At 35.2% G+C, this 68829-nt stretch overlaps 9 protein-coding genes, 1 long non-coding RNA gene and 1 other non-coding gene across 15 annotated transcripts; 3 read left to right on the top strand and 8 right to left on the bottom strand.

The window, feature by feature from the left end:
• Positions 1–1099: 1099 nt before the first annotated feature.
• On the bottom strand, positions 1100–6300 carry LOC113781775 (DNA repair protein RAD51 homolog 4). Of its 3 annotated transcripts, none has more exons than XM_027327755.1 (11): positions 6192–6300; positions 5563–5642; positions 5351–5466; positions 5190–5271; positions 4895–5029; positions 4192–4302; positions 3981–4062; positions 3298–3368; positions 2164–2313; positions 1793–1870; positions 1100–1687 (listed from the first exon to the last, which is right to left on the bottom strand). In XM_027327755.1, the coding sequence occupies exons 1-10, from the start codon at positions 6277–6279 to the stop codon at positions 1835–1837; spliced, it is 951 nt and encodes a 316-aa protein (XP_027183556.1). In that variant the 5' UTR covers positions 6280–6300; the 3' UTR covers positions 1100–1687; positions 1793–1834. The 3 variants fall into 3 exon arrangements, with proteins under 3 accessions (XP_027183556.1, XP_027183557.1, XP_027183554.1); XM_027327756.1 differs by having other exon boundaries at positions 1100–1683; XM_027327753.1 differs by lacking the exons at positions 1100–1687; positions 1793–1870 and having other exon boundaries at positions 2057–2313.
• A 750-nt stretch (positions 6301–7050) lies between these two features.
• On the bottom strand, positions 7051–8753 carry LOC113749498 (glutelin type-D 1). The gene is made up of 3 exons (XM_027293258.1): positions 8530–8753; positions 7416–8136; positions 7051–7305 (listed from the first exon to the last, which is right to left on the bottom strand). Exons 1-3 carry the CDS (start codon positions 8723–8725, stop codon positions 7155–7157), a joined length of 1068 nt encoding a protein of 355 aa, XP_027149059.1. The 5' UTR covers positions 8726–8753; the 3' UTR covers positions 7051–7154.
• Positions 8754–11588: 2835 nt separating this feature from the next.
• On the bottom strand, positions 11589–11660 carry TRNAH-GUG. The gene has a single exon. It is a non-coding gene; the product is annotated as a tRNA-His (tRNA).
• A 5448-nt stretch (positions 11661–17108) lies between these two features.
• On the bottom strand, positions 17109–24752 carry LOC113751964 (UDP-galactose/UDP-glucose transporter 5B). Its single transcript, XM_027296111.1, has 12 exons — positions 24460–24752; positions 24222–24364; positions 23354–23467; positions 22953–23045; positions 22715–22780; positions 21946–22044; positions 21036–21115; positions 19842–19954; positions 18786–18874; positions 18027–18113; positions 17807–17875; positions 17109–17721 (listed from the first exon to the last, which is right to left on the bottom strand). Exons 2-12 carry the CDS (start codon positions 24336–24338, stop codon positions 17608–17610), a joined length of 1041 nt encoding a protein of 346 aa, XP_027151912.1. The 5' UTR covers positions 24339–24364; positions 24460–24752; the 3' UTR covers positions 17109–17607.
• A 3127-nt stretch (positions 24753–27879) lies between these two features.
• On the top strand, positions 27880–30666 carry LOC113779334 (monofunctional riboflavin biosynthesis protein RIBA 3, chloroplastic). Its single transcript, XM_027324897.1, has 6 exons — positions 27880–28356; positions 28455–28673; positions 28924–29249; positions 29553–29682; positions 29772–30068; positions 30208–30666. The coding sequence occupies exons 1-6, from the start codon at positions 27982–27984 to the stop codon at positions 30469–30471; spliced, it is 1611 nt and encodes a 536-aa protein (XP_027180698.1). The 5' UTR covers positions 27880–27981; the 3' UTR covers positions 30472–30666.
• Positions 30667–31470: 804 nt separating this feature from the next.
• LOC113751740 (putative RING-H2 finger protein ATL53) lies at positions 31471–32281 on the bottom strand. Its single transcript, XM_027295859.1, has one exon. It carries the CDS (start codon positions 32115–32117, stop codon positions 31500–31502), a length of 618 nt encoding a protein of 205 aa, XP_027151660.1. The 5' UTR covers positions 32118–32281; the 3' UTR covers positions 31471–31499.
• Positions 32282–33880: 1599 nt separating this feature from the next.
• LOC113775807 lies at positions 33881–36135 on the bottom strand. Its single transcript, XM_027320826.1, has 2 exons — positions 36024–36135; positions 33881–34910 (listed from the first exon to the last, which is right to left on the bottom strand). The coding sequence occupies exons 1-2, from the start codon at positions 36057–36059 to the stop codon at positions 33990–33992; spliced, it is 957 nt and encodes a 318-aa protein (XP_027176627.1). The 5' UTR covers positions 36060–36135; the 3' UTR covers positions 33881–33989.
• A 17300-nt stretch (positions 36136–53435) lies between these two features.
• On the top strand, positions 53436–54776 carry LOC113752168 (aquaporin TIP1-3-like). The gene is made up of 3 exons (XM_027296301.1): positions 53436–53683; positions 53832–54082; positions 54197–54776. The coding sequence occupies exons 1-3, from the start codon at positions 53551–53553 to the stop codon at positions 54566–54568; spliced, it is 756 nt and encodes a 251-aa protein (XP_027152102.1). The 5' UTR covers positions 53436–53550; the 3' UTR covers positions 54569–54776.
• Positions 54777–55313: 537 nt separating this feature from the next.
• On the bottom strand, positions 55314–59295 carry LOC113752174 (very-long-chain (3R)-3-hydroxyacyl-CoA dehydratase 2). 3 transcript variants are annotated; one of them, XM_027296308.1, is made up of 9 exons: positions 59204–59295; positions 59037–59122; positions 58869–58916; positions 58683–58771; positions 58390–58443; positions 56900–56967; positions 56732–56781; positions 56501–56598; positions 55314–55762 (listed from the first exon to the last, which is right to left on the bottom strand). In XM_027296308.1, the coding sequence occupies exons 1-9, from the start codon at positions 59260–59262 to the stop codon at positions 55658–55660; spliced, it is 657 nt and encodes a 218-aa protein (XP_027152109.1). In that variant the 5' UTR covers positions 59263–59295; the 3' UTR covers positions 55314–55657. The 3 variants fall into 3 exon arrangements, with proteins under 3 accessions (XP_027152109.1, XP_027152119.1, XP_027152114.1); XM_027296318.1 differs by lacking the exon at positions 56501–56598; XM_027296313.1 differs by lacking the exon at positions 58390–58443.
• Positions 59296–61336: 2041 nt separating this feature from the next.
• On the top strand, positions 61337–64508 carry LOC113780695. Its single transcript, XR_003469532.1, has 3 exons — positions 61337–61489; positions 64237–64314; positions 64426–64508. It is a non-coding gene; the product is annotated as an uncharacterized LOC113780695 (long non-coding RNA).
• Positions 63880–65224, bottom strand: LOC113780685 (transcription factor MYB59). Its single transcript, XM_027326468.1, has 3 exons — positions 65050–65224; positions 64824–64953; positions 63880–64688 (listed from the first exon to the last, which is right to left on the bottom strand). The coding sequence occupies exons 1-3, from the start codon at positions 65162–65164 to the stop codon at positions 64130–64132; spliced, it is 804 nt and encodes a 267-aa protein (XP_027182269.1). The 5' UTR covers positions 65165–65224; the 3' UTR covers positions 63880–64129.
• Positions 65225–68829: the final 3605 nt, after the last annotated feature.

Raw genomic sequence — 68829 nt, 5'->3', positions numbered from 1 at the left:
AGCTCATAAACCACATGTTTAAGTTTAATTTAAAGCTGTTGCACTCCCTGAACAAAGGTCTCAAGTACTCCGTCACTGGAATCGTTGATTACTTTAAATATCACAGTTACCATATGGGAAGTCGTTTATCTTTTAGCTAATAATCATATTTTAACACAGAGAGGAAGGCTTTTTTCTTTTCTCAATCTAAAAACTTAGGCTCCATTTGAACAGGAGGAAAGTTGCATGGGAAAGTGAAGTGAAGTGAAGGAAAACGAGGTAAAGGAAAATGAAAATGAGCTTTTTATATGCATTTGGGTACCAACAAAAATATTGAGAGAAAATAGGAAGTTAATAGCGGTTAGTATCAGTTATTGAAACTTCTATGAGTAACCAACTATTTTCCTTCAAAATCCTGCAAATTTACAAAACACAAAATGCAAGAAAGTGCGGGAAAATGCAGGAAAATTTTTCAACATTCCTGCAAACCAACCAAACACGCATGAAGGAAAAAATAACTAACTTTTCTTCACTTTTTCATATTTTTCCCTGCAAACAAACACTACTATCTTAGGGAATCCTCAGAAATAACCAGTCATAGGTCGGCACCAAATAGCACATTTTTATCCGGTAGAAATCAAAATGTAGCCATAGGTCGGCACCAAATGGAGCATGACTTTTCAGCGTTTTAAGTCAGGCCAACAAATATTTATTTGCTTATAGGACTCTCAAGTCCTAACCCATTGCTAACATGCTCTTGGATGCTTAGTTGTGCCTCTCTCTCTCTCTTCTTTATTGTTTCTCGTTTTCCAAAAGAAAAAGTTGGTTTTTGCAAATATTTCCCATCATTTTCAGTTTGAGTACGGATGTTATTTTATATCTAAGCCACAAAAAGGAGTTCAATACCAAAAGGATTCATCATGAAAGATTTTTTACTTCTTTTTTTTTTTTGAATTATTCTACTCTTACTGATATCTCACCTTGATTAATAGAATACTTAGGTTGGAAAAGTACAAAGGTTGAAGATGTACAAACTGAATCGAAGTACAAACAAAATTTCAAGACAATTTTATTAGGATTCTAAACTTTTGATCAAGTCTTTTGGAACTTGATGATCAAGTCTAAACTAACCTTATTTAATTCACTTCTGGTAGAGCATTGAATTTTGACTACGCCATATGAACAGTACTTCTATAATATATGCCAGCGTTAAATATAAACTGTGATTTAGGTATCTATTCAGGAAGTCTGCCGTGGACTAGGTCGGAGTCGATGGATGTTAGCGAGGTCGGGGGTTAGGGTAGGGCTGTGGATTAATACATATTGGACCAACATGAACATTGACCTGAGAAATGCATTATTTATTTAGCTGTGTATATTCATTAACCACCAACCAGCACCGCCACGCAAGGAGAAAAGCTTTGGCACCATTCTACAGCGCTGCCAGCCAGCAGCCGCAGCATCAAGATCCAATCAGCCAGTGCTCCACTCCGGGGATTTCTATTTGCATTATTCAATCTCAATCAGTCAAAACTCTTCTGAGGTGATGTGTTCAAAATCTAGTCCAGGATGAATATTGATGTTGAAGCAATGGTTGAGGCCCTCCCCTGCAGTGATATGCGTATCCGATACACCTACATGTCTCACACTGAAGGTGTAGACAAAAGCAAGAGTATGGAATCCATATCATCACTGAAAAAGTTCCTGTCTTTCCAAATGAAAAAGAACAAAAGCAGGAGCCCCCTGAGGATTAGAACTCTTCTTGAGTTACATCATTAAATAGCTTTCTCCATATAAACGACCTAAAGCTTACCTGCCTTGTGCAATTCCCCAGGCACCATGCATGTACCACCCGTCACAAAATTGCAAATTCCACTCTCTCTCCTATAGCCTGAAGGGTCAAGAAAAAATGGTGCATAATAAGCAAAAGGCATGGCATGCATCTTTTTTTCATTTTAATTTTTCCTTTTCTTTTCCCCCCATATGTGTTACAAAGAAACAGACTAAGTCCTTCAAACTATGTTACTTGGACTCGGCTATGGGGTCTGACCATTATAGATATCATAGAGAAAATATAAACGTCAAATGAGAAATTGACTACCGCAATACTGAGACACCAACAGAATCAGTTGATGAGTGTTACATATAATTTTTAAACAACTGATGTAAATGAAGGGGGCAAACCATAGAGGGGTGTCTTAATATGAACATGCTACAGATGTTGTTTAAGACGTCTCGGGATAGCAGAAGCCTAATGTGTGGAATGCTCTTCCAACTCTCACCCAGCGCTGGCTTAATCACACCACCATCACCAGCCACCATGTGATTGGTCATCTACACCAACAACAATTAACCATTCAAGAATAGTAAAATATACATTAATTTCTATGATAATATTAATAAACAAGTTTTGGATTAAACATCCATTTATAACTAATATAATAAGTTTGACCTATTTGATACTGTCACATACTGATCTAAGGACAAAAAGAGTTATCACAATATCCCAGGTCGACAAACGTTGTAGCATTTGCTGTATGTAAGCCAACGAGAAAAAGATAATACCATTTGCAGATAGCATAATTAAAAATCTCTATAAACAAATTGGTACAACGGGGTATGAGCTCTCAACCGGTCTGCTAAACCAACAAAATAGAACCAATCTTGTAGGCACTTGTCTTTGAGTCCACATTTTGGTAAGAATGCAAATCACACCAAACAGGTCAATTAATTGACCTGTTGACTACTCATGGCATTTCATACTATTCACAATCCTGACACAACCAACTGATCTTAACCTCAACGAAAACTCTGTGACATTTCATGTGGAATAGTGGTTTTTGTCACAATTTACCACCTATATATATATAGGTAATATGTCCATAGAAGATTACAAAGATATTGTAATTAAGGGTATCTCTATGCCTGGGATTGAACAGGTTCAAGCATATTTTCATAACACTACAACGTAGATAACTTCAGCAAAAGACAAGTGATTGGATGGGTTGGGTGGTTCGGGAGGAGGAAATGTAAGTGAGAGGTCCCAGCTTCGAGCATCCCATTTACACTATCAAAAAAAAAAAAGTGATTGGAATTGCAAGCAGCATCATGCTTTGATCCCTGAAAAACTGTAAAAACAAGAATACAGGACCTAATTTTTTGCAGACTGGTGTTGTATTTTTGGACAAAGCACCAAATTACACAAGAAATGAGTTGTTTAGCAGAAGAATTCATCAGATGAAACAAACCTAATACATTATGAGAACCACAGAGAGAGGTTCATACAAGAGTTTCATTAGCAACAAGTTTACTACGTACCAGAACAGACAAGTTATGCTCGTATGCTAGCTTCTTCAACAAAAATCCAGCAGAAGCCATCAAAGCGTGGCCTGTGTTTCCCACGAGATGTGACCCATTTAGTTTCAACACCAGTATCAAGTCAAATTATTATGGTTTAGTATGTAAAAAGACTTAAACTCGTGAATTGACAAAATGATGACAAGTAATTAAACTTCACATTTGTTGGTTTAACAATTCTTTTTCCTACATTATTCCAAGAAAACAAGAACAGGAATACCAATTGTTTCAAACAGAAGTCCATCTAGTTGGCGGAACACACTGATAACATATGGAGTGGGGTATCACTGTATCCTTTTCTACTTTTGCGAACTAGTCCAGATCATGCAAATTGCTCAGATACTGATCATACAGTAAATTAACACAGAACTACAGAGGACAAGGATTTTTTCCTTCCTTTTACCTTACAAACTATATGAACCAGAGTTAGAGAGCAATAAACAAGCAAGTCATAAAAGGTGGGACAATTCTAGACACTCAAAGTTGAAAGAAAAAAGGTGCAGATTAACGTAGCCTGAATTCTATGAAAACGTATGCCACTTTGATTCTTCCTTGATAACTAGATATCCTACTATTGACAACAGAAAATTCGAAGAACAATCACAATTATATTTGAAAAGCTCACTTGTCTCGAGAAAACATACCATGTGTGCCAGCCCCTCCAAGAACTGGAGTAATAAGAGATGATACCGAGTCAATGATAAGCATCCTTAAGTTCTGACCAACCTGCATTTTTACTTTAAAAGTGAATAAATAAGCACTAATAAGTACAGCCCGAAGCAAACACATCCAAGAACAAGGAAAATGAAGATGAGAATAATGAAAAAAAAAATACAAGAACCAAAAATTAATAACCTGATATCTAAGATTTTGCAATAGCTGATGAAGCACATCCAACAGGGTAAAGATGTCAAACACGGAGCGGCATTCTATATTGTCCAAAACTTGAGGGAGAATTTTGCCGGACTGTAACATTAAGAAAGCCACTGATAATGGATGAAAATGGCAGCAAACAGCCAGGAAAGGTCCTTGGAAAATCTTAATGGGAACAAAATATTATGGCACTACCTGAAACCCAATTTCAAAAGGGTCATCATTCCCTATTCGGTCACAGTCATCACTCCTCTACCTCTTACAACAAGTGTATAAACCTCACTCCTCTCATGCCTCTGATCCCTCCACTCCCCAGATCCCTCCAACTAGTCACAGGCACTAGGAATGGTGGTGGCAGATGAACGCAAATATCCAAAGGACAATTTAAAGTAATCAAAGATTTTTCTAGTTGAGTACTATGCAAGCAGCATAACTACTCACACTGAAATGTAGCCTACCAAGCAAAGATTGATTCATAGACCAGAAAGCGTATCATTTTTTTTTTAAAAGCACCAGAAAGCCTACATAGATCCAGACATCCAGATGGTCAAATAAACATTACCCAGCAAACAGTTGGACTTAGCTGCAAAAATGACCAAACTAACCCAATGGTCCACTAAAACTGTGACAATGCAGCATGCACAGGCAATGCAAAGACCAGATGCCAATGAAGTATATATCTGACCTCAGTGTCAGCAAGCTCCGAACTACTACTGACAAACTGTGCAACACGTGTTGGTGAAAAAGAGTTGCCCGTATCTAAGAACAGGACTCTGCCCAAACCACTTTTTGTTACATTTGATGCAGCTAGTAAGCAAACCTGAGGAGATATGAAATGAAATTCAACGATATCAACAAACGGTAAGCCAATCATGCTTACGCAGCTCACTCATGAAATATATAAATATATAAAACTAAAAATATATAAATATATAAAACTAAAACTAACAAAATAAAAAAGGTTATGGGATTGTGGATACTTGTGTTTTACCAGAGGATGATGGCCCAACTAGCTCTGTCAGAACTCCTTCTTGAAATCCGCCACGTAGAAATGCATCAATCCTAATCAAACAACTGATAGCTTAATTTCTAGGTACCAAGATACGTCAAAGGAATGATGGGTTTCTCAGCCATTGGATACCTTTGACATCCAGTAGACAGAATACTTTTACTCTTCTGAGAATATCCCAACAACTCAAGACCATCTAGCCACGGCTGATGCTGAGCATCAATGATGGAAAGAACCTGCGTGATGGCCTATATAGTTGAACAAAAGCGAACACGCATGAAATACAGACATTAGCATAACCAAAGTTGCAAATGGGAAAGTAATAGAGTTCAAGTAAAGCCAACCTGCTTCAGTCTATCTGAAGTGTCGTGTTCCTCTGCCAGAGCCATTAACACGTAAATATCATGCACCAGAAAATCTTCCACTGCTTAAAGAAAGGGGAACACAATGAGAAAGGCAGAGGCAGTTTTTGCACGAATGCGGGTTGCCCTTGCTTTTAAAGTGAACCCATCAATCTCCACAGCTCAATCAACAGCCGCATAAACACGTTGATTGATGGAGCAGGGCAAAGGGCAGGGTGTTGCCAATTAACTTAGCTCATAGCTGCAGCAGATTTTCCTAAAATTCTACTCCCTATCATAATTACACGTCCACTTTACATCTTAAATTCAGCATTTGCAGGGGATTAAAATTTTTTTTTTTTAAATGTATATACGATAAACGAACAATTAATTCAGCTAAAAAGCCAGCCCAAGTGAGGTTTCGCAATATTATGTTTCCCTTAGTACATATAATGCAGGAGAATATCGTTAATCATCAATTCTAAGGTTTCTATTTCAACCACAAAAAAAAAATAGAAATCCGAGGATTATTATTATTACGATCATTATTTGTTGTGGGCAGTAATAAATCGAACAAAGTAAATAAACCATAAATCGGAGTGAAGAAAATGAGGGAAGAGTGAGAAGAGGACCTGAGAAAATGGCGTGGGAGGCACAGAATTGCCGGAAATCGGAGTCAATAATCGGATACTCCGATTCTAAGGATTTCAGTGGTGCCATCTCTCCCCCTCTCTCTTTCCCGCTTTCCCTCTTTAACTATGGATTTTCTTTCTTTTTTTTTTGTTGTTTTTTCCCTCCTTTTTGGTTCCTCTTCGGCTAACTTTGATGAAGGTGAGGGAAAGCCCATGGGCCAAGTGCATATGGGCCCAAAGGCCCGGTACCGAGGGGCAACCAAAAAATTCAGATCGCGTTCACTCCAAAAAGAGAATCCTGCCCACTTTTAAACCCAAATCGTCGTTGGAAGCTATAAATACGGGATTTTTTTTTTTTTTGGAAGCAGCCACAAATATGGGGTTGAAACTTGAAAGCCACTGATAAGCTCAGTGTACTAAAATTGGATTCTTAGTGCAAATCCTTAATTTTTGGATGATTTGATTCATCAAGTTGGAAAGGGACTGGGCGGGTATTACTGTAGTCGTCAATCATATACTATAACTCTACTGCGTGATTGATTTTAGTCCAAAGCGTGTTTAGCTCGCTCAGCTTCTTGCAGTTTTCCCCTAATTTGCCAGATTCAATTTTCTTCTTCCTTTTTTTTTTCCTTTTATTTCAGACTTGTGAATTGCCAATTTCACACATTTTGTCACACCCCAGAGATGTAATAGCAGAGCCAGAGATGTTGAAATGGAGGATTAATGACGGCATAAGTAAAGTTGAAATGTATAAAACACTTCCAAGAGGGATCCTGATGAAACCAATGCTTACTCGTATTAACGAGAATCCAAATGAAAAAAGAACAAAAAACAAAAAAAAAAAAAAAGGGAAGCTTTTTGTGTCCAGTGTTAAGCACCGGAAAACCACCTAATACGGTACTGAGACATCCGACCTCGTTATACTTGAGACTAGACTTATTTGAAGAACTGGGGAAACCCGCTTTAATTGGGTGGAAAGAAGATTTCTTCTGCAGTCCTCTTTGAGCGGAATTGTTGCTCCACTTCTGGGGACACCTTGAAAGATGCCTGCAGCACTTCCGGGGATAAGGCCTTCCAGACCGATGTTCTTCCAGCCATGTGAGTGAAAATGGGACTGCCATACCACAACAATAAACCCAAAAAATAAAAAAACACGGTCAGAATGAATTTACAAGATAGAGAAAAAAAAAACAAACAAGAGCATTGAATTTGAGGAGTACTAACTCTGGAGTTGTGACGATAGAGAACCAGTCGAGACCATCAGCATCAGCAATTTTCGAGACGACGAAAAACCTGGGAACTATGAACAGATTACCAGCCTTAACAGTTGTTTCTAGGACGCGCTTGCCATCAACGCCAACAATCTGGGCACGGCCGCTGCCCCTGATAATGTAAGTAACCTGCAGAGCTGAATCGCAAGAGAAGCCGGGCGAACACATGGAGTGGCCATAGATTCTAACGAGATCTGCGCCGAAACCAACCTCACCAACCAAGGGCAAGTTTTTGGTGTTCAAAACCACAACCTTTCCACCATCTTTAATGTCAACATCCAGCGGAGCTTCCTCACAGTTCAGGGCAAGGCCATTTCGATGCTCGCTCCTGGGCTCAGGCAGCTTAAATCCTGCATCGAGCTTGACTATTCCCTTGGCGGTTTGGCTTTCAACAAGGGTTTTCACAACACTTTCTTCTAAGTTCCAGGCTCTGCTTGCAAACTCGGTCGTGAACCCGGTGAAGATGCCATTGCTGCCCGTCAAGTAAAAGTCGGTGAATGAACCGGCTTTGTGACCTGTTTTCGTATCGCCTAAAAAGAGGACGACAAGCTCTGTGTCCTCTTTGTTGTACCACCATGTAACAACACCAAACGGAAGCGCAATAGCATCACCCTTTTTAATTGCAACAACCTTTTCTTCTTTCTCAGGCAGGACAACTCCAGCTACTCCAGAACCTAAGTAGAAGAGCCATTAATTCCATAGACTGTTGAAATTACATAGTGAATTCCCAAAAACAAGTCCCAAACTATTAGAACAACAAAATCAATGAATTACAATCATTTCAAACCATAGGCACGAATCGACAAGTTGCATCAGAATCCTTTTGAGTAAAGGGCGAGAACCTCATTCCCATTAACAAATCCATGAATTGATCGTTGATCAAAAGCAGGGCATCAAGTCCAGCAAAATACTTGATTTAATAAATAAATAAATAAAACCCACCCCCAAAAAAAAAAAAAATCAAAACTGAGTTATACTGCTCATACCACCCCATAAAAGGAAAAACAAAAAAAAGAACATAAGAAGATTCAACTTCTACTCAAATTAAAAGGAAAGACCGCGGTTACCTTGAAGAACATAAGCAACCTTAGCAGAATCAGAGTAACGGGGGAGGGCAAATCCATTCTTCTCGAGAGCAAGCTTGGCTGCACCAATATTGCCTTGACGCAGCATGGGGAGTTCTTCTGGGCACCATGCATAGTAGGCCCCACCATCTCCTCCATAAACCTTCTTCGCCAACTTTGGTGATAGATCAGTCTCCATCTCCTTTATAACCCACAACAAAAACAAACAACTTTTCTTTTGTGGCGAAGAAAACAGCTGAAAATAACGAGAACTGGCGAAAAGGATAGTGGAGAGGCTTGGTATTTATAGGGGAAACACTGGAGTTTGGTGAGGATAAGGATTGAGATTGTAACGGAAAAGATACCCATAATAACACGTTAGGATTTTGTGGATTAATTTGTGATAGACTATAATTTTAAGTGTTGTGCTAATCCAATTAATTTGTTTTAATAAATGTAATTAAGTTTTTGCAAGGTTGATTGACCTTTCTTGCGTCCAGGCCCCAGCACATGCCAGTGTTGCATCGGATACTGATTCAGTTCACAAGCGCATGCGGTCCAATCCTTTGAAAGTAGATCGTTCTCATCTCTACTAATTGATTTTTTTCCCCTTTTTTTTGTTTGCTCTTTGGTTTTTTTTTTTTTTTTTTTTGAACAACCCAAGATTGACCTTTAAGGCAAAAAAATAAATAAATAAATAAATTCCATTATATTCTCATAAAATGTATATGCGAAGAGCTTATTTCTCGTCAATAAAACTCATTTATGCTTGTTACCTGATTATGAATCCATCCAAACCCGCTCAAATCACACATTTTGATACCTCTACTTATCCCTAACTACTTCGTATCAATAGCAATGTCTAATGTAATGACAACCCAATCATCCAAGGTTATTCCATGCAAGTTGCAACAAGTGTGAGAAAGATATAAAACAAGAAAAGCAAGCCACTGGCAGCAAACTGAAACTAGAGTAGGCTTTCAACTTTGTCTCTGAAATAAACTGGACCAAAAAGGATTATTATTTGAAAAACATTCTGTTTGTATTATTTGAAATGATTGGTAACACCACAAGAACGTCCTAGGACTTAAAATCGGGGGCAGTCCCTGGGCAAAAGGGAAACAAAATGTTGAAATAAGTTTTTCTTTTTTGAACAAAAATGTTGAATTAAGTTTAAATTTTAAAAGTATACAATTGAAACAATAACTAGATACAACAATAATTTTAGCAACTAGCACTCCTCCATTATGTTTACCAAAGAATATTTGTCAAAAAAAAAAATTGTGATTTGAACCTCCATCCAATTTCCTAAAAACATCTTTATTTTCAAAAGTAGAAGATTTTGAATCCAAATCAAATTTCTAATGACAGTAATCTATATCTATATCTATATCTATATGTATTAGAGGGGCGGGTATTTGATGAGGAGCTTTTTAATTTAGTAATCTATATCTATATGTATATCTAAATCCAAATCCTTTTTTACTACAATTTTGATTTTTTTTTTAAATTTAGTAATTTTTATCCCTTAACTAACGGATAATAACCACCCCTGTAAATAACTCACAAACCAGATTGACATTTTATTTTTACTACAATTTTAGATTTTTTTAATTTAATAATGTTTATCTCTTAACTAACGGATAATAACCACCCCTACAAAATCATATCTCCTACAAATCACGTTTGCAAATTACAAATCATGTTTGACACTATATCACACAGCTAATAGTAACAACTAACTGATAAGGAACTCATCACTATGAAAATCACATATTTAAAATTAAGGAGGCTATTTGAATTATAATTTTCATAATTCCCACAATTCTACATATATGACGGATCTTACCTCCATAATTATTCACAAAAATTGACAATTACTAACCCATTTTATTCTCTTTTGTCATCCACACAAACCAAATACAGTAAAAAAAAGAAACACTACTTATCATATTCTTACCATGGACGAATCCCCATCTACAAACACTTCAAAAACGCCTAAATTCAAAATCATGCCTATGGTAAAATTACTCCACTTTAATTAATTACTGAACAAATTTTTCAATTCATAATCATAACCTATATTTTTTTCATTCTTGCTAGGTTAAATATTTTCAAATACTTGCTCGTATTCAAAGTATTAACATGGAAAACATGTTCTATGAGCTATGCAAAAATTATTAACAACTATGTGAAGGTCAGTTTGCAAAAATAGCGTGTAGGCATTGTAATGATATGGTCGACACTATTGTTAGGTAATTAATTTCATGTACCTTTAACTTCAACATATTTTTCTATATTGTATATAACATTTTCTTCTCAAATAGGTACAATGTTAATATACAAATTAGAGATTTTCAGTGGTAACCTGCATCTTAATCTACAAGACAAACATGCACTATTCGTATTTCATTGTAATGCTTCTTATCTTAGAGAATTACAAAGGAAGATAGAATTTTGTGATACATATTTATTTTTTTATAATACTATTTATAAACTATGTAAAAAAAATACACTAATTTTGAATTTCGCATGCTCTTAATTCTGGGGAAAATGGAGGTAGACAGTTCTTGAATGATACGCACATTTTATTATACTTCAAATTATTGTTAAACAAATCTTATATTTTAATTATGTTGGTACGATTTTTTAATTATTATTTTTTGATTCACCCCCTCTTTTAATTTTTTTCAATAATGTCAGTACCGTGCAGAGCACGGGTATTCAAACTAGTTCTTTTAGTATTTATGAGCTGGTTGTAAATGGTAAAATAATGAGTCATGGTCCGAAGACGACTTATTAATTATCACACCATTGTAGTAACTATAGATAAAACAAAACCAAGAAAAAAATAAAATTCAAATTCAAATTGTGCCTAGCTTAATCAAAAGATCCAGAACCTTGTACAGTTTGATTGAATTATATGATTTGATCAAATTGTTTGGGAACATCTTTAAATAGTTTAAGGCGCAGTATTTTTCGGGTGGTTTTTCGGGGGTTGGGGAACACAACCTCATTGGTTCTCAGTGACAGCTTACTTTTGCTGCCAAAAATGAAATTCCTGTGGCTGCTGGGATTCGAGCCCAGGTCTCTACGGCCACAACGTAGAATTCTAACCACTAAACTACAGCCACAAGTTGTTGGAAAAAGCCAAATAGGCTGCTTTAATGGTAGAATAGATGGAATGAATCAAAATTTACGCTCGATAGTTTAGTGGATAAACAACTTACTATTAAAAGTTGAGTGGTTAAAATTTTAGTATTTGAAAAGTTTAGCAGCTACTTGAATATTTTCTCCCAATAGAACCACAATCGAAAATTCGAATACAAAAAATACTTGAGAACACTAGAAAGCAGTTTTTGGAAATCAGAAGCTAAAATCAGATTTTTAAAATCAATTTAAAACAAAGCCCGTATGAAGGAGGAGAAGGATAGAGGCAATGAGGCACGCTAATCTTCTTCTTTTTCCTGGGACTATTATCTGTTGTGTGTTTTGCTGGGTCACATTAGCACGATCTCCTTAAAGTTCGTGAATGTACTTAGCACCCCATAATCTCTACCTATTATATAAGAAAAAAGCCAAGTTACTATAGCACCCCATCTTTTTGACACATGTATTGCACATATTTTTACTATAGGAACCCATCTTTTTGACACATGTATTGCACATATTTTTGACAAGTGGATTATTGGTCATTTTAGCTAAACTTTTCCTTCCGTTTTTTGATTCAATTGGGCCAAAATAATTAAAATATTTTTTCTCTGAGCCAAGTTACTATAGCACCCCATCTTTTTTACACATGTATTGCACATATTTTTGACAAGCGGATTCTTGGTCATTTTAGCTAAACTTTTCCTTCCCTTTTTTGATTCAATTGGGCCAAAATAATTAAAATATTTGTTCTCCTTCAGAAAATCAACTGTGTCGCTTCTTCTTCTTCTTGCGACAAGTGCTGTTATTTTTTATTTTTTAAAACTAATCTAACTAAAATTGTTGCCATGTTCTTTTTTTTTTCGCCGAGATGATTAGCTACTTAACAAAGAGAAATTTTTTTTATCCCATTTTACATTTTCTTTTCTTCCTTTTTTTTCTTCATGTCTAATCTCTCATATTTGCTCTATTCTTCGATCATAATGTTATAGTCAACTGGCATTTGTTTGTTAAATTTATAGGATGATGCTATTATTTGGTATTTTTCATGGATAAAAGGTGAAATATTAAAATATGTAAAAAGATCTTAGAATTCATTTTATACCAATGATCATTTTCTATGAAGAATAGAACAATAATTCTTTCTTTTCTTTTCTCCTCCCACGATTTGATTTCTTACTTCACATTTTTTTTCTTTTTCTTTGTTTTTTGGTTACATTTTGTAATTATCTACAATTTTGTGTATTTTTAAAGAGAAAAGATATATCATGTGATGCTTCCACCAAGGCATTCTTCTACCTCTGTGTTCTATAAGATTTTGTATATATTTAAACTAACGTTAATTTTTGTTTGTTTTTTAATTATTCAGGTTCTGTAGTATCAATTGGGTTGGCATATAAAAATTGTAGTTGGTGGTAGAAGTCACAATTAAAAATTGTTAGAAAATTCAATTTTGATTAGGAAGATGTTTTTGCAATAAAAAAAATGGTTCAATTCTAATTTGTATATGTAGATCTGGAAACGTAGCAATTCATATTTTTTATCTAACCTTGCTATTTATATTCTGGAGCTGCAGGATAATGTTGTCACCTTTAAACGGGATTTAAATAAATAAAGAAAGAAAAATGTGAAACTTTAGAGTAAGTTATATTGATGTTGAAGATTGTGACATGTCTTAGTGGCTTTCTAAACTTTTTCTCATTATTAAAATACTGGAAGCATTATGACTGCTTTTGATTTAGTTACAACTAAAACTATGCTGCTAATTAATACAGCAATGCACTTGTAGTGTATTGATTTTCTCTCTTTTTTGGGTATTATCATAATAATAGTTCAAAAATCTTTATTCAAATCACAATAAATAGGGATATTAACTTCGTAGATGGAATTTCTCTTCACAACAAATTTTGAGGGAAATTTTATTTATACTCCATATTTTATTAATTGTATTCCTACAATAAATCAAAACTATATGATAAAAATAATAGTGAAAATGTGATTAACAAAAATGAGAGTTCAAATAACATTTGTTAATTTTAATTGTTTTGAGGCCCAATTTTCTCCTATATTTCTATTGATTTATCATGTGCTAAAATAATTTGATGTTATGTGTTTAACTAAATTTCTAGGGGGCCCAAGCTGTGCTTTGCACAGCTCAAGTACCTATTATATAAGAAAAAAGCCAAGTTACTATAGCACCTCATCTTTTTGACACATGTATTGCACATATTTTTGACAAGTGGATTCTTAGTCATTTTAGCTAAACTTCTCCTTCCCTTTTTTGATTCAATTGAGCCAAAATAATTAAAATATTTTTTCTCCTTCAGAAAATCAACTGTGTCGCTTCTTCTTCTTCTTCTTCTTCTTGCGGCAAGTGCTGTTATTTTTTATTTTTTAAAACTAGTCTAACTAAAATTGTTGCCATGTTCTTTTTTTTTCGTCGAGATGATTAGCTACTTAACAAAGAGAAGTTTTTATTATTTTTTTATCCCATTTTACATTTTCTTTTCTTCCTTTTTTTTCTTCATGTCTAATCTCTCATATTTGCTCTATTCTTCGATCATAATGTTATAGTCAACTGGCATTTATTTGTTAAATTTATAGGATGATGCTATTATTTGGTATTTTTCATGGATAAAAGGTGAAATATTAAAATATGTAAAAAGATCTTAGAATTCATTTTATACCAATGATCATTTTCTATGAAGAATAGAACAATAATTCTTTCTTTTCTTTTCTCCTCCCACGATTTGATTTCTTACTTCATATTTTTTTTCTTTTTCTTTGTTTTTTTGTTACATTTTGTAATTATCTACAATTTTGTGTATTTTTTAAAGAGAAAAGATATATCATGTGATGCTTCCACCAAGATAAATCTAGTTAGGCATTCTTCTACCTCTGTGTTCTATAAGATTTTGTATATATTTAAACTAACGTTAATTTTTGTTTGTTTTTTTAATTATTCAGGTTCTGTAGTATCAATTGGGTTGGCATATAAAAATTGTAGTTGGTGGTAGAAGTCACAATTAAAAATTATTAGAAAATTCAATTTTGATTAGGAAGATGTTTTTGCAATAAAAAAAATGGTTCAATTCTAATTTGTATATGTAGATCTGGAAACGTAGCAATTCATATTTTTTATCTAACCTTGCTATTTATATTCTGGAGCTGCAGGATAATGTTGTCACCTTTAAACGGGATTTAAATAAATAAAGAAAGAAAAATGTGAAACTTTAGAGTAAGTTATATTGATGTTGAAGATTGTGACATGTCTTAGTGGCTTTCTAAACTTTTTCTCATTATTAAAATACTGGAAGCATTATGACTGCTTTTGATTTAGTTACAACTAAGACTATGCTGCTAATTAATACAGCAATGCACTTGTAGTGTATTGATTTTCTCTCTTTTTTGGGTATTATCATAATAATAGTTCAAAAATCTTTATTCAAATCACAATAAATAGGGGTATTAACTTCATAGATGGAATTTCTCTTCACAACAAATTTTGAGGGAAATTTTATTTATACTCCATATTTTATTAATTGTATTTCTACAATAAATAAAAACTATATGATAAAAATAATAGTGAAAATGTGATTAACAAAAATGAAAGTTCAAATAACATTTGTTAATTTTAATTGTTTTGAGGCCCAATTTTCTCCTATATTTCTATTGATTTATCATGTGCCAAAATAATTTGATGTTGTGTTTGACTAAATTTCTAGGGGGCGCAAGCTGTGCTTTGCACAGCTCAAGTAACTCTAGTGTTAATACAAGGAAAATGCCTTTGCTTTGCTTCCAATTTCCATTCAGATACATGTCATTCCTTGCGGTTATTTGTTCCTTTAATTGATTAGGGGTCCGTTTGGTTGGACTGAAAATGTTTTCCTGGGGAAAATATTTTCCATTGAAGTCATTTTCTTGGAAAATCACTTCATTCCCCATAATTTTCCAGTGTTTGGTTATTTAGTGAAAATATGTTATAATATGTTTGTTGATAGGTTGCAAATGTTTTTCTACTTTCAAAACATTCATTTCATTACAAGTTATTTTTAGTTTCTATCCATTATAATCATATTATCATTTTTATAAAATATTTATTCATATTACACCATGAATTCTTAAATGGAATTATTAATGAAGCTAATGAATTGGCTTTTCATCTTTCTTTAAAAAAAATCATTAAGGGGTGAAGGGTCTCTTTTATCAAATTGGATGCTGCAACATTTTCTTTGTTGTTTCAAATTAATGATACTAGAAAAAATTTGATAACCTCTGCACTAGAGGCAACATCTTTCGTGAAATGAACTAAACACATTTTTTGGTTCATTTTTCATTATTGCACTAGGGCTGGGAAAGAAGAGTTAAAAGTCAAGAAAACCTAGCCAAACAGTATTCTTTATTGGTATAATATCATGTCATTATGTTGTTCCTTTGAAAAAGCAGGGAAAATAAAAAAAATTGAAACCAAAGATGTCCAAAGAAAAATGAAAGCAAAAATGTTCAGTTTTAGAAAATAAAAAGTGATAAAAGGGAGAAGACCCTAAATACAGAGAATCCTATATAAGAATATAAATCAATATTTAAGCTCCAGAATAAAAAAACTTATCATTGTACAGACCCTTACAAAGTGTACATGTGTCAATTTCGTACAAGTGTTGGGTTTCTTGGATTTGAGTTTGGGAAGAATTATCAGAGATGGAGCAAGAGAAGACGAAGGGACGAGATAAGAAGAGGGAGGAAAGGTGATGTGTTCAATGGTGGACCTTCTAGAGATATCTCATCTACAAGCACTTTATTTATCCTTCACTCTTATTTCTCCTAATCTGAAGAGTACTTAGCTCATTGAAGGACGAGCCTTTAAGTCAGGGAAAACAACTTCAATAATATCTCAATGGAAGTTGTTTTCCGTTGGCGGGAGGAAATCATTTTACTTGTGAAAATATTTTCATTGCTTTAAATCTCACCAAACACTGGAAGTTAGAAAAATCTTTTTCCGGAAAATATTTTACGGCGAAACAAACAGTCGCTAAATGAATTCGTTCGAACCTGATAAATAATAACATTAAAAACTATTTCCTCAAAGAGAAAATAATTATTTTGGAATTTGCAAGTTTTAAATCCTCTAAATTAGGCTTGAGCTGTTCCTTGTCACCAAACCGTTGCCCAGCAAGTCGTTGACTTCACAATCGTGAAATATATACCACTAGCTTTTCAGAAGATGATTGCGCTATACCTTCTTGCCATTTCCACCATGTTAAATACTAGCAATTCCTACGTGTTTCATTGGAAACGAAAAACGAAAATGAACAAGGAGGGTGAGAAGATGATGTCGCTCAATTTAGCAGGTTTATATTTCTAATTTGTAAAGTTTAAGAATTGAAAATAGGACTATTGACAGGAAGAATATACAGGTCATTCAAGGTAGCAACTCGAATAATCAACTTGTGCATTATAAAACAAAAGCTGTGTTTGAGAAAAAACAACATACATTTTCCCCCCTTCTTCGGGAGGTTAGCTCTAGGTGCAGCTAAAACTACAAACCAAGTTACCTGAACTTCGCATTGCCCACTTTCTGCAGGCTTCAAAACCGAATCAGGGGGAAAAAAATTATATATATATATATATATAAAAAAAAATAAGCGGCCGTAGAAAAGACAGAAAATACAAACTTAAACTACAAGACTGCATTCTCATTTCTTTACTAGCTGTAACCTAACCCAGTGAAAAATCGGGCATAGGGGTGTCAAAATCTGAACGGCTGTTAGAATCTAACATCTAATGCAACTGAACAGCAAGTTGTGCCATCTCGAGAGCAAGTCTCCAATCCAAGCCCTTGGCAGTCAATGTTTCTGATTGAAGCTTCACAATTGAAAATAGATGCATGTTTCAGAGGATCTATAAACAAAGTCGCAAAATAATTTGTTCCAGTTATGGATTAGCTTTCAATGGAGAGGAAGCTCCATTTTCTTGAGGATTAGACGGTGAAGTTCTTGGTCTCTCTCTTAGAAAGCTTTTTCCATACAGGGACCCAAAGACAATAACCTGACATTGAATTTGAACAGCCAATCATTTAGCATTCCACAAAACATGTAGACATAGAGCAAAAATTGCGATTCATGATGCTTACAGCTCCAATACACTGTTCCCAGCTGAGTGGGTGGGCAAACCATACACAGGACAGCAGAATGCTCACCAACTACAACAACAGATGGATAGGGAATCATTAGTATTTCTTTATAGGTGCCGCCAAAATATCAGAATCACTGAAATTTCTTTCTATTCAAATGATTTTGTTCCACTGGGCAGTTTATGACAGCTGCTAGAATTTAAAGAAACTATTAACATACCTGTCTTGTGGTCATTATGGTCGCAAACGTCAGAGCACCAAACGTGCGGATTGTATAAGAAATAAAGAATTGGCTAACTGTTGCTACCTGCATGCAAATGAATGTAGCATTTTATATGTGTTTGTGAAAAAAGAGTATCTAATGTGCTTGCAATTAAGAAAAGTATTTCTAGGCACAATACAAGTCGCCACACCACCAGGTCCTTTAATCTTTCACTTGGACTTAAAATTCTAATTTCACAACTGACCCCCTCAACTTGTGCACTTTTGTTCATAGCAAATAGAACTTGATCAAAACTCAGACTCCTTGTGCACGTAAAAAAAAAAAAAAAAAAAAAAAAGGTGACCACAAAAGAAATGTCCTCATAACTTTTGAACGCGTTTTAATTACAACTCCTCACAAATACTTTTCAACATAACATGATCAAATTGCACATGCATTACTTCATGTACATCATTTTTCAACAATCTATTGTAAGATATTCAGGGTATGTACAAGTTTCTGCCTTTATACACATATTCTGACTGTGAGAGCCAAGAGAGATCACACAGTCTTCTTCAAGTGACATCATCTTGTCATGTATAAATGGTCATTTTCTGTGAAGTACCATTCAATGAAAGCAAATTTAGAAGTTGCAGAGGCAACTGGTGCAATCAGAAGCATGAAGGGGAATGATTGTGCTAGTTTGCGAGAGGAGTTTGTGTTCTAGCCCATGTAGCAATGGACATGAATATTATTTCAGAGTACGCGTTTACTTACAGTTGATAGCAATATAATATCAAAAAAGCAATCATGGTGCCGAGATACAAAATCTATTGCCATCAGCAGATTGCCCTGTAAGATTAGACCTACAAGGAAAATGTTAAAATAAATATCAATGATTGGGCATTCAACTGAGAAAACAGAGTTTCAAGGAAATACAAAAAGAAGTGCAACATAAACAGAGTTTCAATAATAGTGCCTTTTGCTTGCATTAAATGTTTTAGTAGTAATATATGTAGGTATATGTAAATAGAAACAAAAAGGAAATCCAACATGTAAATTCTATTGAGCTTCTTATTTTCCGAGAAACTAACTCAGAACTGTCACATAGAATACACCCAAAATTTTGGGGCAAAACTTCGTCCAATTGCAAGCATTGTGTGCAACTAACCGAACGTTCAAAAAAGAAAACCAACAAAAAAGGGATAATTTTTTCAGCTTAACCTCCTTTGCTTTATCTTATCATTGTTTATTTCCTCAGAAACTTTAAGTTATAAAGATCCTCCCAAACTTTAGAAAAAGATTGATTGCCAAATTATTGGAAGAAACTAAGAACACTTTTCACACGATTCCAAACACTGACAACAAAGAAAGAAAATGCTGGCGCAGTGGGAGATGCTGCCGATGTTTGTCAAAAGGCCTTTAGGAATTATTTGTCCCTTTCATCAAGTTAAAGATAGAGCCAAAGAGATGTAGAGCAAACATGAATTTAATAACAAGAATTTTCCATAAAATTGGACGAATTTGGTTCAACTTCCAAGTTTTGAAACTTGTAAGCAATTAACAGAACTGTTGGAAGCAGATTTGGTCTAAACGTGAAGAAATTTAGGTAGCATATTTACAGGTAAAAACATGCCTGGATAACTCTACATACTGACATATCACAAAGCAGGATCAACTTTCTCCAGCCATGGAAAATAACTTGAACTATTATAAGCCATTTATGTCTTGTAACCTAAAAACAGAATTCTGGGAATCAAATGACTCAAGATTCCCTTAAGAAGTGAGATTAGATGCCAATGATTTAGGGGATTTGGATAATATAAGCCATACCAGTAAAACTCAGCATACAAGAGCAAAGGGTTGTGTAGAAGATCTGATTGTGTATGTCCATATCATATCCTTTAAAAAGTTTATCCTGGAAGGTGCTTGTAAACCCATCAAACCTGGAATTACAAGTGATAAGTTACACGCTGGTGGAAAATAAAATTGCAATTGCTAACTTCTTAAATGAATTATTTAGGATGTAAAACCGCATCAGACATTCAACAGGTTGAATAATATAACTCAAAAACAGCAAATCAGTAAATTAAAACAATACAGAAGCAAAAGATTGGTGTGCTATAATTTTCTATACACCATTATCAATAATATCATCTGATGGGACATGTAGTATGCAATGGCAGTCTGCAGTTGCATGTGTGTTCAACATGACTGCTTGGGACAACTAGTTTCAACAGAAACGGAGCATATGCACACAAACAACATCCAGTCTTTGGCGATTGTACTAGATTGCTCCTACTAAATACCCAAACAGTATAGAAGAAACTGGGATAGCCAGGACTATTACTTGTCATGAGAAAAGTGATCAGAACTTTGAGCTCAGCAGACAAATTGAGTTGCAGCCAATGCCCATCTTTCAGAAAGGAGGGAAAAAAGGAAGCGAAGAGGCAGATGGAGGGTGAAATTGGTAGCAATGGACTGAGCTCTGATTTTCATGAGAGAGAGAGAGAGAGAGCAACCCACTTCTAGCGTGCCACATTTCATCTAATTTTCTTGGGCATATCAGCAAATGGTCAATCCGTTGCTATCAAAAAACTTCTTAAAAAGCAAACAGACTTTCTTCTCTGAGTTAACTATGCCTCTCTCCCACTAAAACCAAATTTGAACAAAACAGTGCACTAGATTAATCTCAGTCCAAGTGTTTTAAAAATTCTTCTTTTGAACATGTTGAATGACACCTGCTGCATTCTAAGCTCCACTACAAAGGAGAACTATAGGAAAAAGGAAAGTAATACATGATCATTGACATACAAAAAAAGCCATTAACCTGCCTATTAAGCTGAAGTAGATCACTGACAGACCCACTCCTCACATGCTCACGCACATGGCATCCAGCATAAATTCAAAAATAAAAATCAATCTCCAGAGGCCACTTGACAACTTTATTTCAATTAAAAACTTATGCTTATGAAAAAGCCTAAGGCCCCTTTTTGGAATGGATAATGTAAGTTTAGAATTACATACCCCAAATAACCAATCATCAGGGAGACACCCCAAACTGTGCTTTCCCTTCCTCTACTGTAAGGACTAATATCGCCTGCTGCCTACAACAAAAAGAACAACATTTTTAAATAGCTGCATCACACAATCAATACAACATTAGCACCTAGGATCCTCTGGATAATATATGATACTAAAAACCTGGTATATTATTCATCAAATGAAGGTATCGTGGTTTTTCTACAGCCAATACTTAGCCTTCACAAGTTAGTTATGCATAGAACTTAAAGCCCAAGAGAAAGAATCTGCAAGAAACTTAGATGCTTCAAGCATGACAAACAGCAATATATTAAGAACCACCTATTACAGCCAAATATCCTGTAGGCTTCCACATGAATCTCACATTACTATTAGTAATGAGTAATTTTATAGCTAACATAATGTGATGGAGTGCTGGCAACATATAAGACTGTTTTGCCTATGCATGAACAAGTTTTCAGTAAGTTTAAGTTGATTTTCTCCCTAATGCAATTGTTTCCTTGCGACACTTTCCTTGAAGCCATGAGAACAGAAATGTTAAATTGTGTACAAAATATAACTTAAGTAAAGATTCAAAAGCTAAAATCCTTCAGGTAAATTTAAGACCTGATTGGACAGCCCGGTACTTGACAGGTTCCTAACACAGATTCAATGATGTAATAGCAACTGCTTTCAGTCAAGTAGAAATAAAATCCAAGGATCTAACTGAACATTCGGGTATCGTTAATGCTACTTCATTTAAATTGGCAGGATAAAGGAGAGCTGAAGTGTTAACATTCATTAGCTTCTCTAGTAGGGTGGTTTATGATGTTGAGCTCATATTGCATTTATCCTGCATATGCAAGGATAAAATAATACACCAAAAGATGATTAGGGATTTGGCAATAGTTGTTACCGGAAACAGAATAAATATTGAACACCCAACTGTCACCAAGAATGCCAATGCATAATCTTTGATATAGTACTTCTTTTGCATTATGATAGAGCCCCAAAGCTGCACAGTAACACGAGGAAATGCAAGGAGAAAGGGAAAACGTTAAGCAAAATTTTAGAACAGATAATGTCAAAAGCCAAATATTACTACAAGAACTGCAATACAAAGAAGCAGAGAAATAATGAATTTACATGCAAGGATATTATGAAGTTAGCCCAAACCAGCAACTTAATATTACCAAGGAAACACATTTTGCCTTGATTGGACTATCCATATAAGAGTCTTACATTAGAAGCCAAAGAAATATCGATATACAAGACGTCATAACAATCTATCAAAAGCAGCAGGTACAAAAAGAATACAATATCAGCTGCCAAGCTAAAGCAGAAAACCAAAGCTCTATGATGGACATTAAGCTGGAAAAATGGTTGATGACAACTTTTGAAGTGTATTTGCTTGTGAAGAAAATGAAACTAAACCACAGGATTCATGTGGTCAAGATTGACTGGACAAGAATCAAAGTATAACTTAAATTCTGCCAACGTGGAAGAAGAAAATATTTGCCACTAGCAGAGATAAGGTGCCAGCTCAATTTCACCACCACCAAGAAAACCAAGAAGAATTGACAAAGGATCAACAAAGCCAAAGAATATAGTACCACAGAGAAGTTTTAAATTCTAGAAAATATGATAAAGATGCCAAACTGATACAACACGTAGGATTAACTTACCATGACAGGTATCATTTTAGCACATTTAGCCAGTGTCTGAACAGGAAAACTGACGTATTTAAGGGCCTGGAGTGAGCATATATCAGAAACACTTACAAGCATTAGATACCTCTGACGTATTTAGACTGTATTAATTTAATTTAAATCTATAGGTAGAAGAATGCATTCTTTACTTTTTCTCTTCAGAATAAAAAATTCAGTATGCGAGGATACTTGTGCCAAGAATGAAATGACTTACCTCATACTGACATGTTGTTGTAAGTATGTTAGACACAGAAACAACACAATACTTGTATAACGGAGCCACGGGGTCCAAAAACTTTTTACTTACCTGAGAGGAGATAAAATACAGAGTGATTTTTCAGCAAAGAAAAAACAAAAACAACACCACAAAAAGGAGGTCTCAAGGATGTGCATCACTTCTCAGACAACACGTGTCAGAAATTCTTGCATAACTTGGTAAATAACATGTATCTTAAGCTTCGGAAACTTGCACTGCATACTTTTCCTCACAGCAGGCAAATAAGGTAACAGAAAATGATGGAACAATGTTGCAACTGCAGGGTTCAATTTGAACACTTCTATTTTCCAGTCAGGCATTAAGCAAACAAATCACTTGAGCACTAGATGGGCTCTTACTAATAAAACTCCAGCTGAAACGGCAGAAGTTGAAATTCGATTGCAGAAGACAAGAAACAAGGAATATCTGAAATATTCTTTGTGAGGCCCATAAGGAACTCTCATGATCTTTTCCTGCATGCACAAAAGACCAGAATAACATTATTGAAACACAATGAAACAATGAACGCATAACAGTTACATTTCAAACAAATCTCAAATAAAGAAGGCAAACCATATTTGCAATCATCGTCAGCAAAACATGACCAAATAACATTCTGCAAGGTGACACTTTATTCAGAAATGTTCCTAGCCACAGAGGATTATTCAGAAATGTTCCTAGCCACAGAGGATTACTATCCCCAATAGCTCTCATTGCCACATGTCTTGATTACATTTCTCTAATTTCCAATGAAATATATTAAAGTAGGTAAAGACATCAATAAATTGACAAAGCAACGACCTGTCATGGAAAGGATTTGATTCCAAATCTGCATCTTTCTAAAGCAAGGTGATCAAAAGACTGTAAAGTGCTTCACACTCCCATTTCACAAAATAAAACACAGTGACTGTAAAATTTTTTGAGCTTTCGGCCAACCTTGACAAAGCAAAACAACACAGTCTACGAGTGCTCCATGTGTTGCCTACCAACAACTCATGTCTAATTCTATCCAATCAGGAAAAACAGCTCAAAAGCACCTATTTTTCCCATAAGAATACCATGTAACTAATTCTAACCAACTTCGCCTTCTCATTTCCACCTCAAAGACGCACATATGCACACACACAGAATTAAATCCAAGAACATTTGAACAAAATCAAATTTAAAAAAACATTTGAATCGAATACGAAAGCTGGGAAGATAAACTAATCACTAAAAAGCCGATACCTGTAAAACACCATAAATAACGAGCGTCGAAATGATTCCAGTTACGGCGAATATTCCTTTCAACAGCTTGTTATCTTTCGCCGGTAGCGGTGACGAAAGTGACGGCGGCTCCGCCATATCCCATCCACTCCCTCCTCCACCTCCTATTCACCAAATCACACATAAAAAAGGATTAAAATTATCATTTCAATAAACTGCAAGAGTATAGGAGAGCGTGCAGAACGTCGTCGCAGCTCACCGGAGGCTAATTAATAAGCGGAAGCACAAACGTAGAAAGCGTGGGGCTGTTACTTGTCCCTGAGCTCAGAATTCGAAAATCGTGCCGAGCAAGAATCGGAGATGATTAAATGAGAGATAACACCCCGTTACGGTTACGTTTTGGTCTTCGATGTTGCTTCCGATCCGTCGGTGAGTTTGAGCTGGCTCTCGCCTCCTCTCACTTGCTCGATTTTCTTTTCTTCCGTTCCTGTTCCCGTCCTTTTGAAATTCTTACTTAGTTGGAAGCCAGGAAGCCTTGCCACGTCAGCATAGAAATGGGTAATGGAGCCCGCTGGTCCGATCCAGACCTCACAAAAAGTGGAAGAAATGGGTAACGAGGCTGCTTTATTTTTTCCGGATAAAATAGTTCTACTTCGGATTATGGGTTCAGGTGAGATTATAAAAACATACTATTTTTATTCTTGACGGTTGCGTGATTTAACAGGAACCATCCCCGGCCGTTGGATTCAGCGACAAAAAGTCAACCATCTTTTATTGGAGTATGGAATTTGCGGTTTATCACTACACTAGTAGCACTAATACGGGCCGGGCCACATATAATTTTGTTGTGACATGCTTAGGAAATTAAAACTGTTCAGTTAATTGGGACATGGGGTAAACTATTTATCTCCATTTGTATTTTCCTCTCAATTTTGGTCAATGCTTTACAGTTCTATACTAGTTTGAGGTAGGACCCCCTTTTTTTTTGTTATGATTGGTGAAGAACGAAGATTTATCATATTACTGTTATACTTGTCTATTAACTACGGCTGCGTTTGGATTGAGTGTTTTTGCACCTGATTTTGAAAAACTGTTTTTCACATTCCAAATGCTACAGTAATGTATATTTCAAAAACAACTTCAAAAACACCCATATCCAAACAATATATCAAAAACAACTCCAAATATATTTCAATTATGTATATTTAATTTGTATATTTTAATAAGTATATTTCAATTTGTATATTTTAATTATGTATTTTAATATGTATATTTCAATTATATTTCAATATATTTTAATATGTATATTTCAATTATGTATATTATATATATATTATATTAATATAAATATATTTATTTCAATTATGTATAATATTATATATATTATATCAATTGAAATAAATATTATATATTTATATAAATACATTTATTTATATATAAATTTATAAATATATTTATTCAATTTTGTTTTATAATATATATTAATATGTATATTTCAATTATGTATATTATACATAAATTATATTAATAATAATGTATATTATATATATTATACATTTCTAATATTATATATTTATACATACATATTATAAATATTTTATTTTATTTATAATATATTTTTATATATTTATAATATATTTACATAAATATTATATGTTATATAAATTATATATAATATAATGTATAATATATTATACATTTATACATAATATATAAATATTTATGTTTATTTATAATATACATTTATATTATGTATAATATATAATATAATACATTTATACATTTATATTAATATACATAATATTAATTTTACATTTATACATAATATTAATACATGTATACATTTATATTAATTATATTAATACATTTCTACATAATATTAATATATATTTATAATTTATTAATTTATACATTTATATAATATTCATTTATAATTTATACATTTTTAATAATATACACTTATACATTTAAATATACATTTATATTATGTATTATATATATTAATACATTTATACATTTATATTAATATACATAATATTAATTTTACATTTATACATAATATCAATACATATATACATTTATATTAATTATATAAATACATTTCTACATAATATTAATATATATTTATAATATATTAATTTATACATTTATAATATTCATTTATAATTTATACATTTATAATAATATACACTTATAATTTATAATATATTTATAATATTCATTTATACATTTATAATAATATACAGTTATACATTTATAAATATATTTATATTATGTATTATATATAATATAATACATTTATACATTTTTATATGAATATATAAATATATTTATTTATAAATATCTATAAATGTATTATAAATGCATAAATACATATTTATATAAAAATATAAAATTTATAATTTATACATTTATATAATATTCATTTATAATTTATTCATTTATAATAATATACATCTATACATTTGTAAATATAAATGGATTATAAATGCATAAATGTATATTTATATAAAAATATAAAAATTATAATATTCTAAAAATACTCAAAAATATGTTTCCAAAATACCTCTAAAAATAATCCAAAAAAATCTACAGTAAAAGTTTTTCATATAGTTTTTGAAAAACAACCCCAAAAACAACTAATCCAAACGGACTTGTTTTTCAGATTCAAAATGCTACAGTGGTGTTTTTGAAAAACAAACCCAAAAACAGCTAATCCAAACGGAGCCGTAGTGTTCTTGCTTCCCAGATTTTGCAGGATTAGCTGACAAACACAGAAGTAAAAGCAGCAGCACCAACCGAAAAAGAAAATGGGGCCAATTAAACAACCAATGAAATTGGTTAGTAAAAACAGTTGATGGCATGGCATGTTCTTGCAGCTTGAAGCTCTGATTTTCTGTGCATTGAGTCCATCATGATAGATTAAGAGCACATTGAGAAGACAAAAAATCCAGAGGCTCACCAGAGGGTGCAGTGGTGCAGTTCCTGGTCTGCAGCCTCACTGTCATAGTGTCATCCCCTCATACAAGTCTAATTGAGTTTTCCCTGGCTCATGGCATATGACAGAGTAGATTGTTGACATATTGGACAAATTTTTTATGTCCATTAATGTATCTATTTTTTTTTTACGCAGGAGTGTTATGATCTTGTGGACCAGATTAATCTCCTGCGACTAGCAGAGCCCTGTCCAAGGATGTCAGCACGTTACCAACAAGGGTCAAACTGAGGGCCTACTGCTAAAGAACGGACGACGGAACCAGACGAGTTGCCCGTTGGGGGCTATGTCCATTAATGTATCAACACAAATCAAATGTTGTATGAGTAGATGAAAGGTAGACTCAATAATGAGAGTGAATGGGATAAATAATACTTCAATTTTCAAAATTCCTACTCTTGGTTTTTATTAATCTTGTAAACCAAATATATGTATTTATAACCAAAGAATTTTAAAAAAAAAAATTTTGCTCATCACAGAACGACGTTCACTTCATATATTCCTTAGTCCACTTTCCTTCTTCTTAGTAAGAATTTCAGAAGCTCACAATTAAACTCGCACAATACAAACTTTGATGATTAAGTGTCACTTCATTCCTCTATCAATGGATCAAGACAAATACTTAAATAGCCGGTATTGGATAATGCTAAAGAAAATTAGAGGTCTAGAGGTGGTGGTCTTTCTTTTCTGCTGGCAGAAGCACGCCTCATGCAATAGACGATGGAACCAAAGAAACCAAGAACAAGATAACGAGAGTTGCAGCTATTTTTATTGGCCCAAAACTTTATGGATTGTATAGTTGTGTTTCACCATCAATTGGTTCCTCGTATTTCAGTCGGCCAACGTTATAGCTTCAGAACTGTTGATGCAGGAGTAGGACTAGGGATATACGGGAAGAGACCATTCGTTTCCACTTGCTGGGCTGTTGGGGTGCCTGGAGGCTTGTCTGATGAGAGCTCTAGTTCATCGCAGATTAATCCAAATGGCTCTCTCTTCAGTGCCTCAGATGAGCCTTCTTCAACAACTTTCGGCACCTTGGATGCTGAGATAACACCTGAAACAATTGATTTCTTTGTCAGTGATGCTGAGGGCGATCCTGATTGCCCCACTGCAGGCTATTCTTCGATTGAACAAGCCCTGAATATGTTGCGCAAAGGAAAGGTTGGTAGCATCGTTTGGATGGTCTAACAAACATCAAACTGATGAGGTTGAGATTTTCTTCTGTTTCTTGTACTTTTCTCGCTGTAAAACTGTTTCAGTCTGTGATAGTTGTAGACGATGAAAATGAAGAGATTGAAGGAAATCTTGTGATGGCTGCATCTTATGCGAATCCACAAGCTGTTGCATTTTTGTTAAAACATGGATCTGGAATTGTTTCAGTAGGAATGAAAAGTGACGATCTTGAGAGGTTACAGCTCCCTTTGATGTCACCCGAAAACGAAGATGATTCTTCTGCTCCATCTTTCACGATTACAGTGGTATGGCAACATTTTTATATCTATTTTAGTTCACTTACTGCCATTTTATTAGGTTTCCATTTCACCAGGAGACGATGAACTCAAATTTAGAGAACAGGAATAAAAAAAATACATGAATAAGGTAAGGAATGTGACAACAGTTATAGGGACCGGGCAACCTAAAACACCCTTGTTTAGTCCTTCCAGACACTTCCTATTGTTCTTTTTCTTTATTTCTTTGTTTTTATTTAATCTGTTTGAACACAATTAGGATGCCAGAGTGGGCACTACTACTGGTGTATCAGCTTCAGACCGGGCTAAGACAGTCCTTGCACTCTCATCTCCTAGTTCCAGGCCCGAAGATTTTAGAAGGCCAGGCCATGTCTTTCCCCTCAAGCATCGGAATGGTGGGGTTTTGAGGAGAGCTGGACATACTGAGGCTTCTGTTGATTTGGTTATGCTGGCTGGCCTGCGGCCTACATCTGTACTTTCTGCAGTTGTTGATGGAGAGGATGGCTCCATCGCATCCTTGCCTTGTTTAAGAAAGTTAGCCCTGGAGCAGAACATCCCAATTGTCTCAATTACGGACTTGATCAGGTAAGCTATTGTCAACTTACTGCAGTGGATTCCCTTCATAGAAGCTATTGCCAACTTACTTCATTAGAAAGTTTCAGAAGAGCTCTGATTTTCATTACTGGCTCCATTATCAAGTTAACCTTTATCTAGTAGCTATGCCCGAGCTTGAGTATGTTACAATAAGTGACATGTAAAAGAGAACCCTCAGGCATATAATATTCTGTCTCTTCCTGCTGTAATGCATACTGTGTTTTTTCTTCCTTCAATCAGTTATGACCAATCCACAATGCGTCTCCATAACAACGGGTGTTCAATTTCTTGTAGGTACAGGAGAAAGAGGGAAAATCTGGTTGAAAGGACAGCAATTTCTCGTTTGCCGACTAAATGGGGTTTATTTCAGGCTTACTGTTATCGCTCAAAGCTTGATGGAACAGAACATATAGCAGTTGTAAAGGTAAACGAACTACGATTTGCAGAAGAAGGAATCCCAGTTTGATCATCATAGTTTGTTTAAAGCCTCCTTTGTCCTTTAAAAATTTACAGGGGGAAATTGGAAATGGTCAAGAAGTCCTAGTAAGGGTTCACTCTGAATGTTTGACAGGGGATATTTTTGGGTCAAGGCGATGTGATTGTGGAAATCAGTTAGACCTGGCAATGCAGTTAATTGAGCAAGCCGGCAGGGGAGTTGTTCTCTATCTCCGGGGCCACGAAGGGAGGGGTATTGGCCTAGGTCACAAGCTTCAGGCCTATAACTTGCAAGACCAAGGCCATGACACTGTGGAAGCCAATCTTCAGCTTGGTTTTGCAGCAGATGTACGCGAATATGGGATAGGTGCACAGGTCAGTTCAATACTTAATGATCTCTTCTCCAACAGATGCTTGTTTCTTGAGGCTAAATTCTACAAGGCTTTAGTTTCAAATACTCCCAGTTCCATTAGCACTAATAACGATGAAGCTTTTTGACAAATGATTGCAACAGATACTACGTGACATCGGAATTCGTACCATGCGCCTAATGACTAACAACCCGGCCAAGTTCATCGGTCTGAAGGGCTATGGTTTGGCAGTTGTTGGACGGGTTCCAGTTTTGACTCCCATCACCGAGGAAAACAAGAGGTATTTGGAAACTAAGAGAGCAAAGATGGGGCATATCTATGAATCCGGCGAACGAGGACTATTGGATGCATTTATTAACCCAGATATTGATGAAAATGATCCTCCTGAGGAAAACCAGAGAAAATGAATGATCACTTTGGTTTCATATAAAAGCTCCTCTCCACTTTGTGGTTTTCTGGGTCCTTTTTTTCGTTTTTATGAAATAGTCATTGTTGAAAATCATTGATCTTCTGTATGTATTTACTGCAGAAATTTATTTGATCACTTCAGGTTCACAGATACAAAAGAGATAATAAATCCTCTCGGGGAATGTTACCACGAATTTACTTCTTTATGATCATTTTCCTGCTTGAATCTTGGAAGCTTTCTGATTCAGTAAACTTCAGAAGTACGAACTTTCAATCTGTCAAGCACTCAGAAATAGAAAATAGCCCACACTGTACTTGAGAGCCAGCCAAGGCAAGTTATAGGTATAACTTTCAAGTTTAAAGCCCTGTTTCCCGGAAAGATAGAAGCATGCAAGTGATTGAAACAGCGCTAAACTAGAAGAAAAATGTTCTAACATATCCTTTTCATACAGTGGCGAGAGTAGACGTGCAAAATCCTGTCTAAGGATCATGTCGTTCAAGAAGCAATATCACTGTGCAGCGAGAGAGTTACGGCAGTTACAGAAACAAAAAGTTGAAACCCATTGATCTACAACCAACAGTGGATTTAAGATGCAATCTAAATTCTCAACGTGTCATATTACAAGACAAATTGGTCTTGATTTTCTTGGTGGTTTCGGCGTTTTCTTTTGGCAGTTTCTTCCTGTATCAATTCAGCTTTTGAGACAGGCGTGTATGTACAACACTACAGGCTGATCTTACAAGATCATCAGAAAGAATTGACATCCTTTTTGTTTTGACTATCAGCACACGGGACTAGTGGGGAGGCCTGCTAGTGATTTTCTGTATACTTCGGTGTATTCAACAAACTTTGGCCACAAAAATGTTTCTGGTCCCATTCTGATGCTATGTCTTTTTCTCGAAAGATTGTCATATGTCATTTAACAGTTCGTCTCACCTTCTCGTATTAAAAAAGAATATCCAAGGTCTATCATCCCACCGGGTGCTTCTTTCAATCATGATGGTTCATTCCCTTGGATGACCAACATCAATGGCTATTTGAGTTTCCATCCTCTGTAGAAGTTTGCAATACGTGGGATCGAAGAATTTGGTAGTTTTCTGCTCTATCTTGACTGAATTCTTCCCTGCTCAAAGTTTCTAGCAACGTGTACACGGATACCGAGTGTTCCTGGTGCGTTGTTAGATTAAAGACGTATGATCTGCATAGTGGGCAGCTGGAATGAGTCTGAAACCAAGTATCAATGCAGGAGACATGAAATACATGAGAACAATGTGGTAAATGCTTCAGCGATTCACCTTCTTCAAACTCCCCCAAACAAACTGCACAATCTGTAATTCCTTTACAGGTTTCCTCTTCATTATTCTTCTTGAATTGCGTAATGGGCAGCGAGTGCATCACAAAGGAATCTAGTCCACGGCTTTGGAGCTGTAGAGAAGGATCATCGGCGACAGCGTCATGCAGACGTCGACTTTGGCCTTGATTCCGGGAGTTTGTTATTGAACCAAAGTGACTGCAATGAAGTTGAAGAATCCTCTGATAGCTGAACAAAAGGAAGATGCAACAAACGACAGCAACCAATGCAATCACCATGGGATTCCATTGTGAAGGTTCAAAGCTTGAAGTTGGGGGCGGGCTTGGTGGCATACTGCTGCTGAGTGCAGAGTAGTATGAAGCTTTTTGCTTGGCTGATGCCCTTCAACTAATTAAATCTGCAGGAAGAAAAAAAAAAGTTAAGAGAAGCCTTATTCTTGGAAAGAACCAAACCAAACTCTTGCTAGAAATTTTGAAATTAATGGTAACGATCAGCACAATGCAATTATAGTTATGACCAACAAAATTTTGTTGATGATTTTGAGGATAAAGACTTGCATTAAAACTTCCAAATGGCATTGCATGTCTACTCATTGTTGTTGTCTTCTTGGTGAGCAATGCAAACAAACAACTCCATTAGGTCATTCAGGAAGGTGAAAAACGTCAGCTTGTTCTTATTTTGTGTCAATGATTCCAATCTTCATTGGACAAGTAGCGAACAATGCTAATTTTTGTCTTTTTTGTTCTCATCACCATTCTCCAAGATTCCGTGGCTGCAGAAGGGATGGTCATTAGTATTAGGCTAAACTTTTGCTGTGGTCTTGAAGTTGGGACATTGTACAAAAAATTCCCAGACAAACCTCGTCAGGGGACCTCACCTTCGCATAACACAATCCACTAATGAAATGCTTTAGTAGGAAGACGATGATATGGAATGCATCCCCAACCTCAGCTTGACAGCTTGTACACTGGCACCTCATAACTGCAGCATTGGTAAATTCTCACACATGTATGTGCATTCTAAGTTTTCTGGCTGTGCACTGGTAAATGCTTGTCAATATATATACAAACAGAACACGAAGGACGTAAGTTGTCTGCAATAGAACACGTCTGTTTCTATATTGTTACCTACCGTCTATGGCATGATGTGCTCAACTTAGTTTTCTCCATTTGTCATTTTTTTTATTATTAGTTTATAAAAAGATCAAATTTCACTTTTTAAAAACAAAAATAAATGTGATTTATGTCAGATCCTACCTTTTTTTAGAGAAAAAAATGAATATAGATCAGTCATTTGTTTAACTACAAATGGGATCTTACTCTTTTGCCCTAAAAAAATGATCATGTGGGATTATGTGTTATTTCAAACAAAAAAATTAGTTAAAAATTTAAATTGTAACCAAATTTTGTTAACTTAAATTAATAAGGGACATAAAGTGAATATTTTTAAAATTCATTTGGCAGAAAAATCTGAAGGACGTTTTGAATGATTTTTTATTTTATTTTATTCGGCACATCCTCTACGAGACAATGAAGTACTTTTGACTTAAATTGCAACTCCACCATGTCGGAGAGATGCATGTGTTCATTCTCTGACGGTTTATTCTTCTTCACAAGTTGTCTTGTTTGATCGTCTACTTTTTCACCGGACAACCACTGACAGGGTGTCAACTATGGAAAAAAGGCAAAGCTAACCAAACTCTTTTTGATTGGTTCAACATTGAGAAAATGATCACAGAATTTCTGCGTACAAATATTACTTGGTTTTAACACAATAATGATAAGATATTACTAAAAGTTTCATAGCACCATAAAAATTTACATTTAAATTCATTCACGTAGACAAATCCTTAAAAAGATTTCAAGTCCAATGCAAAATCTCACGAGGAGAAACTCATCATTTCTGGATAACAACTGGGAGCGACATCAAGCCACGTTTGAAAGGTTTATACCTCGTTCAAGACTTTCGAGAGGAAAAACTATGCAGTGGATATAAAGTATATACCAGTAATTAGATTATGACAACCAAATTTCCAATTGCCCAATCAAATTGGATCAAATGAGTTTGAGACAAACACAAAAAAGGAAGAGGAATATCAATCAAAAGCTAAAAAGCTATGTCATTCGAACTAATCAATTGTATCGCATTTACACCACCAGCAATCTCATTTATACAAAATTGGAATGATAGCATCCTCCAAATCCTCAATAGAGCCTCTGCCTCTTACCCAGTGAAACATAAGTGTTTGCATTTGCTCCAGCTGATATCAACCTATCACTTCCCAGACAGGATCCAATAGGGCCGTTGGTAAAATTCAACATGGACGATGACAAAATTTGGGAAGAGGCACATGACATTTCAGCATAAGGTCGTGAAGTAAGTGATCTTGAAGCAAGAAGGCTCATATTTGTAGCACTTTTCATATTGATCATATCAGCATCACAACCTCTGATTGAAACCGGGGGAATGTGAAATGTCTGGAGCTGAGGAGGATTACGCCACCTAGGAAGTGGCCCGGCAACAAGAAGATTCTGAAGAAGTGGCCCTGCATCAAGGACAGCCTTAAGGAACTTCCCTTTCTGGGGCAAATTTTTCCCTTGGGCAAGATTATCAATCACCAAAGAGGCATGGTCAACTTTTGGAATTCCTGAAGGGAGCATGTTGTTGGAAATGATCCCCTTACAGTCTTGAATCAATGGTTGGTTCACAAATGCAATGCTGCCTGAATCACCCATGTTGATGTTCGAGAGTTCCGGGGATGAGACAGCATCGAGAAAGGATTCACCTGGGGATGAACCGTGTGAAGGATAGTTATGTGTTTCAGAGAAACTGTTTGACTCAGTTATGCTTGAATTTGCTTTTGCAGGCTTTACAAGAGGACTATCTGGTTGAAATTGAGGCAAGCCTGAAAGGAGCTCAGTTGAATTTGTTGAAGGGATGACTTTGTTCAGCATCTTTTGAAGTTGATCTCTTGCTTCATCTCTTTCTTGGCAAGCCATCTTCAAGAGTTGGATAAGTTGCTTCACATATTCCTTGTTTTTTCTCATTTCCTCATTTGCTTCCACCTTCAGTTGTTCAAGTTCAAGAGCGGTGCATAGCAGCTTCTGTTTCAAATCATCAACGCTCTGCAGACACAAGCAAATGCGTAAGATATGGTAAAATTCTCGGGTAATGAGCAGTCAAGTTTCTGAACACATTCTATTTGTCCACTTTAAAGACTGAATTCAGACAGCATATAGGTTCCAATGAATGTATCAATCAACACAAACCAAGTGCAACATATTCATTTTCAAAAGTAGACCCTTTGCTCAAAGCCTTCATTTGAGAAAAAGTAGAAGATCAACTTCAAACTACAATAACAAGGGACATTGAGATCAGGCTAAACAACTTTGAAAATTTACTAGTTATTCAATGAACATAAAATTCGAACGTAGGGGCTAGGCATGGGGACCATGCATATCACAGGGCATCTCAGTCCCCCCAAAAAATATGATGATTAAAAAAAGAAAGAACAGAACACAATGATTTTTACCATTGGATGCCTAGCGTAAGAATAAACGTACATTAGACCGATAATGATTCTGTCTTGAATTGTCAAAAGATATTGATCAACACCGAAAAATCGACATTAAAAGTCTGTTTAACACAAAAAAAATTGTTTCTTTTCAGCAAATATGGGGAGCGCGTCACTTCAACAAACAAGAAACGTGCAAAGCACATGGACATTGACTCTGTCGTATATAGAAAACTGGAAACTGCCCAAAAGAAAAAACACAGAGTCACACCCACTCATATACACGTATAGTAGAGAAAGACTCGTGGTCTGGAAAAATAGATCAAGTCTTGTAAAAGACAGGTACACTGAACAAAAGACATCATTTGTATTGAGAAGCACGGAACTCTTTTAAGCAATTGTTTACTCCTTCAAAAGCAATACTTGGTCGAATCAAACAATGTTCAGAAACAGAGAAGAAGAGGAGATTGAACTGAACAGAAATACAAAAACTGAGTTCAACCCTCCGGAAAACTGATGTCGAAGAAAAATGGGATTAAAAAGATTTTGAAAAACTCACAGAAAGATTCTAAATAAATGAAGTTTTGATGGCCGGTTTTAGAAGAGGAAATGGATACACTTCCCCCTGAACAAGTTAAATTGAATTCTCTTTCATTCGTACATAAACCGAAAGAAGCCTTAAATGCCAGACCCCAAAACTAGCAAGAACGTGAAGAGAGCCCACCTCTTGATAACTCCATAAAGAAGCAAATTCTTCCATTTTCTCTCTCAATCTCTGCACTGCTACTGACAAACTTGTATGAAGGAACAGAAAAGAGAGAAATCTTGAATGTTTGTTTGCTAAGGGGGAGGGAGTTTTTGAGAATGGTGGGTTGTGTCTTTTATAGAAGAAATGTTGACAATAGAAAATAAAGGGAAAAATTGTGATTGGCTGTTGGGTTCTTCACAAAACTTGCACAAGAGAACAACCCGTCGACATCATCACGGATGGAAAGATTAGAAAAAAAGGAGCAAAACATTTTTTAAATATGGAATCCATAAAAAAAACAATTAGAAAAAAGAAACTCCACTTTTTTCTCTCCTTTCCTTTTGTTTTCCTTTTGTTTTCCTTTTGTTTCCTTTCTCCCGATTTCGCTTTGGTAGATTTATATTGAATGCTTCTTTACTGATGCAAATAATCAAAGTTGTAGTTTCAAAAGAAAAAGGTACTAAAAGGCCTTTAGTGTGTTTGGACAGAGTATTATTTGAAATAATTATCGTAATATTTTTTGTAATGTGATATATATAAAATTAAAAAAAATTGAGAATATAAAAATATATTTATAATGCAAGCGAAATATTGCGTAAAAAAAATTTAACTATCCAAAAATTGTTTAACAATGATAGGGTCTGCTTGAAATGTGTGTTTTTTTCGAGTATCTTTTAAGGGATTTACTCTCAGAAGGCATTGGTTAATAATATCATATTCCCCAGTGTAGTCTACTAAATAATAAGTATAGAAAGCATTCACTTTAATATCTACTTATTTCTACCTCTCACATTCATTTACCAAATATCCCCTTAATCTATACATACAAGATACTCCATTATTTAAATGTACAATCATATGAAGCACCCGATGCCCCCTCTTAGTCACAAACTCAATGTAGATTATTGCATGTGCAACTATTTTTTATACGAAAACGCTATTCTAGACAAAACACGAACTTATGTGATATAAATAAAGCAAAAGATTGCCCATCTATTACTCTTGTACCTCTATTTATTGCAGAAAGAAATCTCGTTTCACTAAGTTATTGACTTGTTATTCTGAAAAATAAAAAAAAACTAAAAATTAATTTCCATTTTTTCGATATTTGCAAAACTCTTTGTGTTTAGATTGCATTTTTCGTTATTTTTCATGGAAAAATTACTGTAGCGATTTGATATATGTGAGAAAAAAAGGTGATAGGGAAATATAATCACGGAAAACGACAATATTTTCCGACGAAAACAAGCAATCCAAACTTACCTTTATTTCAAATGGTTAATATTTGCTAAAACCACCTAGATTTTTCTCAAAATATTCTTCTCTCTCACATGGTCCGTGGGAACTTTGCGTGTGAGAGAGTGGGGTGTGGGAAAAAAGAAAGTAAATATAAAAGCTAAAAGTAAATATAAAAGCAAGCTGTTGTTAACGCGGTTTTGTTAGTTAAAAAAGGCAACTTTTCTGTAGTACTTGAGCACATTTTTATTAAGTATTTCTCATTATTTTCATACTTGGAAACTTTTTGAATTTCTTTCACACCTCCGAAAGAATTCCAAACCGAAAACGACGGAATATTAGAAAAACTAAATATTATTTTGGCGCATTCGGAAAAGAGGGTCGCAAGATGGTGCAATTGATGCGGCGAATGTCTACAAGGAATGCTGACAGGTCCTTCACCTCCGCCATAATTATTTTTTAAAAAAAAATCTTCAACTAATAATCGGCACCGTCAAATAAATTATTATTCTTTTTTTTTTTCAACAAACGTTAATATATTTTTTCCTCTTCTTCTGGTTTCTATCCGAGACTCTGATTTCATGGGCGAGTCAAATTTTCTCTTGTTCCGAATCCAAGATTATATCTTCCTTTCATATGACAAGATGCATTGTTGACTATTGATATCAGTTTCTATAAATATAAAATTGAATCTTGGTTCTAAATTTTGTTTTGAAAATTGAATAAGTAAATGAATTAGGATCCTTTGAATTTTTTTATTTCATTAGTTTTGAAGTTTAATTGGTGTAATTACATTTGGCATCCTTTTTTCTGTTTGTATTTTTTCTTTTAAAAAAAAAAATAAGTGCCCAATAAGCATTGGAATACACCTAATTTACACCAAATTTAGCATTCAAATATATAGACTCATTTATTGTCTTTCCTTACATATAATTATATAAACACTTCACTAATTTTACTTTACATTTTTTTCCAAAAAAAAAAAAAAATAACGCCTAAACACACTCGCTGGACAAACCTATCTAACTGTTACAAAATATTCCATATCAACATGTTTAACTAAAATCTGGAGGACAGGTAATTATAATCAATGGCGACAATTAATTGTTCACCACAGTTGTCCTCAACTCTTTGTCTAGTACTCCACTCACAAGTAAAAATCTTAGGGTGCGTTTAACAAAATTGAAGTCTGAAATTTGGAATTTGAAGTCTAAATCATTAATTTATTGAATTGTTAAATATTAAATCTAATACATTTGAGTGCATATCAGCGAATAGATTATCACTTAATTTTGGAAGCAAATTTTGCTTAAGAAATTAAGTGCCACTTAATTAATTCAGATGTTCAATTTTTTTGTTATTAAATGATCTGAATATATTAAGATCTGAATCCATTAATATTAAATACTGAATTGATTTATTAGACAAGGCCTTAGTCTTGTTTCCTTGTCAACTAATTTTCCTCTTCTTAAACGAGAAAAAGGAAAAAAACTTATTTTCTTTACTTTCTTTACATTATGTCTGTATTCATGCAAAGCATGAGATTAAAAGCATTCATCTTGATCTATGATAAATTTTGAAAAAGTAAAGAAAATTTAGAAAAATGTGTAAGTATAAAGGAATATAATAATTGTTAGCGTGTTCGTTCAGATGATAGGATGTGTGTGATTTAGGTTTGTTAACAGCAATAGTTATTGTTAGAAAAACCCCTATTAATTAAAACTTGTCTACTTTCTTTGGAATTTGAATTAAATAGCAACAGATGAACTCTTTCATTTGGGTGGGAATTATATGATGTATCATATTCTCATAACATAATGCCAAAAAAAAAAAAAAAAAGACCGAGAGAGAGAGAGAGAGATGAAAGGTTGCACTATCTTCAGGTTTTTATAAATCCACTGCATTGCTAGATTTCGTTGTTGGGGCACTCGGTACTAAAGTTAACCCAGATTAGCTACAATCGTCTAATTGTTATTGACAGCCAATGTAAGTGCCTGGCCAAAACACGAACATGACAAGCTCATATTTTCCCTTTTAATCTAATTTTTCAGTTTTTAACCTTTAAATTCTAAAGTTAACATGGTGCAAATGGTAATATTCTACTTATGTTGATAACAACGAGGTATACTTTTTTCAATTAATTGCTTACAGTAAGAAGTTTAACAATTACACACCTCAAAATCCTCGGTGGCGGTGCTCGGGGTTTCCTTGTTAACTGCCCAAGAAAACTGAAAGTAAACTACGTAACGGTTGACAATTAATATTATAATGACTGGAGTAACATTTTTGTTATCTTTCTTTCTCTTTTTTTCTTCTTGCAACCCTTGTAAATTGATGTTCTTCAAAACATCCATTTTGTTTTCTTGCCTCGAGACCTTTTTCGTGTGTTTGGAAGAAATCTTTCCAACAGTCACCAAATGGATGTTCTTATAAGCCATCTTCCTTCTTAAAAAAAAAAAAAAAGTTACGCACTGTTTGGGAAGAAAATCATCGGGTCCGTTTCGTAAGCATAATTTGCCAAAAAAAGAGAAAAAAAATTCAAATATCATAGTTATATGATAGAAGTTTAAAAATACTCACAAATTTTTTGCATCAAATAATTAGCACCTTAACTCATTACTTACATGTCAATGTGAAATGGAAAAATGGAGAAATCAATTAAATTGCTTACGAAAGTGTGTACTACTAGTTATTAAACTATAGAAAAAATAAAAAGAGTAAATCTTATATGCACTGACAGTATATACACTATCATCGTTGGATTCATGAAATGCGTGTAAAAGTTGAATTTTAAATTTAAATTTTGCATAGTTGTCATTTATCCAACGCTAATAGTGTATACACTGTCAGTGTAGGAAAAATTAATCCAAAATTTTTGTTTTTGTTTTTGAATTGGCAATAGGTCTTCTATTACTCATTATAGTATAACTTTCGTGTTACACATTTTAGTTGGTTAATAACTGTACTTCTCAAACTATCACAATAATAATATCTCTAATTAGATTTAACTCTTAAAAGAAATTCATGTCAATACATGGACGTGTGTAACGTGAATGTCACATAAATGTGTTAGTAGAAAACTGGAATTGGCAATGAATGGTCCCACTCCTCCCCACGAGAAAACGCCAAGGTTATTTTTCTAATCAAAGGAAAAATTTTTTCCTCTCTTGTTGAAAAGGAGATTTTCTTCTCTTCTAGCTAAGCCAGCACATGTATTGAGTTGTCGCGGCTCAATTTTTGTTTGGCAGACAAGTTTTTTGTCAAGTTTGTCTGCTACAAGTTTTTTAAAAACTTTAGTTACAAGACAATGAACATGGATGAGGCATTTTGATCGAGAAACCGGAATATTTCCTACTTTATCCCCGACAAGCTAGCGGCTTCTTCACTCCTTCATCGGTTTTTCTTTCTAAGTAGTAATAAATTCGGGGATTTGCCTAATTAATTGTTCTCAGAAATACAACTAATTATTATTATCTGTAGCGCTATGGAAAATGCATGCAACCTTAATAGTAACACGCAGCCGCTGGATGATGCCATTTCGTTGTCGTTTTGCATGCATATTTTGTCGTCTTGCAACAAGTAACATGGTTGTATCGTATAACTAGGGGCTTCTTATTAGTATCACAAAGCTCTTTGGAAATAATACTCTTTAATTATTTGTGTTTTGGACTGCTAATTGTTTATGCCAGTTCTGTGTTTGTTTAAATGCTGGGGTTTAGATTAGTTAGAGCGGCTGCGAAGGCGACAAAAGGTGGCTTAAAAAGAATAAGCAAATTCTAATACAAAGCTGCTGCTGCTGCTTAAAGTTTTTTTTTTTTTTTTTTTTTAAAAAAAAAGGGTTCACCTCATGCAATGAATCTATATCCCCAAATACAACGCAACAAATACGTCCAAACACATACACACGCACTCGCATTACCATTAATTATGTATATTAATTCATCCCTTCCTAGGTTTCCTGCGAAAAGTTGACCCTTCAATCTATATTTTAAGTGATCCTAAAATCTGCGCAGCTCTTTTAAGTGCATTTGATTTGAACCAATTAACTTGATCAAGCTGCAACTCATGAAATACCTAAAACATTAAGAAAATCAACTCAATTTATGGTGTAAATTATAATTGCCTTATGGACTTGCCAAACTTAGATGTAAATAAATATGGTACTTACAGTGTATCTTATATACACTGACAGTTTATATATACTATCACTGTTGGATTCATGACATGTGCGCAAATGTTAAATTCCAAATTCAAATTTTACATAACTGTCATTCATCTAACGCTGAAGGAAAGATTAATCCTTTAAATATTTCGTAAAATTCATTCAATTAAGGCGATTGCTAAAGGAAAAGATGGGGTAGACAATTTTTAGATAGTTAAGCGGGCCAGCAGAATGTCATGGACTCATCTACTTCTACTACCTTTTGGCTTCCCAACCCAAACAAATACTATTGAGTTTTTTTTTTTAAAAAAAAAGAAAAAAGAAAAAAGGGGGATTAGTGATAGTTTAATTATCTATAGCTACCCTAGATTTAAGGGTCTGAATCTTGACGTTATCCACATTGCCTACAGTGGTTTTCTTCTCCATACTCTAGACTTGAATTAACGTGCCTACAGTGGGCTCTACAGCTTTTTTCTGGTATTTAGGGGCTATGAACTATATTTAAAATGCTACAAAGATGCAGTTCTTTGAATCGATGCATTGAAACCTTTTGATTTGATGCCTGACTATAAAGGACTTTGATAGAGATCATGTCTAAGCAAATATGTAATGTGCGGCTAAACCTTTTAGCCATCAGATTCAGATGGTTGTACACCGTCCATATATATAAACTCCATCAACAGATACTTGCAAGTCTTCCTAAACCAAGAAAGAATTTGACAGATAATGAGCAATTGCATGTGCGGCTCGAATTAAACAAAAAAGCAGGATAGGGGGCGGGCGGGTTAGGTTCATTTAAACATTTGCCATTAGGAGAATCATTCGAGTCACACGACAAAGAAATTGTCATAGATTATTCTTTTTCTCACGTAGCTAGTCACAACATTTGATCATATAATGTAATACTACTACTAGAACATTGATGTGATCGTGAAGCCAAGACAGAGTTTTGGTGGATACATAGAAACGTACGACAAACACAGAAAAGAGTTGTTGATGTTGCGCTGCTGCTATGGGAGGAGGTGCTTAACTAGCAGGAGTTTTAGCTGCAAAAAATGGATAAACACAAGAAGCCAAAGATGGTTGGTTAACACTCCCTACTATTTAATGTAGGTTATTGCTTCTTCGGATTTAAAAAAAAAACTTTTTAATGCTCAGGCTATTGCTTTACAGGTGAAATAATTAACCATGGATGATGAATTTAAAAATACAAAAAAAAAAAAAAAAAAAAAAACTTCTTTAAGCCGCGTTATCGCGGTAGGGTGGTCATGGAAGCGGTTTTAAAAACTTCTTTTGAGCCCACCGAAGCAACGGTCTGAAAAAGCAGCGACCACTGCGCCTTTTACCTCCTTTTGCTTCCCAACGAGTAACGACTTTACCTGTCGACCTAATAATGTGAAACCAATGTCAAGGCTTGTATCATCATTCTCATTCATTAACGACATCATCAAAAATAGATTTACACTAACAAAACTATGATAACCAATAATCATAAAAGGTGCGCCATTACATTTTTTTGCTTTCTCTTTATTTATTTATTTATTTTTTAGAATGTAAGTTTTATAGTCTCATACAAAAATTGCACATTATGCTCTTCCGCTTCTAAAGTCTAAGCACATGAAATGTAATTATAAGTCTTCCGTCAAGGATGTTGAATACAACCACTTCCAAATCCTTAACAGCTAAAACATTTTTTTTACATGACATATTATTATTTGGAAGGAAAAAAGATTGATTACGTTATAAATAATACGTCTTCTCAATCACTCTTTTGTTTTGCCAATCACTTTTTCTTTTTTATTTCACACTTAGTATAAAAAATGTTATTCCAAACAATCTTCTATCCAAGCGTGCTCTTTTTTTTTTTTTTAATCTCTTCGATGAACTATAACGTCTTCTCAATCACTTTTTTTATTTTACCAGCCATTTTTTGTTTCAAATTCAGTACAAAATATATTATTCTAAACAATCTTTCATCCGAACACACTCTTTTTTTTCCTCTCCGGTACATTCTAAACGGACGTAGAACGTATAAAAAGAGCTTGCCCAAATAATTTCCCTGGTTTTGGAAAAAGAAAATACAAAAATTTTACCCCATTATTGACGGTGCCACGTGTCAAAGTGCCCTTGACGGATCCTTATCTATTCGAAGAACTCCTGTCCTTTGTTTTGTGCTAATTTTTAACGAGCCACGGAGATTATTAAATGGGGCGTCCTTATCATTGGTGGGTCTTAACTTGGAATTCTCGAGTAAGAATTCAGGTAAAAATGGGACATTAGCTTTTGTCCTGTTGTGCGGCGGCACATGGCCATTAGGTAAGCAAAGTCCAACGGCAGCCACCCGCGTGTGGACAAGTGTGCAACAATACAAGCACGATTAGTCACCACACGCGCCGCCGTGCCTCTCATCGCACGACACTTGGTGTGACGTCCGGGTCGCATGGCACATGCGCTTCGGCTCATTAGCAGCAGAGTACCCTGCACGTGCCTCAGGCTGCCTGCTACCCACAAGTCTTCTACTGCTATCTCTACACCTCAGAGTGAGTGGAGAAGAAACTCTTACCAGTTTGGAAGATTCTATGATACCTTTAGATTTTTGAAGAATTTACTAGAAGAATTAGGATGAAAATCAAGTTGTGGAGGAAAATTCTGGAGATGATGTGGGTAGCACGTAAGTAAGTCTGGATTAAGTTAGTGTGAGAGTTGATCATGTCACTTTTAGCCCGGAAGTTGAAACTCAGCTTGCTTTGGAAAGTACTTTTTTGGCGTGGGTTTGGTTAATTAAGCACGATTTTCTGTTGCTTAGCTTTATCTTCAGATTGATAAATCCTTTGATGAGTGGATACGTAATTTGGAGTCCTTGATCTCGTGACATGAAGAAAATAAAATTTCCTGCTTGCACTGGCGAGTCCTATAAGGAAACCGGTCTACAAACGGCAGTCTGATCTTCGGGAACAGGAGAAATGGCCATCTAGGTGTTCTAATCCTCGATGCAGCATACATCAATAAACAGATGATGGGGGGTTGGGGTTTAGGTTTATAAGTCCCTCGCAGTACTCCACAAGTTATCGGCTTTTGGAGTTATTGTGGGGAGTTAGGTTTATTTGGCAAAAATTCTTACTTTCGTAAGAAAATGTCAGAAAGAAAAAAAAAAATAAACAGATGATAGATGATAGGAACTGTACTTGCATTTTTCTTTGCCCTCGTTCCCTAGCTGTCTGATTTACTTGACTTCAAAGTTCATGGTTGTTCGATCAAATTAATGATGGTGACAAATTTGAAATTTGTTACGTCATTGGTCCTTCCATCTTCTAATTCTACGTACGTATCAGCATTAATATAAACATGGATGGAATCAGGAATTTGAGTTTGAAGAGGCAAAATACATATGCATATAAATTTTTAAAATCATCATAATATTTTTTTTTTAAAAAAAATTGGGGGGAGACAAATACCTTAAACTATATACTAGCTAGGAGTCTAAATATTTTCTTCCTTCCCCTTCCTCAAGTTCGAAAATCGTGACAATGAAACGTAGCCTAGTTGATAAAACGTTTCATCTAAAATTGACAGGTCGAATATGAATTCGAGTCGTCAAAAAAGCAAGTGGGAAATCACGCTTGATCCTCTTTTAAATGAAATGAAATGAAGAAAAAAATTTTGAACGTGTACTATACAGCAAATACATTTCTAACATTAATTAACATTGAAACCTTAGATCACATGGTTGTTACTGTACACGAAAATTTTTTGATTCATGTGATCGAACAGTATGCTAAGATAAACTCATCGACCGCACAATCAAAGATATATAATTAACAAGCGTGCAAAAAAATGGTATCTTTGAATCCTGTGCTTAGCAGCAGTCATATGTAAGAAATATAAACCAATTATGCTCAAAAAATCTGAAGGCTTCTCGAGGCACATAAATATGATGAGTTCAGTTGGAACAGTACTGAAAAGGATGCTCTATTACTTGCGTGTACAGAATTATTTATGGCATGAGCAATTAATTATACGGTAATGAAATGTAAAGAGCTCGTGGTCTTTGCCAAAGCCATCACTTTTACGGTCATCTAGGGGAAGAAGAGATTGCATTTTCGTTATGACCAGATACAGATTACGGCCAAGGGAGGGGGCTGCGACTGCATGCGTCTAGTAGTATTTGACTGACTTTGTATTCCATTTTGCTGAAAAAAGCCGGCAGCTTAGCACTGTTACTTACTGAACAAGACAGCGTTAATCACAAGAAGCCCCAATAATAGCAAAAACTGAAAGATCACGCATGCTCAAGTACTATCAATTACTGGGAATAGACTCAGATGAAAATACTCTCTGGATTGTCAACACGAGTGTGCGTTTGCATAATTCCCTTCTCTTTTATTAAATTTCTCTTGTAATTAATGAGGTGTTGTTTTTGGAAGGGGGCGGAGGACGTCAAGTAGAGCGGCCATGATGAAAAGTAATTAAGCTGACGGGAAAAGCACGAGTAGCTCATCAATCTATTCTATCACAAACTAATAATGCCCCGTCCATCCGTTGATTCTAGAAATGCATGCACTCTCTCTTTGTCTATCATAATGTCTCGTACAAGTGCATGATAGCTTCATTGGAATGTTGCACTTGGTTGGTTCAAAAGAATTTTTTTTTTTTTGGCTTTTTAACCAAGAAAAAACATGGGCACAGGGTGTACAGGTAGGTATAAATGCATCTTGCGCTTGCTGGTGCTGCCAATTATGTATATATACGTTCCTTTCTTTAACATTTGTTGTAAATTTGCCTATACAGGAAAAAAATGCTCAAATTTAATAGAAGTAATTTTGTTAAGGATACCACATAAAAATGGTTGGACAAGATCGATACAAAGTCAATCTTAAAACATTACATTGGAGGCTTTCCCGAGAAATTTTGTAAGGTTCACCCTCAGAACCACAGTTGCAGCATCCCCTCTCTTTCCGTTCAAGAAAGTAAAATGTTGTATCCATGGTTCAAAGTCGCGGTTGCGGTCACAATTGTGGCTCGGACCGTTCCACATCGATTCGGCATATCAATTGCGGTCTCAACGAGGCGCAAATTTTTGAAATATTTAATATTCTAAAATTGTAAAAAAAATCTAATAAATAAAAATATTAAAAAATTAGCAAAAATAATAAAAATTTGAGTCGATTCGAGACGACTCAACCGTTTTTACTCATCTTGACCGAATTCTCGACGATCCGTTATTTCAGAATCATCTCGTCCGGGCATCAGAACAGAAAGCTCTATTTATTCCAGTGATAACTCGACCAACAATTGAAGCATGGTTGTATCTGAACCATAGCGGAGCCAGGAATTTTTAATACGGAAGCAAAATCATAACGGTATAAGAAACTTCGTGGAAGTAAAGTACCACTTACGTGCACATATATACCTAAGGTAGGTTGTAATCGGGGGTGGTCATCCTTGTGTGCTAACTTCATTGCTAGATCAATAAAATAGCTCTCATTTTTTTCACTGTATCACTTTTTTGATATAATGTATATAAGATAAAAATATAATTAAAAAATATGTTAACGACGTAAGTAAATAAACTTTGACAAATAATCATCTATCCAAACAAACAACTAGGTGAGCATAACGTGAGAGGATTGATTGAGAAAAATGTGAAGGGGCATTGAAGTACGTAGCTAGCGTTGAACTAGTTAGTAGTTTGGAGTACTCTCATTTGGAACTGTCCCGAAAATAAATTAGATTTTTTAAAATCCGTTAAGTTGATTAATTCAAAATAAAGACCTACAAAGAATATTGGTTTAGGTAAACCCATAAAGTAAAACGATAAAGAAACAACAGAGGACAGAAAATCGGGCACATTGTCCTACGTTCCTAATGTCCAACATGTCTTGCGGTAGGATCAGCAGCGAGCGAGTGAACTTGGAGAAGACAAGAGCAAAAAGTTGCTAAGGGTTCAGTCAACTTAGAGGAGACAAAAGCAAAAAGTTTAAACTTTCACCTGTGTCTGGACTCTGGAGTCAAGCAGCATGTAAAGCAAGTCTTTGCATGCAACATGCAGCATTATTGTTCAGTTCAAGTCATTGGATTCCCATTTCCTAAATATACTAATATATATATCTCTCTCGACTTGAGCTAAAAGAAGTTCCTGGGACACCAACCGATCGATATTTGACTTCTGAAAAACTCTGGCCCAAGAAGCTGGACCTTTAAAGTCTGGAGACCTCCTTCTTCAAGAAGCTTCCTCTGTGTTCTTTGTGATCCCAGGACCGCCAAACTTGCCCATTGTTCGTCTTGTCTTAGTCAATGTATAAATCTGATATTTGTTCTATTAGAAAAGAGATGAGATCGCTGTCGTTAGTCTGAGCGTATGTTCCAGGCAAGAGTTCCACACAAGCATATATTCTATCCACGTTAAGGACAACACTAATCTGAGCTTAAGTCACGCCACTATATACTAATATCAATATGGAATGGGCACCGGGAAATTTGACGAGCAGCTACTACAAATGATAGTTTTGTAAGCAATATTTTCCATAGACAACTTTACTCCTCCTTGGCCACTACTAGCTTAAACTAAGTTTCTCGAGGCAAAGTTGTCCATTAATTAAGTCAAAAATTGCTCTAAACTCCTTGTTTTGCTTTGACAATACTAAATATCACCGGCTATTAAGATGTTGATAGAGGAGAAGTTTTAATGAATCCTACGTATCAATTAGATATTTGAAAATCTAAACGAGACTCGTTGAAATTTTAAACACCAACATTTTATAAAATAAAATAAAAAAATCAGTACGTTATTAATAGCCTTAACTTTTTGACAACAAAAAAAAAAAAAGAAAAGAAAAGAAAAACAGATATCAGTACATAGTATATGCTTATTTAATGAGTTGATATTATCACATGTTAATAATCCAGCAAGAAATGCTTGACTTATACAAGGATAATCGACATTATTCTTGAACCATACTGATCTAGCACAAAATGAACATTCATTAACATCTTTCCTCCATTGGGAATGCTTTGTCTTTTTAAATCTTCGGTACTTAATTTTGGCCACCTCTTAGACTGATATTGCTACTACACATCGAGTGTCTTATCGGACATTGATTGTACCGGGAAGTTGGGTGTGCGAGTAGGTGCTTGACGGCAGGAGGAGTAAGAGCCCATTGCAGGGTTCGGTCAAAGAACCGACTTTTGCAGGAAAGAGTCTTCTGTCTCTGTCTCGATAACAAACTAAAACCAGCCAATAAGATGAAGTAGCAGATTCTTTAGGGGCAATCAGCAATGGGATGTTGGGATTGAAACGAAAAGATATTTTTTGTCATGCCCCACATGAAACAACTTTATGAGGAAGACCACCTAACAATACTAAGGAGGGAGACATTATGACGAGAGATTTCTAGTCAGAAAAAGTCAAAAGCGTTTGATCATTAGCCCCTTCAATGAAATCATACCACCTGCATTAACAATAATAACAGGGATTTTTTTCTTTACTAATCATATAAAAATAAAAATTAATGTTTCCTGTACCGTCAATGTATCCACACAGACGGATTTAATTAGATGCATACCACATCATCTAAATTTAAATTTAAACACCAAATTTTCATGTGTGACATGCATTTAGATCTGTAAATGTATACATTGTCGGTACGTAAAAAAAAAAAAAAAAAAAAAAGTCAAAAGATTTACTCTAAAAGTAACGCTCTTAATTTGTGAGTTAAAAGTCCAATCTAATGAATGTGGGTGGGTTGCCCTATGTGAAAGGCCTAATATCGTGCACATCGCCAAATTCTTTTCTCCTCTTCCCAAGTCATGACCAAAATATAAATGCATCTAACATTGAGCGTCCTATTTAATGCTGCCGGCATTAGTTCTGATAGAAACTGACAACGAAAGAAAGCAGTACAACCTCCTCCTTATGAAGTACAATGTGGTCTTGACCAGCATTCTTAGTAATATCATTTATCCTGATAACTAACTAAAATAGTGAGCTATTAGTTATTGATCCTTTGAGACTATGCACCTGTGGACCGGTTTGCTGCTTTGGATTGAATGGATAGAATCGACTTACAACACAGGAAGATTTGTAGTACAATGTATACCTTTTGTAGCCACTTTGTGGTCCGAAAATCATAATATGAATATGTTAGAATGCTGTGTCTCGGACGGTGAAATTTATTATATTTATTAGGTGCAGGTCATTTGTGGATTTGTCTATGCGGCGTTGTGGACATTTTTGTGGATACTTTAATTTGGTCGAGCATTGATCTCTACGCTGGCATATGGGCTAGGCCCACTTTGAAGCACTTCTTGGTTCTCTTGAAGGCCTGATTATTGAGACAAAGTTCTTTATTTTCGATGCCGCCTAATTTAGCACATCCAGTGGACTTCTCTTCAACTGGACAAGGCCCACGGGGCAATCTCTTCACTTTTTAAGACCAAATTTAAAACCCCAATAGTTACATTGATACCTCGTAAAGTTTGTAATTGAACTCTCATGTACTCCTTTCTTTGTTAGGCAAGGCATTGAGGTTTTTCCCCCCCTTTTTTATTTTTAACAAAGTAAAAAATTGCAGAGAAACTTTGAGCAATCAAATTGGGAGAGATTTTGAAATTGAAACTCTGCATGAAACAAAATTTTATTTTTTTTTGGATATTCGCGTATTTTAGTGCGAATGTGAGAATATACTCAAGAAAAAATATTCAAACAGTCTAGCAACTCTCATTTCTCATCCTATATACAATGAAAGTATTTATTAAAAGGTTATCTGCTGTCATGGATTTCTTACCAAAAGCGGATAGAAGTAGCAGTAGTAGTTTATACAACGATTGTGAGCCAATAATACGTGTGTGCAGTGCAGTGCACAATTGAATTACTTTGACAAGATCCAGACAACAAAAGATAAGAAATGAATCATTTTTTGTGTTTTCAAGCTATGATCTGGTCCATGTCCAAATAATTAATCATTTTTTGTGTTTTCAATTTAGCCGCCCAAAATTAATTGACTAGGAGATAAGATAAGAAATGAACTAGATTTTAGACTAAGAGCTTTTAATGATGTCAAGAAAGATGTATGATGATTGAAGTGCAGTTTAGACCTTTAAGTCATTAGTTTGGGAAAGAGATTAGCTTTTATGTATCATGAGATTTTAGGGCGGATAAATTGGACTGAGAGCTCCCTTGTTGGTTTGTTAATAGTAGTGTCTTTCATTTGATTAAAGAAAAGTCCACTATCTTCCACAATACCTACTAAATATTCTTTGATCAGCAACAGCTCACTTAAGCATTTGTTTGATTATGGCATTCTAGACCATTCATCATTTGGACTCTAATATACTAACGTATTTAGAGAATCATAGACTTATAGTTTATTATGTTCAAAAAGAGTACTTGTGGCCCTGGTTTTTCCGGCATTTTGATTTTATTTTGGCTATTATTTTGAACGATCAGCTAACCCATGACCTAGCAAACGCGATTGAGATGTCAGATGTGTTTCAACCCACTACGGCTCTGTTTGAATTAACTATTTTTTGGAATGTTTTTGAAAAATTTTATTGTAGCAGAGGTTTTAAAGTATATTATGGGATATTTTTAAAAAAATATTTTGAAATATTTAAGAGTAATAGAGTTTTTAAATTATATTTTGGGATCCAAACAGAGATGTTCATTCTGTGGTTAAGAGTAAGTTAAGCACAAGATCAAGGGGAATATATCTTTTAAAGGTATAGGATTTGTCCTTTATTTGATACATATGTGCCTTGTTCTTAATGGAAAAATCTTTAGGCAATCTATTGCGATTGATAGTTGAGGTCAAAATCATATGAAACAAGGACATTAATTTCGAGGAGGCAGTATGCATCTTAACCTTTCTTTTAGATAATTTTAGTTTTCGCACTAAACTTGGATGCGATTCTCTTTTCTCTCTCTCCTTTTTTTTTAATTTTTTTTTTAATAGTTGCTCATGTAAGAACTCTAAAAGAAAAATGAGAGAGCTTGAACGTCAAATTCAAAATTTCCCAATCACTTGATCAATATCTCTATTAATTGAATTGGGTCTCACTTGATCAATATCTCGATTAGTTGAAGTGACGCAATTTCTTTTCCCATATCATATGGACTCCTTTTTTGTTTTTGCCGACTGACTGCTTATTGCAACATTAGATGTGAATTGACAGGATCTGGGGTTTGGACGGTTGTCCGTAATAATCGTTCGGAACAATGTAACATTTTTTAAATAAGGTGTAACTCTACGTGAACTATTTATAAAATTTAATAACGGAAACGCAATTATTACACATATGAGATTTAAATGAACAGTAACAGAATATCACACATTTGTCGTAAGATGTACAAAAAATTCACGTAAAACTGCAAAACGTTCTAAAAATGTTACACTGTTCAGGAACGGTTGTCAGCCGCCTAGAGCTGGCAATTTGTCCCAAGTCCCAATGGGCTACCCATGCCCAAAGGAACTTTGGGCGGGATGGGTATTATAATTTGGTATTGGGTTTAAGTTGGGACACATCCCAACTATACCCATTAATGAATGGGAAAGGATGGGAAATACTTGGGTACCCATTGGGCTCAAATGGCAAGGGCTCCGTTTGGATTAGCTGTTTTTTGTAGGTGTTTTTGAAATATTTTATTGTAGCAGTGTATATGAAAAATTTTTACTATAAAATTTTTTTGAAATATTTGATATATTAATATGGATGGGATGTTTCTTGAATTATTGTATATTACTGTAACATTGTATTTGAAAAACTTATTTTTTGAAAAAAAAGTCAATCCAAACGGAATCTTAGATTCAAAAATTATCTTTAACAATTTTTATAGTCATACCAGCGAATATAATCTAGTAGTCTTCCTAGTCATTATCCACAAGAATTTCCAGCATTTCAGTTAGTTTAGACCTGTCATCCTTGGACAATGATAAGGATAAATATTCAACATCCTAAGGACCTTGGCCATCTTGATATATGTTGGAATATGGCTGTATATCTATCTTTTCCTTTATTTGTTAATCCAATTTTTGGTGGGAATCTTGAGTATAAAGCACTTGCATGTTTATTTAATAAAACTAAAAGAAATTTAATAAATCAAAAATATTAAAATTATATAAAAATAAAAAATGAATTAAAGGAAAAAAAATATGTAGAAAATGGATTTGGGTATTGGGCAGGATCAATCTAAACCCATCCCAAAATGATCCCGCCCAAGTTAGTCCCAAAACACATATGGGTAAGGTTGGGCCCAAACCCATATGACTCGGTTCCATCTCAAACCCAAGCAAATCCCGCCCATCCCGCCCATTTTGCCACCTCTACAGCCGCCCCGCGTCCGAATTGACATAGCTTGGACTAAAAAAAAATTTGAGTAATAAAAGCTCGGAATGCTACTCACACCGACTAGTGATTGACATCTTAACCAGTGAATATTTTGACCGCTTGAATATTGATTATTTGGCTAATGACGTTTTCAACAAGAAGAAAGGTCCCAGTCTCAAAATTTGGCACTCATAGAAATTCCAAAACTCAACAAATACGTAATTTAATTAATATCCGTGCTCATCTCGTGAATAAGAATGATAATGAGGACGTAAGAGGGGTGGAACCAAGCCCGGCCTGTCTCCATCACCTTCCGAGCCTTTAGCGATGGTCGGCCAATCAAAACAGTATGCACAATCATTGGCGGAGCCCATGACCAACTTTTGGGCGGTTCCCAGAAATGAATTTGAGTGGCCAGCATGATTCATTACTGACACGTGTCGGCACCAGATCAATTTGGAGGCCCGCCTCATGGACATTGACAACTGGCTCTCAACATTTGCCTTCTTTTGCTCGTGCTATTTGCTGATGCCTGCGGGCTTGCTTTTTCAAATTATAATCATCTCTTCCCACTACAATTTAGCCCACATGAAAATTCAAAAAAAAAAGGAATAATCTTTTTCCGCTGTTTGGTCTCACTCACTATATATATGTCCCACATTTATTAAGCTTCGCGTGCAGTAGAGTAGACTAGAGAGAAAAAGTGCCAAAAGGCAACAGCAGAAATAGAAAACAGCTAAAAGGCCTCTTCCTGTTAGTGCCATTAAATTTGAGAAACAAAGAATGCCAATTTCAAGAATTGCAATCGGATCCCCAGCTGAGGCCAGCCAGCCTGATGCCCTTAAGGCTGCCTTGGCAGAGTTCATCTCGATGCTCATTTTTGTTTTTGCTGGAGAAGGCTCTGGCATGGCTTTCAGTAAGTGTTTCATGATCACCAAGTCTCAACCACATGGAATTCATCTTTTATGCACACAAGCACAAGAGTACACCAATGGACAACATATACGCAAAACTATACGATTATTGAGGGACTAACACAAAAAATTTTTTTTTTTTTGGTTCAGGCAAACTCACAGATAATGGATCAACCACGCCAGCTGGGCTTGTTGCTGCAGCAATTGCCCATGCCTTCGCCCTGTTTGTGGCCGTTTCAGTGGCTGCTAACATTTCAGGGGGCCACGTTAACCCCGCTGTTACGTTCGGCGCCTTTGTGGGTGGTCACATTACTTTGCTAAGGAGTGTTTTGTACTGGATTGCCCAATTGCTTGGCGCTGTGGTTGCCTGTTTGCTTCTGAAGTTTTCCACTGGTGGACTGGTAATTACCTGATGCAACCACTTAAATAGACCTTCTTCTTATTACCGATCAAGATCACCAACTAATAATCAAGACTATGCTTTTACTGATAATAATCAAGACCTAATCATGCAGGAAACAGCAGCATTTTCCCTTTCATCTGGTGTGAGCGTTTGGAATGCACTAGTTTTCGAGATAGTGATGACTTTTGGACTGGTGTACACAGTTTATGCAACTGCACTGGATCCAAAGAAGGGGGACCTTGGAATCATTGCCCCCATTGCAATTGGTTTCATAGTAGGTGCTAACATCTTGGCTGGTGGCGCCTTCGATGGTGCATCCATGAACCCTGCCGTGTCCTTTGGACCCGCTGTTGTCAGCTGGACATGGACAGGCCACTGGGTCTACTGGCTCGGCCCCTTCGTCGGTGCTGCCATTGCTGCTATTGTGTATGAGCTCTTCTTTATCCACCAAACTCATGAGCAGCTCCCCGTCGCAGAGTACTGAGTAGGGTTCGTTGTTGTTTTTCTCAAAGTACCATTCATGGTGAAAGAAGTGGTTAGGTTTTAGATTGCCACAACGCCGTCAAGGTTTCTTGCTCATGTTTTTTATCTTTTCAAATTTGTCATGAAATATCTTTTGCCTTCTGTTTGCTGTGTAATTCATGTGAGAAAAGCTTGTCCTCCTGTTTCCAATGGAATCATCTGTTGAACTACGTATTAGTGTTCTGTCCAAACAACCTACTCCCATTATTAATTGAAGTGTGATTTAAAGACTAACTAACGCTAGCATCATCCAGTTTCACGGGAACTATGCAACATTAACCAAAAGGTTATTGATTGACAAAGTGGTTAAGTTGTACCAGTGACATAATGAGATTATTGTAGGAGACTTACAGGTCGTGGGTTTGAGTCACCAACCCACTCTTGATCCCATAAAGGCAGAAAAAACTACAAGGGTAACAAATTTAATGCTGAACTCTGAGCAGGTGCATGCTAACCAACCAATATCATTTGATGCTAACCAAGGTAGAGAAGAAGTAGCTCCTTTTTGTTCAGTTTTCTATTGTTGTCTAAAATGTAGTTGGACAAACAATAGCATACTGAGGAAAAAAGAAGAATTATCGATTTTGCTTGCCCACTAAACAACTCTGAATGAAATCAGGAACAAGCAAATTTAATAACCTCTTCGACACTGGTTCAAATATATGTATGTTACCTGGAATCTTGAAACTGAAAGTTATGCTGCCAAATTTGTCAAGTAAAGCAAGCGTCCACTTATCATGGAAGAACCTATGTTGGACATCCATTACATCTGCTTCATATATGTACAACATAGATGCAAAGGGAAAGACAGAAATTTAAAATTCATAAACACAAACACAAAAAGATGGACAAAAGCTAAAAAACAGTAAGAGAAAACTGAGAAAGATAAACATGAATAGAGGCAATAGCCGGTATAATGCCTTCTTCAGGAATGCAAATACAAGGAAGCAGGGGCCTTTTAACTCTAGAAAAATGCGTATGCATTCTGCTGATTCAGTTTTCCATGCTTTAGCAGTCAAGCTTAACAGCCTTCATTGTAGCTTGTAGGCATTCAAATTTTCTTCTTTTTATGCTGGTTAAGGAGTTTTGACGATCTCTGCTTGAACAAGTGAAGGTACAGTTTCAGCCACAGAAATGGATAGAAGATGAGCAGAATCTGGTCCAAAGTGTTAAGAAAAAAATTGATCAATAATCTTGTGAAGATATGAATTAAATGAGCATAGATAGCATCAAAATGCAGCCAAATTCTTGACTGAATCCCCTCTCCAACCCTGCCTTCCCAATACAACTGTTTATTCTGAAAATTGAAAATTGATTACAGAAAAAAAAATAATGGTAACAACTTATTCTCAAATGAAGAATTGCCAAAAAAAAAAATAGAATAAATCTGATCTATGTGGAAGAATGTTAGTGGAATTTTTCAAGGTTTCCAAGCACGTGATCTTATATTACAAGAAAAGGAGTTCAAAATCCAAAAGGGGCAGCTAATACTTTTACGTTTTAAACTTTCTGAACAGTTTTTATGTATGGACAACTGAGATAATTGCCCAACCATCTCAAATTGGGGAAGTATTCCTGTCTAAATCATAATTAAAAGCACCAGGATGTACTTTAAACCTAAGACAGGTTTCCCATAAAATCTAAATCCAATCACATCAAACACACCCATACACGCTCTTCGAGGACTGTATGCTAATTGAAATGCCTATACGTCATATCCGCTCAACAAAGCAGCTAAACTTCAGCCATGGAATTATCAACTAAGTCCTACAGATAAAACCATGCAAAGTTCAAACTCATCTGACGTTTAATACTCCTATATACTTTGTGAATCATAAAGAAGCAGGTAGAAAAAAGATCAGAAAGGGGAGCACTTCCCCAGGTAAACACATACCACAACAAATGTGTAGTAGCTGAAAGGGAGGAAAGCAAAGAAATCTGCATATAAATTTTTTGCCTTTATGAAAGGAAGTGCTTGGTACATGAGCCACACTGCAAGGATTAGAGGCCATACATCTCTTATAAGCACATCATACTGACAGTAAACATATTAAAGTATTGAATGAATTAAAGGGCAAAATAAATAAATAAATAAATGTTAAACTTAGATGATTTCATGGCTTACTTTCACCCGGAGCAACTCCAATGGGATACAACACAATGAATGCAGTGTACCTAACAGACAAATGATACATTCAAGTTCACTAATCATCTAAGTGATTGCATGCAATTCTCTAAATGTTTTGACGATTGCATGCAATTCTCTATGTTTAAGTGATCAAAACAAATGAACCTGAGGTAAGTGATCCAATAAGGAGGATTTCCAGTGCTATTAATGGCATAATGTAAGTATCTGATCACCTGCATTGGGTTAGAAACGATTATGAAATTCACTTACACCATAATTCACTTACATGGAAAAGAAAGAAATTAGTGATGACCAGACCTTGTTTAAGCTACTGAAACATCCAATCTTATGCCCTAGACAAGTTGTGAGATTGTATAATGCTTCAAAGTTTGATTTTCAGACATGGATGATATTAGCAGAGACATCAAAACTTGACTTCATATCAGTAATGTGATGCAGAGACTCCAAAAATTGCAAAGACGAGAACAGATCAAATGACACAAATGCACAATCACAATGTACTCTTTATTTGTGTCTGAAATAAAGCTCAACAGGTAAATTTGACACATTGATGAGATAGCCTTGATTTGCTTTCGGAAGGTTTGGAATATCAAGGACGGCCAAATAAGTGTGATATCCAAGAAGATAAGCACAATGACTGGACAAAACCAAAGAAAATGAAACTTTGAAGGAGGTGCACAGAATGGTCAGAATGACCAGATTCAAGTCTTTATAATTTCTAAGCTGCAATTTCTGCTTTAGGCTAATAAGAGTTTCATGACAAATCAATGTGTTCCATTTTTCAGATATAAATATCAGAGTAGCAGCCTAAAAATTTGTTCTGTTCAAGCTAACAAGAGTTTTCTGACAAACTAATGCATTCTAAGCCTCAGATATAAACATCAAGAGAGCATACCGAAGTGACAGCTTCCGTTAAACATCTATTTATGGAAGCAAGGGGTATTTCCAAAAAATTCTAAAACATATTCTGCCTATGATGATATTTATTAACATTTGTCTGGAGCTCAGCCACTCATGCTCAACCAGCAGCTATGCAAGGCTATCAATGTAATTTTCTGCCTTTAGGTAGAAAAAGGAAAACAAAATACACTGATTTCTATACTCTTCTTTCTGCAGAAAACCAGCCAAACAACAAAGAATAGTCATATTCCATGGTCAAATCCATCCTCCTGAGAACTGTTTTCAAATGTTACAGATACACTATATAACTAAAATAAGAACATCAAGCAAACTTAGGTTCTAGATTCTCAGTTACGCATGCATCAAAAATTCAATGCCTGAACGTTGGCACTTTAGTGAGATATCTCTCACTATATCATACATTAAAAAAAAAAAAGCCGCACCATTGATTTACATGCAGTCAGAGAATTAATGAGAAGCTTTCAAATTGTCGGAGCTGCTGTCATCAATACTTAATCTATTTACATAATCAAATCTCAAAAAATTAATGAGAAGTTAACATTGGTGTAAAATTTCTTTAAAGTGGTATGTGTTATCCATTCTAATCAATTCCAGAATAGATAAAAAGAAGCTTGATGCCACTATCTATCGAAAAGCATTAACCTGTCAGTTTACATATAATTGATATCTACAACAAAGCTAATCAGGCAATTGAAAAGTAGTAACCAACTCACCTCAGATAAACTCCAAGCAACAAAAGTAATGAAAACAGATGGCAGTTTCTGGACCTACAATGAGAAGCATAACAAATTGTCTTTATATCCACTAAATTGACTAATGCCATTACTAGGTGATGTCTTCTTCCACGTGTACATAAACAAGGAGCCCCAAGACACAATCTCTTTTATAAAGCATGCAACAATCTGTTCTCATCACTCACTCTACTAATGCATCAACAATGTGATTAAACATTATAAATTTCAAGAACTCATAAACCTACATCATGACAATTACAGACTGCAAATACCTCGTTAATACCTCGAACAACGGCTAACAGAAAATGAGTCCTTCCACCCCACTGCATCAGAGGAAATAGTACTCCACTAGGAACAATCCCTTAAATTTTGAATGATAAAACCCACTTTATTCACTTCTATGTCAGCTACAACCAATGAAAAAGACGAGAGTTGAAAAACCCACAAAACGTTATTACCTATAGCTCCATGAATAACCTCCAAGAATGCAATTGTTTGCAGGAAACCTTGACATCCATTAAAGAAGACCATGTCATGATATTGAAGAAGTAAATTTAAAATCGTATCATTTACAAGGAACTACTAAGAAGGCAGAATTTTTGTCTCTTGAACATGTTCATCCGCACATATTAATTCTCCAGCGGAAGCATAAGTTCCACTGACTGATTTAGTTAAGCTAAAGTTGCTCAAAATTTTGAAGAGAGATAATGTCCTGCATAAAATTCAAACAAAAATAATTAGCGTGCATGTATGAAAATGTTGAGAGAGAGAGAGGGAGGTGAAAAGGGGATACCATCCGAGAGCTAGAAGAGAATTGTAGGAGAGGAGATAGAGCTTGAACAGCCGAGACATTTGGGCGTGGACTCCAATGATTCAGTAACCCAGCTCTGTGGCGTAAACAATGATATGTACTGTAGTTTGAACACTGTGAATAAAAATCTTTAATCTTTTTTCCATTTTCTTTACAGAAATGTAAACCAGATTATTTTTCCCAATAGTTCTGTAATTAGAAAAGAATAAATAATTACTCATGAATGTGTATTTTAAAATCGAGATAATTCAAAAAATTTATCCAAAAAATTTATTATCCAAACACACCCTATAGTAATTTCTACATTTTTCGTGAATACATTTTTCAATCACCTTTTTTCCTTAAATATATCAAATCACTATAGTAATTTTTCTATAAAAAGTCTAGAAAAATGCAATCCAAACATAGGGTAACAACACTTTAGACCTTGTACTTCTCTGTCATTATTTCTTTTGCTGTACTATAACAAAACAAACAGTTATTTTGAAATATATAGGTTATTATAGAAATACCAATTTTTACTTTGTCTATAATTTAGAAGTGCTTTTAAGATAAAAAACTGCACCGATCAATATACGAAATGATGTTCAGATAGTGTAAATGTACATTTATATTACATTTGAGTGAATGGCCCAAAAGATCACTAAACTATTAAAAATGGCACCTTCTGGTCACCAAACTTTTTTTGTGGCCGAAAAGGTCACTAAACTCGCAAAAACTCTCCAGCGGAGTCATTTTACCGAATTTCAACGGTTTCTCACCCGGTGACAAAAGCACTTGGGTTGAACGAATATTATAATATGGGCAAAAATGTCCAAAAGGCTATTGGAACAATAGATTGTTTAATTCCCAAAGTTGACCAACCTCCAACCTAATGAGATTTACTTCATTTTCTTCGGCGGTAAAAAGGGTGATTGTGACTGCCTGTAAACTAAATGAAAATAGAAAATAACCCACCCAAAAACAGTAGTAAACTCCTCCGCAAACACCTTCACAGACACAGACACGCAAAAACAGCTGATTCGGAGTTGGGATTCATCCAGTTTTCAAATGGGTAGTCAATTTAGCAAAACCAAGGGACCGAACACGCTCACCCCACCGCAACGAGAAGGCAGCAACTCCAGTCACAGCAACCATAGTAGTAGTAATGGGGAAAAAGCTAACGATGTTGCCTCCGGATCTGAGCTCCTACGAAGCCGCCTGCCAAGCCGATCCACAGCTCCGATCTTTGGATGCCACTCTCAAGGAATGCACCAGCCGAGCCATCAATTCTATAGCGGTAGGCCTCGACTTCAGGGCCCTTTCCCTGCTTCTTAAGGGCCATCAATTCTATTTTGGGGCTGGATTCCTCCTTTGTGGAGTCTCTTAAGCAGACGAGTGTTCCAATGGTTCTTTATTTCATTGTCAGTTCAACCAGGCAATCTTGCAGCTATGAGTGACCAACGATTGCCTAGCAGGGATTGGAGTCGAATAATGAGGTCCTCCTCAGCTGCTGTGATGTTTCCTCTCTTGATGCCCGGCCAAAGATAATTCATCCATCTTAATCTACAACTCTTGCCACATCTGAGCGGTCACCGAATTTCTAGATCTAAGGCACGTCTTTTGAGGGAAAAACAGGTTTACCATATTTTGTTGGACATTTTTGCCCCTTTATTATATTCCTCCACTCCACATTGCCCATGCCACCGGATGAGGAACCGTTGAAATTCGGTAAAATGACTCCGCTGGAGAGTTTTTGCGAGTTTAGTGACCTTTTCGGCCACAAAAAAAGTTTGGTGATCAGAAGGTGCCATTTTTAATAGTTTAGTGACCTTTTGGGCCATTCACTCATTACATTTAAGCAAAAGCTGTGCCATCCCAAATGGACTCTTAAGCCCTCTCCAATCAAATGATGTTCGTGTGTTTTGATTACATTTGAAATCGATATCTCATGTAGTGTTTAGGTTTATAAAAGCCGAATTTCTAACTTCTGTTAAAAAAGGTCAAGAGATGTAGTGTTTTTAACCGGTAACTATGAGAAAACTAACTTGAAACTTCAGAAAGTGAAAAGGGTTCAAATTAGTTCGCGGGGAGCAAAGGTGCAATTAGACATTTTTCAGAAAATGATTTAAAACACAACCCGCCGTCCCGCCGGCGGCAGCGGTGGAGCAATACTCGTCATTTATCATCACAATTTAAACACCTTCGCACTATCCACACATCCCTTTCAGTTCTGGAGTTTGGTTCTTCCACTTTCAATCATCAAAATTTGCTCATCCTTTCTTCCTGGTAAGTGCTACCTAATCAACCACAATTTTCTATTCCATTTCTTAACTCTACCTGTCCATAATTTTTTGCTCTATTTAAATTCAAACCTTTTTTTCCTAATGAATTTGTGAACCACGAACGTCCAATGAATTAGCCAGTTGAATTAGGTCAACCGCATTAGGTCGTGACCATTGATATTCGAAACGTGCGAGCATGACAATGGAGATTGTGAACGTAGCCATGGTGTTTCAGATAATTTTCTATATTTGAGATGTTGCCTTTGCATTTGTTATTTAATGTGGATTTTGAGTCAAATGATAAACCAATTGCATCAATGTGGAAATTTGACTGAGCTCTGACTGGCTTCTTCCTATTATATTATATATTTGAGATTTCTACCTAATAATACGTATTTTTAATCGAACATTGATCAGAGCTATGAACAGCGCCTTATCAATTTCACTTTTCATCGTTTATTATTGTTAACCCGTGTTTAGTACTTTTTTTTTTTTTTTTTCCTTTTGATGGGGAAATTAGCAGTTTCATTGGATTTCGGTCTGATCAAACGCATTTTGACTGCTTGGCATCGTTGTCTTGATGCAGTAAGTAGAATTCTTTGGTATATTTAGTGTTTAAACAAATGTATGATAAATTCTAAAAGAGAATAGAATTTCAGGCAAAGCGGAATCTGATTACGGCTAGAATTATTAGTATAAGAAAAGCTTGATCGGTTTTTTTTTTTTCGATTGGTTTAGTCAATCCTGGACAGATGGAATAAGACATTGCTTTCGATCTTCATCCTCGTTAATGCATAGCCAAAAGTCACAAATCTTGACTGGCTTAGTGAAGTAAATTCAAAGGAGACATACAAAGTGTTTCATTTACACATTAGAAATAGGCTAATATTCCAGGCTTTCTTCTTTGGTATAACCACTGGATTTATTTTTTCTTTTATCTCGCTTCTGCCTAGCTCGGGTGCTGAATTCATCAGCAATGATTTGCTCCATTCCCCAAATATCTCTGCAGTGTAAGAATGATGGCGAGATAACGAGTTAGGATTCCTTCTATTTATAAAGGATATTCTTGATTTTTCAAAATCGTTAGTTTCTTGTCTGTCTCCTTTCTGCTTATCAAGATCGAAAAGCTTGAAATTTTGACCAAGTGGTAAATCAATAATGTGTACCTGGTTCAAGTGATGATTCTGTCTACATACTAAACAAGCGCATAGTAGCCACAGACAAATAAAAGCATATATCAGCCATAGGGCCCCTTAGCTCATATTCTATTGTCCTCCATTGTGTTTCTTTTCATCATCCCTGTCCCAATAACGAAACTACCACAAGTCTATCACTTTCTTTTTGCCATCCCCCCCGTACCGTCCAGAAGTTAATTTATTGTGCCTTAGGGACCCACCCCATCTTTATGCTTATCACTTATAAAGCTGCATTTGAATTTTTAACTCAAAATCTGATGTGTATTATGTGATAATGGTTGCAGCAACGTATTCATTTTGGATTAGAATTCTCATGTGTAGTACTCCATACTAGATTGCAGGATATATTATAGTCCTAGCTGAGAATATACTTTGGACAGTGTAGATTGTTCCTCAAGACATTTTTGTGGCGGAAGCACGAGTAAATAAGATTGCTGCAGAAAACATTCTGGTTTGTCTATGAATAATTTTTATACACTACTTATTTTCTGCTTGATGTACAACTTGCAGAACCACACACAGAAGAGACAAGTATAAATGCTAGATAGAAGTTACTGTGATCTAATGGTAATAAGGGAAAAGGCAAATAAAGCAGATGAATTGAAACTACCTCATGCTCGAATTTTATTGCCTGGACAGGAGTTAAAGAGATCCTGTTTTTCTCTTGTATGTATGCTAACTAAACTAGGCTTTCTTTGAAATAGTATTGGTGTACCTAAAACAGATGAAATCGAAACCAAAAATTTGTCTTAGAATCATGATAAATTGCATGTAATCATGTATTTGACCTCTGATACTAAAATGATAATCTAGTTTGACATGTATTTAGCCCTTGGGTTGTTTCTATTTGGACATGAAAACCTTGTGACTGCTAGAGACTGGTAAGGAAAATTAGTTTTGACATCAATATTTGTGCATATTTCGTAAATGTTCTAAATCACGAAATTCTGTTGCCCCTACCAAGTTAAAAAGACAAAAGAAGATTCGGGAGGACGGAACAAGGAGGCGATGAAAGGATTGCCTTTAAGTTCCTTTCATTGGGGGTATTGGACGGAAGGGTGTTGGGGAGAGGGGTTCTCAGAGTGGAGTTGCTGTTTGTGTTGTTCATTTAACATCAACTACTTTAAAAGGAAACTTATATTTTACATTCATAGAGTAACAAAATTTAAGCACCCCTATCTTACATTAGGCAATATGCTGAAATCTGAGTCCCCTGAAGAGCTTCTTATGAACTCTTCCCAGTGGTACATAGTAAAAAACACAGAACAGCAGACACTGACCCATGACTATGGTTCCCATCAGATGTTTACATTGACTGGGAGATCAATGAGGAGAACCACATCAAGTAGTTTGGACAGACAACCCCATGCTATACAAATACAGGTTAGGCTTCCATATAGCAGCTAAAATTGTATCAACAAATACCTAGGGAATAAATCAACATCTAGCTAGCCAGTTAAAATCGTGCTCTCTTGGTTGTAAAAAGAATAAAATTGATCGCTTATGGGAGGAAACATCTTACTCTCGTCTTCATCCATCATCCACAGCGAGACAGGGCAATAATCCCACACAGGAGAAGCCATTGTTTGACTGGAGAAGTTGCAGCCTCCTTCGCCGTAACCGTCATACACAGGTTGAATTGCATCACTGTCAGAAAACTCAATATCTTTCCATATTTCGTCCATGGAATACACCTTCTGCAACCTTTCTTCCTCTGCTTGACCAGTCTTGTTTCCCTTGGCAGTGAGCATTTCAAGACCTCCAGTGTCATAAAAGCTTCGCTCCTTTGTCTCAGTGATTGGCCCAGATTCCATACTTGGGCTGTTACCGTTGGATATTGAGGAGGAACAGTTGGAGAATGATGGTGATGATGATGATGATGATGATGATGAGGGAGATATGGCAGCCTTTTTCCTCTCTTGAGCCTTCTTCCTCATATGGGTTCTCCAGTAGTTCTTGATCTCGTTATCAGTCCTCCCAGGTAATTTACGAGCAATCCTTGACCATCTGCGAATGATTTATCCATGTGTTACATTGAAATAACTAGAATGACAACCCAATAACAAAAAATAGAATCCAAATAGAGGTAAGATTATGTCGTTATGTTGTCAAATAACATTAAATTAACCAATAATCGCCAACCTATTTCCCCACTTGGAGTGAAGCTCAAGGACAAGGCGCTCTTCATGAGGAGTCATCTTGCCTCGTTTCAGACCAGGGTGCAGGTAATTAACCCAACGTAACCTGCAACTTTTACCTGTTCTTTTCAAACCTACAACAAAGTAAGTGGTTAAACTTTGCTCCTTGCAATTACCATGCCATGCCCAAAATAAGCATACCTATTTTATTTGTCTCCCTCCACCCAAACCTGAAACCTTAGAGATGAAATCCCATCGGCGATCACCGTACACGTTCACACATAAAACCAGTTGGACATCTTCTTGTTCTGTCCAAGGGCCCTTTCTGATTTCCTCTTGCACCATTTCCAGAGTGTCCCGTTTCCTTTTCTGCCTTCACTTCTTTTGATTAACTCCTTTAGTTGCTTGCCTGCTCACTGGTACAAGGAACTTGTGTGCACGCTAGTGATATTTATACTGGCCACTTTTCCTTGTAGGCAAGCTCCGTGATTTATTTTTTAATTCTGTGATTCCATCCTCACCGTCCGTGCTGTGGCTTGCGTATGCTGATTAGGTGATAGCGTTGATGGGGAACGCATTGCATATGATGAAAGCCATTATCAACAATTTCTAGATAAGAAGTTGATATGCGGATGTGACGTTCATAACTTGCCGTCCATATTTCTCAGTAGGATTGCTTGGTTTCTGTTCAACTTCCTGCAAAATCTATATGTGCACTATAAATTCACCAAAAGTTGAACCAAAGAATTGCACTTTTTCTTTCCTTTCTTGTTTTCTAAAGTGAAATTTACATAAACTTCGAGATTGTCTTTGTTCTTTTGCTTTTGCCGATATTGATAAGTGTCTGCTATGCGCTTACACAGCGAAGTTTTCACCATAGAAAATACTAGGGCAAAATACACTTTACCCTTTGGTATAGCTATTTTTCACATAATACCTATATAGTTTTAAAAACTATATATAACCCCTTCATAATTTAAATTAAAGTATCAAAGTATTGGAAATGATCATTCGTATCAAAACTTATAAAAATGTTGAAATTACCCATATTTAAAAATTAAAATGGTTGAAATAACAAAAAATATATAAACATAATATGCATGAAACATTCTAACCCTGTATAATTTTATGTTTTACTAAATAACCCTATTATGATTTAGTGTTTTATTATATAACCTCTTTATAGTTTTCAAAAAAAAAAAAAAAATATATATATATACATAATTTTTCTGTGGTTAATAAATAATTTTCAACTTTACATAGGGATATTTTTTACATTTTAGTTGACTTCATTATGAAATGCAAATTCCATTGTCTTGACACTTTAATTCAAATCATGAAGGGGTTATCTATGGGTTTTGAAATCAGAGGGGATATGTAAAAAACTAAATTACAAGGAGGGAAAGTGTAATTTGTCCAAAATACTAACATTTAGTTCCTAGAATACTTGGACCAAGTTAAGAGTTTGGATGTAGTGTGTGAGGAGCTAGTGGTTACTCAGTTTTTAGGGGATTAAGAGTTTGGACCAAGCAGATCAATTCGTCCCGTCCTTTTCCTAATATTTGTTCCGCATTGCTTTGTTCGTGTAAGAGCGGAATTATGTTGTCAACCAAGAAGTAAACAAGTGTTAGTAAGTAATTAGCGAATTCATTTAGCCTATGATGGTACGCCATCCTACACAAGTGACTCGGCTTTAACAAATAGTCTTCAACGGTTAAACTGAAATCTGAGTTGTGTCATTCAATTCAGTTGCTCAACTGGACGTCCACCATCCACAGTAAAATAATCTGCGAGGAATTTTGATCCCCATTTATTCGTTTTCTATATTATCAAAAAGGATATGTAGAAAAGCTTTGTCAGTTTATCTTTCATCTTCGGCTAACAATTGAAAAGGATGGACATAATAATACAGCATTGGAAGGTAAAAGCAAAACAGGAAAATTTTCTTAACCAAATGAAGGAAAAGGTGTACTTGAATTGCCTGGAACCAAAAGTTTAGTAAAGTTGGTAGTTATTTCCTCCTGTGCCATGCATGCGAGGTAGGGGTGCTGTCCCTTTGACTTCAGCAAAAGCCATTTTTAGTATTAAGGTACCAAAAGAGGAAAAGAAAGGGACCATCGCAAAGATATCTGGAAAAATGATGGAAGTGCTCTTTCAAGTTGAGTCCTGTACCTTGACTTTCTTTATGGAAGTCTGTCGGAAGATAGAGCCGACAATTGAAAACAAAATTAATACGGTAGAAGAAATAAAGGAAAATATTATTGTTTGGGATAATATCAGAAACCTCCCTTAAGGTTTCTCTTAATATCACTTGATACCCTTAAAGTTTTAGAAATATCACTTACCTCCCCTAGTAATTATAAAAAGACAATATTAACTCTCATTTGATACATAATTCACAACATATCAACTAAATGGAGCTCAAAAATTAAAAAAAAAAAGAAACAAAAGTCACTTTCTTCTTTTTCCCTTTTCTGCATCATTCTCTCTTACTCATATTTTTTGAAAGACTATGCAATATTTTATTTGTAAATTATAATAAATTAAATTAAATTTTGTTTGCCTTTTACGTGATTGTGATAAAGTGGAGTATGATTTATTTGCTTGTTTTGAGTTGATTTTTTTAATGATTGGTACAATTTAATAGTTTGAGCAAGAATTGAGAAATTGTTGAAAAAAATATAAATTCATAAGAAATCGGTTTTGAGTATATAGAATTAAATTGATGGAAGTGTATTTCTTTTCAAATATCTTTTTTATTTATCAAATTTAGATTTTTATAGGGTATAGCATTGTGATGTAGTAGTACTAAAAGATATTGTTTTTGAGGTGATGGTTTTCTTGAAATGAACAAAGTGGTTTAGGAATATTTTTATTTAGCAAGTGAAAGAGTAGTTTAGGGTTTTTAAAAATTTTGTTACACAAATAACAAAAGTAAGGGAGGTAAGTGATATTTTTGAAACTTTAGGAGTACCAAGTGATATTAAGAGAAACCTCAGGGGAGGTTTTTTATATTATCCCTTATTGTTTTCACTCCAATTTTTTGTTATTTACAATCCTATCATTTGTTCTATGGTATAGTCTAATGAATGAAAATTATATAATTAAAATAATAGTGAGAGTGTAAATAACATTTCTCAAAATAAATTAGAAAAGTTATATTAACCGAAAAGAGAAGACAAACTTGATATTCTTAAGAGATAAATTAGCTTCATATATGTAGAAAGCAAGCTGGAGCTATGACCAGATGATTAGCGATGGTATTGGGATTTGGGATGCCAATTCAGAAATTGCTTAGTTTTAATTAGCCTACCACTCGATATCTGTCGGACCTTACGTAAGAGTTCAAAGTGATAATTCAGCATCTCTCTATCTGATATATGTAAATGCAAGAAAAAGAAAAAGTTAAAAATTAACACCCTTTTACGCGACGTACAAATTCTAACGAAGTTTGTGATGAATATAGTTCGAGCAACATAAGTTTAAACGGCTACAAACAAAGCCAAACCAAAAGGAAAGCAAAACAATATCTTCCTCCTTGCTCTGCGCTCCAAATTAAAAAAAAAAAAATTTCCTCCGACTTATCTGGTGGTTCCCTGGTACGCTATTTGCATTGTTTCTACTTCTTCAGTTCTTGATATGCTATTACTGGTCCCTTCTCTTCCTAAACCATTCGTTATTGATTGTTATAATTCGTAATACTTTTTTTTTATTATTGAAGCTAAAAGCCTACTTTATGCGGATTCGTGCATGATGATGATTATTATTGTTGTTAGTGTCTTTAGTGCTTTATCTAATATCATATTGTTTCGACGGAAGGTAGATGTGACTTCCAATTTTGCTAGAGGCTATAGCTAATGACAATGAGTTGTCTCCCTTCTTAGCTAGCTCCTTTTAATTTCTTTTTTTTTTTTTGTTTTGAACTAGCATAACAGATATATAGCTTATAAAGCTCAAACAAAAAATAAAAAAGAAAGGAAAACAACTCTGGAATCCATATTTACTCATGA

The sequence above is a fragment of the Coffea eugenioides genome, chromosome 1 (genome assembly GCF_003713205.1).
Source record: "Coffea eugenioides isolate CCC68of chromosome 1, Ceug_1.0, whole genome shotgun sequence".
Taxonomy (NCBI): domain Eukaryota; kingdom Viridiplantae; phylum Streptophyta; class Magnoliopsida; order Gentianales; family Rubiaceae; genus Coffea; species Coffea eugenioides.
The sequence above is the reverse complement of the archived record's forward strand: the minus strand, read 5'-3'. Positions and strand labels throughout refer to the sequence as shown.

What these genes read in the sequence shown, in the direction of transcription:
- LOC113781775 (XM_027327753.1), bottom strand. Translation starts at nt 6,279, where the DNA reads ATGGCACCACTGAAATCCTTAGAATCGGAGTATCCGATTATTGACTCC. An exon ending in CTCCCACGCCATTTTCTCAG is followed by an intron (nt 5,643 to 6,191) that starts GTCCTCTTCTCA and finishes TTCTTTAAGCAG; the next exon opens with TGGAAGATTTTCTGGTGCAT. An exon ending in CTGTCTACTGGATGTCAAAG is followed by an intron (nt 5,272 to 5,350) that starts GTATCCAATGGC and finishes TTGTTTGATTAG; the next exon opens with GATTGATGCATTTCTACGTG.
- LOC113749498 (XM_027293258.1), bottom strand. Translation starts at nt 8,725, where the DNA reads ATGGAGACTGATCTATCACCAAAGTTGGCGAAGAAGGTTTATGGAGGA. An exon ending in GGTTGCTTATGTTCTTCAAG is followed by an intron (nt 8,137 to 8,529) that starts GTAACCGCGGTC and finishes TCTTCTACTTAG; the next exon opens with GTTCTGGAGTAGCTGGAGTT. An exon ending in TCTATCGTCACAACTCCAGA is followed by an intron (nt 7,306 to 7,415) that starts GTTAGTACTCCT and finishes GTGGTATGGCAG; the next exon opens with TCCCATTTTCACTCACATGG.
- LOC113751964 (XM_027296111.1), bottom strand. Translation starts at nt 24,338, where the DNA reads ATGGCGGAGCCGCCGTCACTTTCGTCACCGCTACCGGCGAAAGATAAC. An exon ending in TTATTTATGGTGTTTTACAG is followed by an intron (nt 23,468 to 24,221) that starts GTATCGGCTTTT and finishes TTGTGCATGCAG; the next exon opens with GAAAAGATCATGAGAGTTCC. An exon ending in TTGTATGCTGAGTTTTACTG is followed by an intron (nt 18,875 to 19,841) that starts GTATGGCTTATA and finishes TTTTCCTTGTAG; the next exon opens with GTCTAATCTTACAGGGCAAT.
- LOC113780685 (XM_027326468.1), bottom strand. Translation starts at nt 65,164, where the DNA reads ATGGTGCAAGAGGAAATCAGAAAGGGCCCTTGGACAGAACAAGAAGAT. An exon ending in TTTCATCTCTAAGGTTTCAG is followed by an intron (nt 64,954 to 65,049) that starts GTTTGGGTGGAG and finishes ACTTTGTTGTAG; the next exon opens with GTTTGAAAAGAACAGGTAAA. An exon ending in CACTCCAAGTGGGGAAATAG is followed by an intron (nt 64,689 to 64,823) that starts GTTGGCGATTAT and finishes AATCATTCGCAG; the next exon opens with ATGGTCAAGGATTGCTCGTA.
- LOC113752168 (XM_027296301.1), top strand. Translation starts at nt 53,551, where the DNA reads ATGCCAATTTCAAGAATTGCAATCGGATCCCCAGCTGAGGCCAGCCAG. An exon ending in AGGCTCTGGCATGGCTTTCA is followed by an intron (nt 53,684 to 53,831) that starts GTAAGTGTTTCA and finishes TTTTTGGTTCAG; the next exon opens with GCAAACTCACAGATAATGGA. An exon ending in AGTTTTCCACTGGTGGACTG is followed by an intron (nt 54,083 to 54,196) that starts GTAATTACCTGA and finishes CTAATCATGCAG; the next exon opens with GAAACAGCAGCATTTTCCCT.
- LOC113775807 (XM_027320826.1), bottom strand. Translation starts at nt 36,059, where the DNA reads ATGGAAGAATTTGCTTCTTTATGGAGTTATCAAGAG. An exon ending in CTTTATGGAGTTATCAAGAG is followed by an intron (nt 34,911 to 36,023) that starts GTGGGCTCTCTT and finishes TTGTGTCTGCAG; the next exon opens with AGCGTTGATGATTTGAAACA.
- LOC113751740 (XM_027295859.1), bottom strand. Translation starts at nt 32,117, where the DNA reads ATGCCACCAAGCCCGCCCCCAACTTCAAGCTTTGAACCTTCACAATGG.
- LOC113779334 (XM_027324897.1), top strand. Translation starts at nt 27,982, where the DNA reads ATGGATTGTATAGTTGTGTTTCACCATCAATTGGTTCCTCGTATTTCA. An exon ending in ATATGTTGCGCAAAGGAAAG is followed by an intron (nt 28,357 to 28,454) that starts GTTGGTAGCATC and finishes AAACTGTTTCAG; the next exon opens with TCTGTGATAGTTGTAGACGA. An exon ending in CATCTTTCACGATTACAGTG is followed by an intron (nt 28,674 to 28,923) that starts GTATGGCAACAT and finishes GAACACAATTAG; the next exon opens with GATGCCAGAGTGGGCACTAC.
- LOC113752174 (XM_027296308.1), bottom strand. Translation starts at nt 59,262, where the DNA reads ATGTCTCGGCTGTTCAAGCTCTATCTCCTCTCCTACAATTCTCTTCTA. An exon ending in TTGCTTGGAGTTTATCTGAG is followed by an intron (nt 56,968 to 58,389) that starts GTGAGTTGGTTA and finishes AACCCAATGCAG; the next exon opens with GTGATCAGATACTTACATTA. An exon ending in TGGAGTTGCTCCGGGTGAAA is followed by an intron (nt 56,599 to 56,731) that starts GTAAGCCATGAA and finishes TAATCCTTGCAG; the next exon opens with TGTGGCTCATGTACCAAGCA.